Source organism: Melopsittacus undulatus, chromosome 5 (assembly GCF_012275295.1).
Source record: "Melopsittacus undulatus isolate bMelUnd1 chromosome 5, bMelUnd1.mat.Z, whole genome shotgun sequence".
NCBI classification, from domain to species: domain Eukaryota; kingdom Metazoa; phylum Chordata; class Aves; order Psittaciformes; family Psittaculidae; genus Melopsittacus; species Melopsittacus undulatus.
In genome coordinates, this window is record NC_047531.1 from 80,318,842 (window position 1) to 80,389,286 (window position 70,445).

The 70,445-nt window shown below is 44.3% G+C and overlaps 1 protein-coding gene across 2 annotated transcripts; it reads left to right on the plus strand.

Annotated features, from left to right (window-relative positions):
- Positions 1-627: 627 nt before the first annotated feature.
- On the plus strand, positions 628-30,515 carry SULT4A1 (sulfotransferase family 4A member 1). 2 transcript variants are annotated; one of them, XR_004549652.1, is made up of 8 exons: positions 628-814; positions 17,477-17,607; positions 19,028-19,108; positions 19,224-19,350; positions 22,690-22,784; positions 23,919-24,057; positions 27,076-27,205; positions 28,858-30,515. XR_004549652.1 is itself a non-coding variant. In XM_034063287.1 (7 exons), the coding sequence occupies exons 1-7, from the start codon at positions 646-648 to the stop codon at positions 28,968-28,970; spliced, it is 855 nt and encodes a 284-aa protein (XP_033919178.1). In that variant the 5' UTR covers positions 628-645; the 3' UTR covers positions 28,971-30,515. The 2 variants fall into 2 exon arrangements, 1 of the variants encoding a protein (XP_033919178.1); XM_034063287.1 differs by lacking the exon at positions 27,076-27,205.
- The last annotated feature ends 39,930 nt before the right edge of the window (positions 30,516-70,445 follow it).

The following is a 70,445-nucleotide window of genomic DNA, read 5'->3' on the forward strand; positions in this document are numbered from 1 at the left end:
TGGGAAACATTTCTTCACAGAAAAGGTGCTCAGACATTGGGACAGGCTGCCAGGGTAGTGGTGGAGTCACAGCCCCTGGAACTGTTCACAAACCATGTAGATGAGGCCATCAGTGACATGGTTTAGTGGTGGCCTTGGAAGTCCTGGGGTAATGGTTGGACTTAATGATCTTACAGATCTTTTCCAACCTAATCGATTCTATGACTCTGTGACTACCCAGTGCACCTGACCACAGCTGCTCACCGCCCAGCCCGCTATCTGCCCTCTTGTGCGGGCGGGCCCTGGCACTGCCTCACCACGGCTCAGCAGAGGTGACAGCAGGTCCCCCCAGCTCCCTCTGCCTCTGCCCACCCGGCCGCGGAACCATGTTTGTGAGGCGGCTCGGCCGGAGAGGAGAGGAGCCGAGGGCCTGGCAGGGTTGGGGGGGGCACAGCCCCTCAGACGCTGCTGCCGTTAGGGCCGAGCATGACATCACCGTGCGCGGGGCCCATGCGCCGCCGGCCCCGCGCCCCCTGCCGGTGCGTGCGTGGGGGCGTGCCGGGGGCTGGGGCTGCCGCGCCGAGCTCGCACCGCAGCCACCCCCCGCCCCACAGCTCAGGTACACCCCCTCCCCTCCCCTCCCCTCCGTGGCCAGCAGGAAAAAGGATGGCGGAGAGCGAGGCCGAGACCCCCAGCACGCCCGGCGAGTTCGAGAGCAAGTACTTTGAGTACAATGGGGTGCGGCTGCCACCCTTCTGCCGGGGGAAGATGGAGGAGATCGCCAATTTCCCGGTGAGGGACAGCGACGTCTGGATTGTCACCTACCCCAAATCAGGTAGGCGGGCTCCCTCCCATCCCCGCTGGGCTGCGGCTCCCAGGGGCTGGTTTGTCCTCTCCGCGTCCCACGCTCGCAGGGAGGAGCCTCCCGGGCCCGCTGTGGCTGTCCCCTCCCGGCCAGCGGTGTGCAGCGGCGGCGGGTCCCTGCGGGAGGGCCGGGACGAGGCCTGCACCCCACCGCCACTTGCATCTGAGGCCAGGCCGGCGGCCCCCGAAGCCCCTCAGAGTCGGGCCCCCTCCGCCCGCCCCCCGCCCTATGCGCCGGTGGGGGGTCCCAGCACTTGGGGGTACCCGCCGGGTTTAGGTACGCCGCCAGCGCTGCGTGCTGCCGCCAGTGGTCCTCAGTGCCGGTGTCCACCAGCTGTAGCACTCGGGGGTAAAGATGATGCTCCAGGCAAGGGAAAACTCGCTCAGTGTATATGTATTGTAGCAGAAATGTGTATTTCCACATACAGACTTCTGATGTGGTATACAAGTTTACTGTCCGTGCCCCAGCCTTCCGTATTGCGCTCCCGAGGCGGCCGCCCAAATCGTTGTGGGAGAACATGTGCTCAAAGTACGTTCTTGCTATGCTGTCTGAATTACCAGAAATATCTCCTGCTTGCAACATAAGTGTGCGTTTTTTCAGTGAGCACGTCCTTTGGCTGTTTTATACTCTTCGGTATCCGCTTTTAGTACCATATTTCTTCGTTTCTTATCCTCTCAGTTTCCAGGCAGAAATGTTGAAAGAGAATTAACATGGTCATAGTGCTGCCTGCAGAGGCAGACAATATGGTAGCTTTGTAACCCACCTGATAAAAATAGATAGACTCTTCCTTATCAAGTGACTTTTTACCTGACAATAAGATGATTTCTTCCTAGAAAATTCAAAGTTCACTGGTGATAACAGACGTTAGCTCTGTCAATACCCTTGAAATGATGTTTCAGTATCGTAGGCTTCTGGCTTACCTCATTGTTATATGAATGGCTAATGCTTTTCAATTTTTTGATGTGCTGTTTAATATTTTCTACAATGCACTATTATGTGTTCATTTCTCAAGCAATTTCATATATTTGTCTGCAAATCTCTGATATTTCATTACTAATGATGCTTTTAAAGACTGTCTAGAGCTTGTTAGATGCATACATTAGATAAGGGATAGTATGTAGACGGATGACCCCCAAAATGCTAGGATTAGCAGCAGGCATCTACATCTCTATTGTTCTTTTAAACTGTCTTCCTAATGCTCTACAGCATGCAGCAAGAACACTATTTAATTCTTTCAGATTTAAGATTTTAGTCTGTGAGTCTGGGTTTACAGTGTTATGTTAGTATTGCACTCCAGCTCCATACTGGCAGATCGTTAAACATCCTCAGCTAACCTCTCTTTCCAGCAGCCGGGCACAATGGAGCTAATACATCAGTGGGCAACAGCTTAGTTTTGATGGCTGTACAGTTGGCTGTGGAAAGCCAGATTGCATAATCATATTTAATTTGCTAATATTTTGTGAATATAGCAACATCATATTAGCTCTCCTGGGGCCCCAGCTAAGGGAGAACATTTACAAAGTTAGTGGCAATGCTTACTACAAGAGGATTTACTGACAGTTACTGTGGAACAAGGAAGACTTGACAACTGGGGCCCCAGAACTGAAGTTAGTGCTGTGTGGAGGAGCTGGGGGAACAGTCATGGGATCAAAATAGGGACCATGTTTTACTTTCCAGGAAAGAGAATACTTAAGTCTCAAGGAATCCTTGTTGTGGCAATAGGCTCTAGACAATAATGTCTGCAAGCTTGACCTTTAGATAGCCTGAAGTCTACTGAGACCCTTGGAACTTGTTTTGTGAACTGACCCTATGTGGCTTACAACTCAGTGCCTTATTTAGGGCTTCTGAATCAGTTATCAAAGGGTCTGCTGGCTAGGGACAGGCATGTTAGTAGAAATTAGGCTGCCCTAACATGTTCCCATTGATTTGCCAAGGTCATGCAGGAAATCTACAGCAAAGCCGAAATGTAAATACAGAACCCTGAGCTCTTCTGCATTACCTTAACTACAACTTTATCTTCCTGTCAGTAGCATTGACAAAGATTTTTCTGTTCACTGGAGCTAATTAGAATTTTCATAATGTTGCTGTAATCAAAAAAGTAGGTTTATGAAATAGATTTAATGCACAAAGTATAGTTTTTTTTGTAGTGAAATACTTTAAGGTTTTTATAGTCTGTGAAGGTAAAAATGGTTGTTATCTATATTCCATTAAATACATTTGAACAAAATTTCAGGAATATTTTTGACAATAGAATTTTAGGAAAAGAAAAATGCACCAATGTCAGATAGGTTAAATGAAGAACTCTTGTTCTTAAGGAAATCAGTTTTGTTCAGTGTTTCATCAGCTCTTCATGTGCACAGATTGTGGAAAACACACAAGTTGGTCTGCTAGATGTGTGAGAGGCCAGAGCTTCTAGCTCTTACTGAGGCCTGTGGTACAGTCTAATAGAAGAAGGCTTCATCAGTAGCTATTGACCATATATGTTGGTTTATCTGGCAATGAAAATACACAAGTGGCGTACAGAGTCAGGACTGCTTTAGTACTCCTACGGATCGATGCAGTAGTATGTATGCCATTTTGAAGATGTTTAAACTCTACAAGACAGGACAAAAGAGCTCTAAACATATGAAGTGGAGATAGTGCTTGGAAATAGAGATATTAGGAGTGACCCAGGAAAAAGCTGGTCCAATAATGGTAGGAAATTCAATGTACAGTGGCCTTACTGGAAATAATGTAATAAGCCTAATGGAAAATGACTGTGCTTTAATGTGATTTCCACTGATGGATGGCTAAATCATGATACTCCTTATATCTTTAATTATTCTTAACACCTGTGTCCAGTCAATGGTAACAGCTTTTGGGAGCTGCTGGACTAGAAGAAGCTTCTGCCTAAAATCCAGAGACTCCTTTAGTCATTTAAACATGTGAAAGAGCTTACATGCTTATGCATATGCTAGAGCTGTAATTACAGAAGTCCTTTTTATGATGATGCATAATTTAAAGTCAGGTGTGCTACCACTCTTGAAAAAATGCAGCCACAGGTTTCATCTTTCATGTAAGTTTTTCGTATAGAATGGGTAGGCTGAATGGGACGTGCTGAGATTTACAGTAGCTACAAGTTTAAAATGGAATACCATTCTTAATAGTATTAAATAATTGGAGTTTACAGAACAGATTGCTTCACAGATAAGATACAGATGCATCTCTCTCATAGCTTTTCTTGAACCTTCTCATACAGTGGGCTTTTTGTACCTTGCTTGAAAATTAAAATTCTCCTCTACGAACTTGAAATACAGAATTAATGCATAAGCAGATTCTTTCATGGTATTCCCTCAGTCACCATGACAAGATTAGCTGTCTGTTAAGGTCAATTATTTCAGTAGAATTAAGTCAGTCCCTAAATTATGGTATTGAGTCCAGGTTCGCTTGGTATTTTGCTATGTCTTATGATGCTAACCCCTGACTGTACGTGATCTGTCCATTTGCTTTACTCGTAAGTGGTGTACAGTAGCTCTCTTAATGCCATCTTCTATCTGAATGATTGTGCATTTTGCATTCTTGGGTCAAAGCCCACAACTTAACGCCTTTTGTAAAACTGGTAATTTGAAAAAGTGAGCTATTTACATTAGAAATGAAGCTGTCTATCCCACATTATTTTGCCAAATAATTTTCTGGAGTGTGGGAAAATGTCAGTTGTTGGGTAAATACCAGCCTCAAGTTCAGCCAGTTCATGAGAACTCTCCCATTTAGTGCCAGGCAACAGATCAGAAGAGCAAGTAGTGGATATGGACTTTACCTGGAGGTGCGTTTGTTTTGTTTTTGTTTTTAATTTATTGGTAGTATTTTGAATTTTCCTTGCAGCACTGGATTTTTATAACTACCCATTAAGTTGTAGGGAATATGATGGCTGATTCTAGGCCTTTGGCTTAATGAAATGCCAACAGTGAATTTACAGATCTGGTCAAGGACAGCTTGCCTGTGCGTACATTCATTGAGTTATCTTCTTTCACATTCTTTAACACTTACCTCCAGTGTTATATGAAACGAACCAGAGAAAGTTGAATTGAGTTGCCCATTGGTTTATTTGTTTGAAAGATTCTTTATGTGTAGAAGAAGGTCATGCTTCTCATTTCATCTCTTGGTAAACTGCATTGCACGCATTGTGGGTTTTCCGTCTCCTGTTCTGCATGCATACCACGCTTTTATCCTCTTCCATTTCCAGCACTCCTGAATCAAGCACTTCCTTTTGCTGGGATACTGGTATGCCCCTGTCCATTCCCTGGCTGATAGGAGGAGCTCTGTTCATCCCTGTTAATCTTTCCACGATGGGGACACTGTGTGCCCGAGGGTCTTCTTCTATTATGGGGAAATGGTTTGATCCATTGACCATTACACCAGTGACTTACAGCTGCTGGGTTGTGAGCCAGATCTAAAAAGTACAGTGTAAACCCCACTTTTCTTGTTTGTTTAATTCTCCACTAAAATAATAGACTTTCGCTCATCAACATATAGAAGTTTCTTTAATCAAACTCAGCACTCAAATGTTATTGTGCTTCAGGCAAAGGGAGTCTTGAACCACTGGGATGTAGACACTTTTAGCTTTCTTTGGGCTGAGAAATTGGCTTAAAGATTTTGTATTTCTGGCCTATTGTTCTGTCTCCTTCACTTTCCAATCAGTCTTAGCTGTCTGTGGGACCACGTTATAAAAATGTAGGTAAAATGTCTTGATTTAAGAAACATACTATAAGGGAAATGTACCAAATTACTATGCCCTGAGCGAGATCTTGCTTTGTTTGTCTTGTGCAATCCTGCCCTGCATATTTTCTGCAGATTCTAAAAAGCTCTTGGCATTGAGGTTATGTCTAGCAGTAAGATTGTTTTGTGGTTCTTTAGGTATTGTTGTACTGCACAATAATTTTCTTATTATTCAATATAAAGAGTAATACTGCTTGACTAAGATTACATGGCTACACAAGACCTATGCTTGCAGGGGTGTCCTGCAGCCTGAGGACATCTAACCCATCAGTTAATATACCTGCAGTTACCTGCCATAGCAATCACTGAGTAGCTGACAGGTCTGCACAGACCTACATGGATTAAATAGTATGTCAGGGAATCACTGTGCCTGTATCCTCTGTTACCTACCTGTAGGCATACCTCAGTTATGCCTTGGTAAGATGTACTTATTTAGTGCCCTGGCTTGCTGCCTAGCTAGCTAACATCTACTAGTGACCTCTGCATGATGTGACACACCGATAAGCCACACAAAGAATCCAATTCTTCTGGCCTACCCGGATATACATAGATCCAACACTGCTTAGTCTGTCCTGATTTGCACAATCACAAATGGGAGGAGAATCAGATTGAAAGGTTGCCCAAAATGTGCCCAGGCTGTGGGAGTTTCAGAGCTGTGGAGCTGTCAGATATAGTGACATGAGGCAGCTGCGATGGACTGCAGAGGTTTACCCTGGTACTGGCAAGTCTGATATAACCATATAGCATTGTAGCTGAAGCTCCTTAGTGAGCACGAGCATTCACGTGGATGTTTGAGTGTTAGCTTAGTTGACTTGCCTTAATTTCCAGAGTTCTCACATGGAAGTCCTCCCAAGAGTTTTGCTGATATTATTTTGTAATAAGTTTTGCAGTTGCAAAAGAGCTAGATTGTAGAATCATAGAATCAATAGAATCATAGAATAGTTAGAGTGGGAAAGGACCTTAAGATCATCTAGTTTCAACCCCCCTGCCATGGATATTGTGAGGTTGGCTTAAAAATCAATAGATTTGTACACAAAATACATTTAGGATTCTTTTCCTTTGACCTCTGTTTTTTTAGGAAATATACACACTCCTGAGCTCCTCCCTGTGACATGGAATGATAGGAAACCTCTGTTACTTTCATGAATGTGGATGAACAAGTTAATGTCTTTAAAATCAAAATATAGAATTTAACTTTTACAATAACATCACAGTTACTTGGTTTATCTATTAAAATTTTAAAGGTCAGACGTCATTCTGTTTTAATGTGATATGAATGTGTATTAGTTCTCATACTAGCTGGCCAGAAAGAATGGACTTCTTATGCAAACAGAAAGGGAACAGCAAACTGCATTGAGCAATGGAGATGTTTTGTGAGCTGTCCTTTTAGGAATGGATGTATTGGGTTCATATTTGAATCTGGTTTCATGCTCTTGGTGACTGAAGTCATGTTCCTTTCACCAATTAGAAGAGTTTATACTCTGCAGCTTAAACTCACTCTGTTGAGTACCACTCAAGTGCTGAAGTAATAGCTGTAGACAAGTGTTTCCTTGTGTTAAGGCCTCTGGGTTTCTGTACTTTAAAAATCCTTTTGAAACGGGTCTATCTTTTGTTTATCTTCTGTTTGCATAGCTCAAAATTCCTTCTGGTATTGACTCAGTCTTAAATACTGCTAGGCAAATAAATGAGAAGTAAAAGCATCAAATAATAAGTAATTGAAGACAATGTCAAGTTTGCCACTGATGCATTTGATTTGATTTCAGTGGGAGTAGAACTGAATAGGTTCTTACTGCCGCAAACAGGAAACAAAGGTGGAGAAGAAAAGTATTATTGTGGAGGAAAACTCGTTTTTGTTACCTAGCTAGCTGTGTTTCTGTTGAGCTTTTTATCAAACCAGTGAAGAGATGTTACTAGAGACAGAACAGATGGGTCCAAAGAGGAAAAGTTCTCCAGCTACCTAACAGGTTTTGCTCAGTCTTTTTGCAAATGTAGTGTAATTGCTTCCCTGCTGTGTAGTGCAGAACTCACACTTTTTGAAAGCTGGTTCAGGGAAAAAAAGAAAAGATTTTACTCAGTGTAAAAAGCTATTCTGGACATGTGAAATTACTGTTGACTGCATTAGATGATAATGACCTCAAAGACTAAAGATTAGAAAATTATGTAAGTCAGCCAAACCCAACAGCCAATCATAGCAAAGGTACTAATGAAAGGATGCAAAATCATAGAATCATAGAATCATAGACTCATGGAATAGTTAGGGTTGGAAAGAACCTTAAGATCATCTAGTTCCAACCCCCCTGCCATGGGTTAGGGACACCTCACACTAAACCATGTCACTCAAGGCTCTGTCCAACCTGGCTTTGAACAGCACCAGGGATGGAGCATTCACAACCTCCCTGGGCAACCCATTCCAGCACCTCACCACCATAACAGTAAAGAATTTCTTCCTTATGTCCAGTCTAAACCTCTGCTGTTTAAGTTTCAACCTGTTACCCCTTGTCCTGTCACTACAGTCCCTAATGAATAGTCCCTCCCCAGCATCCCTATAGCCCCCCTTCAGACACTGGAAGGCTGCTATGAGGTCTCCACGCAGCCTTCTCTTGTCCAGGCTGAACAGCCCCAACTTTCTCAGCCTGTCTTCATATGGGAGGTGCTCCAGTCCCCTGATCATCCTCGTGGCCTCCTCTGGACTTGTTCTAACAGTTCCATGTCCTTTTTATGTTGAGGACACCAGAACTGCACACAATACTCCAAGTGAGTTCTCACAAGAGCAGAGTAAAGGGGCAGGATCACCCCCCTTGACCTGCTGGTCACACTCCTTTTGATGCAGCCCAGAATACGGTTGGCTTCGTGGGTGTAAGCACACACTGCAGCTGGCTCATGTTCATTTTCTCATTGACCAACACCCCAAGTCCTTCTCCGTGGGCTGCTCTGAATTTCCTTTTTGCCCAACCTGTAGCTGTGCCTGGGATTGCTCTGACCCAGGCATAGGACCTTGCACTTGGCATGTTTAAACTTCATGAGGTTGGCATCAGCCCACCTCACAAGTGTGTCAAGGTCCCTCTGGATGGCATTCCTTCCCTCCAGCGTATCAATGGAACCACACAGCTTGGTGCTCGAACATTGGACTGAATTAGATTAAGCACACATAATTTTTCATTCTTACTATGCAGTCAAAAGAGTTTTTGCTCCTGGTGGGCACCGTAGGGATTCATATACCCTGTGGAACTACCCCCTATATTGTCCCATCAGTGCTGCTTCAGAAGTGATGCAAGGTTTGGTGTACTACTGGGTATGTGGTATGACTTTTTGGCTGAAGATTCCATGACCTTGGAGAAGTTATATAATCTTTTTGTCTGCATTTTCCACTGCAAGCATGTGGATGTATTTCTTCTCTACTGGAATATATTATGAAAAGAAATTCTCTTGGACAAAAAGTGTCATCTATATTTTTGTAGGGGAACAAGCAAATTATGGCTCTGAAAGTGAATTAAGCATCTAGGTATTAAAGCTGAGCATGTAATAATGCTAGTATGTAGGAATGTGGTTTTCCCTGCAGTGTGAGGGAGCAAAGAATGGAGAATTGATAACATGAATAACATAAGAAGGCTGCTTGGAGACCTCATAGCAGCCTTCCAGTATCTGAAGGGGGCCTGTAAAGGATGCTGGGGAGGGACTCTTCGTTAGGGACTACAGTGATAGGACAAGGGGTAACGAGTTCAAACTTAAACAGGGGAAGTTTAGATTGGATATAAGGAAGAAGTTCTTTACTGTGAGGGTGGTGAGGCACTGGAATGGGTTCCCAAGGAAGTTGTGAATGCTCCATCCCTGGTGCTGTTCAAAGCCAGGTTGGACAGAGCCTTGAGTGACATGGTTTAGTGTGAGGTATCCCTGCCCATGGCAAGGGGGTTGGAACTAGATGGTCTTAAGGTCCTTTCCAATCCTAACTATTCTATGATTCTATGAATCAGCCAGTATCTCATCATTTTGACCCTGTTTAGAGTTTTTATACCACCTTGGAGAATCTAGGCAGGTAGGGCACCAGAGCTAAAATGATTATAGTTATGTATACCAGTCTTTTACAGAGTCATACAAAAGAAATAAACCATTTGTGTCATGTGTTAATTCTTTAATGTATTGTAAAAGCAGAAGCAAGAGAAGTGCTTTGCTGTGTATGCATGCAGGCAAGACATCTGCATGTTAGAGGAAACGGTCCATCATTATGACATCTCAGCCAGGCTGGGCTATAAGCTTAGGAAAGGTGCTCTGAGGGGAGTGAAGGAACACCAGGAAGGAAGCATATCATGGGGCTGAATGTGTAGGAGAGGTTTAGATGAGTGAGGCAGTGGCTGAGATAGGAAAGTATAAAGCGAGCAACGCTGGAGAAACAACTGAGGATGGATTTTTGTCACTAAATGCCAGAATCGATCTATAATAAAAAAAAATCCAAGCTGATTTCATATGCTGTTGCACACCTGCTCTTTATAGTGCATAATATGAAGGCCATCATCATTTATAAGACTGCAAGTCCTAGATGTGTAATGACATTAGATCACCTTAGAGGACATAAGACAGTGGTGCTGAATTAGCTCTTCACTGCATTCACTGTGTGCAGAATAAATTCGTCTAAAGCAACAAAATGAGACAAGCATGAAGTTGGTGAGATGAGAATCATGCTCAGAAGACACACTGACTGTACATAGGATCATAGAATAGTTAGGGTTGGTAAGGACCATGTAGTTCCAACCCTGCTGCCCTGGGACATGCAGCAGAACAGATCTGGCAGTATGCTGGCTGCTTTGCAGTGTTCTGTGGATGCAAAGGAATCGTAAACCCAGGTTAATCATCCAGTAAAACACCTGTTTACTGCTGATCAGGGTTGCTAAAGTATCACAGGACAGCTACAGGCGTTGCAAAAATTGGATTGCTTTATGCTCGTATAGCTGAAGTGCACATTAATAATTATCAGTGTCAATGCTTCAGTGATCACCAGTGCTTTTTATCAGAAAGAGTGTGTTCTTTTCAAGGAGTTTGCTGCAATACTGAGAAAACCTGTGGTGATATAGATTGGCTGATCCTCTTTTATGTTTCCAGTTGGATTTATTTCCATTTCTAATTCTGAAGAGCAGAATACAAATAGAGTATAAATAGCTGTAGTTTGCCTAAAACTGCAATTCAGCAGACAGAGGGAATGAATGACTGTGTGCTAAATACGAGTGAGGTCATAGGTACCTTGCGAAGAATGGTTTTGTGTAGGGCATCTATGATTTGAGGAGGATTCTGTTTGAGACAAAATGCTTTACTCCCTGACCTAGGACAACCACTAACTGATGAAACAAGCTGAGTAGTTTCATGCATAAAGAGTAAACAATGTTTCTTGAAATTCTGAAACAAACGTGCTGCTTTTTTGTATTCTGTGTAAAACTCCTATATGCAATGGTTTCACATTATACTATTGATGTGCTGGTGTCTCTCATCTAATGTATGAAAATGCACATTAATATGTAGGCAGGTTTTGCCTATCAGTTTTCCTGGAAGGGAATTATAGTTATGGATGAGGCTGCCTTATTTTGGTAAATGGATCTCTCTGGATGAGGGTTCAGTTATTCTGTATGTCCTCCCAGAGAGGTGGTAGGTGTGAAACATACTGCATTGCTTGCCTTGCTGTATGGAAGTGGAGATGTCTCCACAATCAGTGCCTCGTCTGAGATGCACTGTGGTCAATACTATGCTTTTTATCGTGCCCTCTATTGAGTAGTTAGTGTGCTAATGTAATGGAGAATTAGGACTCAGGCCATTTTTTAAAAATAGTACTAATGCATTAGCAAAAAAGAACACTGTTTTGTAAATTCATTAAAGCAGTGCTTTAGGATACTGTACACAATAGCAATAATTCTGTAGATAATACATGTATGTAAACAGTTCCGTGACATTTTTTTACCAAACAGAAAGTACATTTTAGTCCTAAATAGAATATGGTTTTCATAGTTTGTTGTTTACAGCCTGTAGTGAAACACATTTGAAACAACTTGGACTTAATGGACCTAAGTCTGCATTCTCTTAGTCTGGTGAAAGACAAACAGAATTTAGCCTGTTGGTTTTGCTTTAAAAGCCAGAAGCTGCAAGTGGAAGAATAAACTGAGTAATAAGTCTAAAAATCCAAGATTCTGCTTACTTAATGTTACTGGAAATCATGCAGGGAACATTTGTGTAAAATTCCATCTTACTCATGCTGTCGCCATCAGTTTCAGAAGATCTGGATTCTGTTTCCTCATGTTCCAGAGTCCCTTGACAGGTTGCTGTTGAACTTAGGGGCATTTAGGCCATTATAATGGGCATTAATCTTAGAGGATGAGTATTGAGTACTTTCTGAAAATTGGGCCCTCTAATACATGTTTAATTGGTCAATCAAAAATACTGATAATGTAACATCACAATTTCTGCCTTTATTCTGAATCCTGAGTCCCATCTAGGAACAGAAGAATTGGAAAATGCGGTATCAAGGTCTATATGTGACTTCTAACAATAAAACCTGTTGGATTTATTATTGAAAACTATTAGAGGGTGAAGATGACTCTGTCATACTCACCTGCAGATATACACTGAAATTGGTGAAAGTGAAATGAGCTTGCAGGCAATTAGAACAATGATGTGGGGAATTGCTTTACAGCACTTGCTAGGCCAATCTGATGGCTTTAGCAGCCTCATTTTTAATGAGCACTTGTATCTACCAATGCTGTGAAAAACCCATGAGTTACAATGGGTCCATTGTATTGTATTAGCTGACACTTCATCAAGCATGGGTAGATAAACAAAGTGCAACTAATTGGGAGTGCTAGAATAGTGTTAGTATTAAGATTAGTATTTCTTTATTTTATTTTCCAATGTGGTTTCCAAACAAGGAGGGAATAAAAGGTATATAGCAAAGACCTTTGCATCCTCAAACTTCAGGTTTCTCCAATGTTAGCTGAAACACAGGGCAGAAAACTGAAATATTGGGCATGACATCCTGTGGTATGGAATACCTCTTTGGCCAGTTTGGGTCAGGTGTCCTGTCTCTGCTTCCTCCCAGCTTCCCCTCCTCCCTGGCAGAGAATGAGACTCAGAAAGTCCTCGGTCAGAGTAAACATTGCTGAGCAACAAGTAAAAACATCAGTGTTATCAGTCTGGCTCTCAGGCTGAGAGTCAAAACCACAGCACTGCACCAGCTACCAAGAAGGAGAAAAACGACTGCCAGTGCTGAACCCAGGACACTCATCACAGATGTTTCCCATCTGTGATAAACTGGAACACTGTTTTATTTTGAGGTGTTGTATTGACATAACAAAAGAACTTGTCAGGGAAGACAAGTTCATACTTCATATTCTCAGGTACATACAGTGCACTGAAGTTCCTCAGATGCTGAGTGGCTCAATTTTAGTTGGAAGTAGATAAATGTAAATGAATTACACATCTGTTTTGGCAATGTGACCTTGGAGGTAACAGGGCCAGCAGTCTTCCTCCAGGATTAAATGTAGATCTGCTGCAGTTAGAAGAAGGAAAAGTAGAATTGCTGGGTACTTCTGAATGTTGCATCTGGTGCCTCATGCCCAAAGGCTGACAGATTAATCCTGTTTGTCAGTGACTGATTACTCCTTTGTACAATACCAAGTGAGGCATGCATGTACATGCATGTGTTTCCAACAACACAAAGAGAAAATGATGGAAAATGCTAGATCCACTGATTGTCTCCAGGAAGAACCTTGAGTTCATACGCATACATGCTAGCTTTTCACTTAGTGACCTAATCCTTTAATTTCACTTAAGTATTATTAACCCTCAAGTGAAAATAAATCATTGTTGGCAGCCAGGCCAGAAAATTTTTCTTTAGCTTCCTTTTTGTCAGCAAGTATCATAATTTTCTCTTATACTAAGAAAGTTTCTGTGACATTTAGATCTAGTCAAGTTTTGAGATAGACTGGGATTATTGGAGGTTATTCCTATCATCTTCTTTGAAAATTGCAGTTTCTACAATTTACTCTAGGTTCCACCCATAAACTGGTGGCTCTTGCACATCTCTGCAGACATCAGTTTAAGTCAGTTGGTTCATATGGTTAATATCTGTATGCTTTATACACAGATGGGGATTTAGGGGCTACAACAGAAGACTCACATTAAACCTCCTGTGGGTGGCAAATTTAATAAATTATGCTAGCTCCAGTCTAGGCTTAGGCTTCTCATCACATGCACAGATATAGTACCCCAGTTTGTTTGGCTTTCCAGCCAGCTGGTGTTCCCAGGGGCTAATAAGTCTTGCCCTAGCAGCTAGGTCTGGAATTTGGGATGCCATTTGTCTGTTGCTAGGCTAAGCCATCATTTCTTAATCAAGAGAATATTCAGCTCTGGTATCTGTAATTTATCTTCAGTTGTTTTCGATCCTCACAGAGATGTGAGGAGGTTATATATATCTGATTACATGCATAAAGGTTTTTAGCTTATTTTTTTTTAACAAAAAAGCATATGGTTTGTTTGGTTTTTTAAGATAGGAGATCAGGTCAGTGATAATTTTTTTAATGTATCATTGGGAATGTGAGAGATAAATGTGTGAAATAAATGGGAATGTGTGAGATAAATGGTAATTGACTACGGGTGACAAGTTAAAAAAAAAACAGTGCTGTCCAAAGTTAAATCTCTAGTTTTCATTTGCATTAAGACCCTAAAAATCCTAAGCAGAGTAATTGAGTGCTAATGTGGGAAAAAGTCAGGCTAATATGGTGACAGAAGCAAAAACTAGCACAGAATTCATGGGTAAGAGAAATTTGGACCAGTGGTCCTACTGCAGGTGCAGGGAGGAGAGATTCTAACCTGCTGGATGGCCAGAAGCCAGATGTCTGAACTGTCAGCTTGCAGTTCTCCCCTTTGTAGAAGAGAGATTGCAGAAATGCTGTTTCCTGTGTGAATTGGAATAGGATGGTGGAATATGAGCAGCACTATATACGTGACTACAGTAATTTGTGTGAGTGCTAATAATTAGCCTTGAGGATTACAGATTTAAAGCACCGTTTTAAAGAGCTTGTACCGGAGGTATTTATTTTTCTTCTTGAATACCCACCATGTGATAACTCTTTCAATGAATGACTGGTTTTGATGGAAGCCCATTTAGATCAAGACTTCTGAGTTTTCAAAGCCCCACTTCTTTATGAATCAGAACCCTTCTTCCCCATGCTTCTGTCCTGCTCTCTTTTGGGCCACGTGTAGGCGGTTTGGGTGACAGTTCAACTGGGAGCACGCCTTAAAACCCAGCTCCCAGAGGTAGCAGTTGATGCAGTAGTCCAGGAAGAGATTAGTTCTTCTATGGGACCCTGAAGATACAAAAGCCTGACCCCTGGCTGTACTGAAGAATTTGATGGAAGTCTTGTGCTTTATCAGGCTGGGAAGTGAAGATTTCCATGGTGGCAGAGGCAGAAGCCTGTGAGTTCTGGCCTCAGGAGGAAGGCTTCTGCTCCCCCTGCAGATATGCAATTTCAGTTCCATGGGTGCAGATGTGGGGCTGGAGCTCTGCCCAATAAAGCATCTGAGCCTGAGAAAGAAGGCTGGTGGCAATGGGTGACTGTGAAGGATGGAGTCCTCATCTGTCAACCCAACCTGTGTTCTAGGGGATGTTTTCTGCTTGCCAAGGGCTCAGATCTGGGATGTTGTAGACACACTGGTTGGGCTTGTCCAGCCCCTGGGCTATCACTCACTTCAGGTGAGCATCAGTGATACAGTCAATGGCACCCGGAGCGTATGCGTTATGGCTATAAGTTTTCACAGGTCGTGACTGAGGACATGTGGCCCAGATGGTTTTCTCATTTATGGGATAGGGCTGGAGAAAGAGTGGACAGACCCTGTAGGTCTGCAACTGTTTGCATATTTGGTGTCATAATTTACCCTGCTCTTGCGGGGGGGTTGGACTAAATGATCTTTTGAGGTCCCTTCCAACCCTCGGGATTCTGTGATTCTGTGTCAACAGCAAGGGCTGGGCTTTTATGACTATGAGATCTTCTTTGGGGATCAAAGGTGCCTACAAAGCAAGGTGATCTTCCTGATCAAGTGGGGCAAAACCATCACAAGAATGACAGGGGAGGGCAGTGAGGAACCACAGCAGGTTTTGCACATTATGTGAGGGAACTTTGCCTTGGGACCAAACAATGAGCTGGCTCATATTCAGAGGCACAATGGAGAGGGCTGCTTTTTGCTTGCAGAGCAGCTAGTAGCAAACTGTTACAAAGTCCTAGTGGTGCTATTTTCCCCATACAGTTACTCCTTTTCCTTTCATGGAACAACCTTGCTGTAATAGCATTTTTCTTTGCAGGTGGAATTGGAAATACAGAAATAAATTATGGAGATCCAGGGTGTCTCCTGTCAGAATAAATATTTAATGAGAACAAGGATTGTGCTCATTCAGAGTCACGAGGACTGATACTGAAGTACTATATGTATGTTAATTTTAATGTATAAAATATATGGTTGGACTTAGAAATGCAGAGTGAACAGCCTCAGGGGCAAGTGTGCATTAAGTCTGTGACAGCTGTCTCTATGGGTGATGATAATGTAGAAGAATCTTCTTTTTGTAGCCATTTTAATTTATCCACGAATCAGTCAGTAAATGGAGGCATCTTAAAGTACTTACTCTCCAAAGCAATTCTTGGAGGCATGTGTTCTTTCATGTTGTATGCAGGCAGTGTTCACTCTAACTAGCTTTGCTTAACTCTTCCTAGGTCAGATTAAAAAAATACATGAATAATGACATACTGGTGTTCTTTGCATTGGAACAATGTACAGAATTCATACAAAACATGTTTGTTTGTGTGTACATCCATGCTAGTTAATATGAATTAACTAGTGATTGTTGTACTCACAAGTTACTTTCAAGTTAAAATGAGAATTAAAGGCATGATCTGAGAGTTTTCAGCTTATCTTTCCAAGGACATGGGATGGTGAAGTGGGCTTGGGCTTTGTAAAGAGTTCTGGAACCATTACTTGTTCTGTTAGGCAAAATGAAAGAAAGAATAAATTCCAGTGTCATTTTCCTTATTGCTCACAACTCCTGAATAATTGGTCTATTTATCACAGTATCCAGTATGTCCCATGCCTGTGTGACTTGTCATCTAAACTGGGGGGTCCCTTCCCTGCTAGCTCGCTTTGTTCTCCTCTCATTCTGTTCCTTCATCTCACCAAAAGCCTGAGCCTTTCTCTTCATAAGCCTCTGTCAAGTATTGCTGAACTTTTGTTTGCCTGTTTTGAGGATTTCCTACCTGCCTGAAGGTAACTTGAAATGTTTTTTTCTGTTCGAACTTATATTTGGAATACATATTAGTTTTTCAAAGCGCAGTCATTAGGACTGTAATATCTAATGGTTGATTTGTCAGTGTCCTCAGAGGTATAAATAGACTCCTAACATTGCGTAGTAATTGCCTACAATTTAGAATAGAGGACACCGTCAGTCTCCCAGTACGGCCACTAATGCATTTTGTGAACATGGATGATCTCTATCTGCATCATTTTTTTTTATTTCTAAAATGGAAACAGTAGTATTTTGCCAATAACATTTACAGGGGAAAAAACTTACTTTTTTCCTTTTTTTTTTTTTAAATGCTTTCTAATTCACAGATTAAATGATTTGGAGACAAACAGAGAAATTATTTTTGAAGAAAATTCTCAGGTCTTCTGTGTGAAAGGAGATCTCCATGCATTTAAAATAAACTAAGGGACATACTACATTAAAACAGTAGTTACAGATGTAGTTCACAACAGACTGTTAAGGACAAAAGTTACCATTATTACTATGTCTAGGTCTCCCTTCATATGCTTCTGTTTAGATAAGAACTGTAATACAATCTGTTCTCTTTCATGCAGGCACAGGCTTGCTACAAGAAGTGGTATATCTAGTGAGTCAGGGAGCTGATCCAGATGAGATTGGACTAATGAATATAGATGAACAACTTCCAGTCCTAGAGTACCCTCAGCCTGGTCTGGACATCATCAAGGTACAATTTATTGCAAAGAAAGTCTTTCAGCATTTGGGTATCTTTTTCCTCTGTTCCATGTTTATCACTTCATTTCATCCTGCGTTGTCCTTTTCATCACTGGACTTGCAGAGTTTGTTGGAATGATTCCATGTATTACTAGGTTATTTAAAAATTGCTTTTATTAGGCTTTGTTATCGTGTAATGCTTTAGAAGTTTCTCCATGTCCTAAATATCTTGGCAGTGGGTTCTCTGAATAGAAGTTCTAGGCTTCCCTTCAGTAGGCAAACAGAAGCTGCCCAAATGAGGCAAATTTTCTTTAATTCCTTCCCTGAATTTGCAAAAGAATAACTACAGATATAGAGATCTATGGATCTATAGACTCACTGCTCTGAATTTACATATCTAAATCCTCAGTGTCCCAGGATTTGTAGATCTACAGACTCTGTACATGTAGTTTGAGGAGTTTGAAATACTCTGCATGAAATGACACACTATTAAGAATCACTCAGAGACTAATGCCATGGCATGTGTGATCTTTTCACTGCTGCAACTAGTAATGATACAGGCATATCTTGGAATGATTAGGCAAAGTATGGGACTCCATCCTGTAACAGCTACAGCGCTTGTTGAACTGAGCTAGCACAGATAGATTTTTAGCTGCTTCTGGTCAATGACAACTGTGGCATCAGCCTGTTTTAGGCTGAGGGTATTGAGAGGTTGGAGGTTGCTTTTCTTTTCATCTCTGTGACACCTAGTCAAATGAGACCTTAATGCTACATTGATGCAAGTAAGTGGTGGTAATAGTGAGAGGTTTAGTTTCAGATTATGATTGTTATCTATACAATGTGCTAGCAACTTGATCCAGTATGGATTTATGCAGGTTTTAACTACTAGAAGATGATTTGTGTCATAAGATGATTTTATATCAAATTATAGAAAAATGCTCTGAAAGATGTTCACAAATTCAGATAAACATTTGGGTTGTCTGGGCCTACTTCTGAAGATCAATAAATTGCAAAAGTAAAATTTTTAAATTAAGAAGTTAGAGGTAGGGTTTTGAGAGCTTCTGATATTTTTCAGGGAATTTTAGTGGAAGCATCACTGGAAACAAAGCTAATTTCCTACTAAGAATCTTCAACTATGACACTCTTTTCCTGAGAGGTTCCTACAAATGGAAGTATTTTGAAAACAAAAGATGGGGGAGAAAACCCCCAAACCAACAAAAGACCTCAACACATTATCTGGCCCTTCAATATTAAAAAACCAGATGTAATTTCCTGACCTAATTTCTAGTCCCTGACCCCTATTAATTTAAGAAGTGAATTTGTGTATGAGACTCACTGTAGTAAAAGACTTCAAGCATGATAGTTCAGGACAGCTCAGGATGTGCCAAAACCTAATGCATGGTAAGAAATGTTTCTGTCTGCTTGTATTTTAGGAACTGACATCTCCTCGCCTTATAAAAAGCCACCTACCATATCGGTTTTTGCCTTCAGACCTCCATAATGGCAATTCAAAGGTAAAAATGAAATTAAGTCATATTTGTTTTGGCAGCAGTTGTTTAAGTGCTATGGGAAACAGGGTTGGAGGGGAAAAGCTTTCAATAAGATGGTTTTTTTTTTCCCCTGTCATAGGTAATATACATGGCTCGCAACCCCAAAGACCTGGTGGTGTCTTATTACCAGTTTCACCGATCCCTAAGGACCATGAGCTACAGAGGAACGTTTCAGGAGTTCTGCAGAAGGTTTATGAATGACAAGTGTAAGAGCTGTTATCTCTGCACATACTATTACACATTTATTTTCATCCCTGCATTCCTTCTGCAAGTACAGAAATTAACTGGATAAAGGTGTATTTGTTTTGCATATACAGCCAGGAGGTTGCTACAGATAGTGCTACGTAGATTTGTCCATGCAAAATATGACCATACCTTGTAAATAATTGCCTTACAACATTTGACCCCCATGGGCTAAGCAGTGTACTACTTAGCTTGGTTAAAATGCTGATCTACTCTTCTAAAATTCAGTTTGCAAGGTACCAGTTACCTTGTGAAAAGTGGTGGATACTCCCAGCATCATTTGATTTCCATTGTACCTTATTGTTAGTTACATCTCAGGAGTCCTTCTGATCTTCAAGGATTTTGTGGTTTTTTTTTTTTCCGATAATTCATTTAACACTTTCACTTAATCCAAAATCTCAATGTTTGTCCCATGTAAGATACCATTTAACACATAAAAATTACTAGTTTGTGTGAGATTGCTGTGGAGTACATTAGTAAGTTGAAGTGATCCCCTGCAAGAAGGCAGTTGCAGTCTGCTGTTGTCTGACAAGTACACCTCTATAATAAGAATATGCTAACCTGCTTTACAGCAACTTATCAGCTGCTCACCCAGTAACTCCTTTGAGCAAGGGCTGTTTCATGGCGCACCCACCCACTGTGCTCCCACTCAGGCTTCACTGCCTTAAGGAGCTCCATGGCACTAGCTCAGTAAATTTACAGGGAGGGCAAGCCCTGTGTTCTCACATAACTGGCTGCCACTGGGCTTTTTGCCAATGGGTTGCCACACTTTCTAACTAGGAATAGAAAAAAATAATTACTGCCTTCTGTTTCCCTACAAAATCTTCTCTATGATATCTTAATGTGACACTAAGAATTCACTGGGTACCTTGTGCTCTGAGAGCAGGATCTCCTTTAGATCCACTGCAGTGAACTTCCCTTCAGCCTGGAATTTGGAGGAGTTGATGCTAAAAGAGCTGTATGACATTAAAGGGAAGACTGTATAATACTAAAGGGAAGAAAAAAGTAAAAGCATATCAGTGGAGGTTATTTAACGGACCTTAAGTTTGTGCAGGGTGGATAAATGTTCTTCCATTCCATCCCACCTTCAGCTTTTATTTTTACATTTGCTGAGAATGGAATGTTTGTCTGAAGCCCATGGTCAGGAACTTCTAGACTGGAGACATGAAGGATGCATTAGAGGGTCTTCTAAGATAGGAGAAAGGTTCTGTACTCTGTTTGCTATAAGTGTCCCAGGAGTTATTTATATCTTCATTTTGTAGCAGTTAGCTGGTTTGTCACAACCTCCCAGAGTCAATGAAACATCACAGTGTGTTCTGTCTCCATAATTGTGCAAATGGAGTGTTTTGCATTTAGCTCATGTTTGCACCTCATGGAAGCAGCTAAAATGAACCCAAAACAAACAACCAAACCTGCATAAGAAGTCCAAATATTGCTAGATGGAGAAGCACTGAGCCCAAATGACACCATCCCACTCTTTTTACCCCTCCTTATAACTGACAACCTTGAAACAAATTCAGTGCATGTTAACTATCTTGTTTGAAAACATGAGTGGGATAGGGATTAGTCTTAAATGTGCTAATTCTTTCCTATTACCCTCGAAAGCTTAAGGGAGTTTCTTACATAAACTATAGTTAAACCCTACTAACATAATCTTGAAGGAGGCTCGTGCCTTGTACCACTAACAGCAGCTAGGAACACCTTTTGCTTGACTGATGTGTTAGGGGTGTATGGAATGGGAATAACAAAATTGAATTTTTCCAATACCTTTATAAAAATTGAAAATTATTCAGCTGATTGAAATAATTTTCCAGTGAAACTGACCTCTTTGTCCATTGAAAATATTCCAGTTACCAAAATTAAACAGTTGTTTGGTTTTTTTTTAAAGATAAAAAGTGGCATCGAAATACAAATCTAAAAAGTTTAATATTTTTCTATAGCTCCTTTGCTGAAAATATAAACTTAGCCAAAAAATACTGGGGAAGAATGTGAAAACTGCTCACTATATTTGCTTAGCTCATGTCTTAATTATCTGAAGTACTTTGGGGGAATTTATCACAGTTAACAAAGAAATATGCAAGATTCATTTCTCTTTGGGTTGTCTTTCTGGTAATACTTGCAGCAAAAAGAGTTCTCTACATAACAAATACCACTGTCTGAACCTCTGCTAGACATACATGAATTGCCTAAAATCGATGCAAATGTGAACTTTATCTGAGAAGTGAAAAACAAAGGAGGAAAGTTTTAGGGGAGTGAGTTAAGGCTTCCAGTTAACCACTGCCTCAGCAGTGCTGGGAGCACAAGCCCTCCTAGCATAACACCTCAGCTCCCCTTCAACTCCTAAACTGCAAACTGCAAATATGGGGAACTGTAGACAAGCTGCTGGTAGCATGCAGGAGGTAGGAGGCATAAGCATTTCATGATTGGCAACCCTGCATGCTGGGCCTGCTCATATCTTGTGATATGTTGGAAGTACTCCCTCATATCACTTTAAAAGCTTTTAGCATTCAGCACCTCATAGGCATCTGGTTGAAGTCTGGATTTATTGTGTAGTTGGGGTAACTGATAGCATAGCTGCAGCTGTGTTCTGACATGTCTATGGAAGTTGTGTGGAAGTGTTCAGAAAATAACAATAGAAGAGACTAGGTCTTAGGTTTTAGCTGCATGGAGGATAGGCTGACACAAAAGATGTAATGATAAATAGAATATTTTGTCAGTACAGCCTATGTAAAAACATGGGAATGACCATGAAGTGTTTTGTAGGCCTATGTCCTTGATTTGTGTTTAATTAAGAAAGTACAGTGGTTGTTAACAATTCTTTGTAATAGAGGATGCTCTGTAGAACTTTCCATGAATGCTGTGTCTAACATTCCTTCTAATTGAAGGAAGCTGCAGTGTGATATGTTAGTTAGAGGAATTCACACAGGTTGGAGCCAGTAGAAATTTGCCTCCTTCGAAGCTATCTGTATAATTTTTATTTTGGTTCAATTTCATTCAGTAGTCAGGTGTTACTAATACTGAGCTACAAGAGGTCCATCATGAAATATGGTGGCATTTTCAGTGGAACATTTTATCTGTATGGTAAGTTAGTTATTTTGAATAGTCCAAACTGAGAAAAACTCTGTTTTAATTAAGTTCCTTGCTGTGCATGGCAGCGAGTCAAAACCAGATGCAAAACCAGATGTTCTCATGGGGCTATGCACCCCTCCAGTCAATTTATTTTTCTCCCTTTTTTCCTTTTTGAAGAGGGTTTAATAACAAAAGCATTCATTTTCCTCGTGCCAATCATAATGTCTTTATAGTAGGATATGGTTCGTGGTTTGAACATGTGCAAGAGTTTTGGGAACATCACATGGATGCCAATGTACTTTTTCTCAAGTATGAAGACATGCATAAGGTAGGTTAGATGTAGCAAAAAGGTATTTTTATTACATTTAACATCATAGTGTTTAAAATACATAAAGTACAACTTTATGTCCATATTTGGACTCCCTAATGTCTGATACCATTTTTAAAGCACTGGCATTCAATAGCTTCTGTGGACTTCCAGCACTTTAATAAACCCAGCAATTTACTCAAGAATCTGCCTGAAGCCATAGGCACCAAACTGCTCACAGAGAAGACAGAGTTGTGTAACTGCTCGGTGCTTGCTATGCTCAGTCCTGGCATTCATTTAAAAGAAATGTCTTGCAGTGTGTGCTGTATCAATGAGGGGAAAAGGTGTATCATTGGGATTTTTTCCTATATATTAGGCATTTATTCTGCTTATTTGGTTGTTGTTACTGTCTTCTGTGAAACAATGTTGAAAACAATTAGAGATGATTGTGTAGTGTAAGGTGAACATAATTATTTAGTCCTTACAGTATGCTGACTAATAAATCCACTTGTATTTTTTAATCAGAAATTTAGTAGATATACTATGTAGAACATTGGTTTTAATTTCCTACTGCAATAATGTATTTTGAGAATTAATGAAAATACTTCAAAATGTGTATTTGACTGGAAAATTGAAACTATCAAAATGTAGCTTCTATCTCTAAACTACAGAAAGGCAAAATAAGTGTGTAACTCAATAAAGCTGGGTATATTAAGTCAGTTTTACGGAGCCTTCTGATAGAGTGGGATGCTAAAGGAAGATGTAATACAATCAGAACAATTAAAAAGGTTAAGTAGAATTTATTTCAAACCTATGGTTTGAATAATGGTATATTCCTAGCCATGCACACTGGTGGATACTGCTGAAAGCTGGCAGTGTCCCAGTATCTTCCTGCTTCCTGATAAACATTGCTATGTTGCCCTTGCAAATCCAGAAGTCTTACTCATACTGAGGAACCCTGTAGTTATTGATACATAAATTAATGATTGCTTATTCTCAGAGGCCATCTTGCTAGATTCTTTCTACCTAACTGAATACAGTCGCAGAAGCTAACAATGAAGGAAGGGCTGTTTTAATATTTGTAGTTACTTATTTTGAAATACTTAAACTAATTTTAAAAGGTCACTTAAACTATTGTAAAATACTGTCTTACAGGACCTAGCAACAATGGTTGAGCAACTGGTGAGGTTCTTAGGAGTTTCTTATGACAAAGCACAGTTGGAATCCATGGTGGAACACTGCCATCAACTCATCGACCAGTGCTGTAATGCAGAAGCACTTCCCGTTGGCAGGGGTATGTTTAAAACCCACAATAAAACTCTTATTGTGAAAGCTGCAAGAAGCAACTGACAACTTAGTGTAACCTCCAGGATGTGTTAAGATGTTGGCAAAATATTGCTATGGAAATTATGGGAGATAACTGACTGTTGGTGCAATTTGGGGGTCTGTTTGTTTTGAAAGAAATTTAGGTAGAAGTGACTAAAAGGATGGAAATCCAGGACTGACAGGGTATGTTCAACACCATGCAAAACACTATATTGGAGAGTCTTTGACCTACTTCAGTGACTTGAGCTATTCATGCTGGGAAGACTGCACCGCTCCTTCTGAACTTTGGCATGTCATAGTCATAGTCCACACAATTTCATACATTTCATCCTGGCCTAAGCCCTTGTTTTTAAATATATCAGATTTTCTAGAAAAGCAGATAATTCTAATTTGAGGACATGAAATAACAAAGACCTCTATCTTTCCTTTTTCATGAGCTTTTTTCATTGCCTACTTCAGCTGTTTAAAATGTGTCCATCTTCTAGATGCTTATTCTGGTGAGGTCTTTCTCTAGGAATCTGAAGTGCCCTTTAATCTGTTGATACATCTATCCTTTTGATAATGTCAAGAAATCAAGTCTTTTCTCAGCTGTCTCTCTGACAAGCATAGAAGAGTGAACTCAGTAAGTCTCTCTCAAATTATTTTCTGTACAGCACTTAACAGCTCTCTTTAAATATGAGGAAACAAGATCAAGATTATAAGTTCCTGTGTCAGCTTCACATATGCTTTATTCAGACATAAAATCACTTTATTAACTCAGGTACTCCAGTTTTAATTGGAACTTTCTCCGTCTCTCTTGTTTGTCCATCCCTAGCCGTGTTAGCACTTCTTGGTACAGCATCATATGTGAAGCATGTTTATCATGGCTACGAAGTCTTTTCAAAGGAATTGGTTTACAGGTTTTTGTCCCTTACTGAGGGATATAATGATCTGAACACTTTGATCTACAGGAGCCCTTTCCGTACTACCTCTCTGAGCCATTCTTCATGTGCTCTGCAAATCAGCTGTAATTTTTATAACTGTTTTCAAATCTCTGACAAAAGTTTAAAGTATCGCTAGTCCTTTGTGACTACCAATTCTGAGTTAGCCAGTTGTTTATGCATTTATTGTGTGTTTTGTTGACATATTTCTATTTAAACCACTAAAATTACTTGCTTTACAAAAGTCTATTGTATCTTCGTAGTCACCTTTAATCAGTCAAACTGTAATCTTACCAACACTCAGGTTTGTTTGAGAGGAAGTTTACTTTCCCATGAAAGCAGGTTCACTGGTATTCTGTACTGCCTTTGCATCTGTCTTGGCAGAGCCTTATGCCAGTTTTCCATTACTCAGCTCAAACTGTCGTTAGTTATTGACCCTGTATGAATTGTCCTGTTTGCACATTGACACAAATATTTCAGAATGTCATACTTGGAAGAAAGCCATTGCTCACACCTCCTAGCAGGTGATTTTCACACCTCGTATGGAAGGGCTCTTGGTGCATTCTGTAGGGGCTGTACACTCTTGTTACTACAGTAATCTCTCCTCTTAAGAGATGCTCCAGATCCCTGATCATCCTTGTGGTCCCTCTTCAGTAGCTCCTTGTCTTTCTTGTACTGAGGAGCCCAGCACTGGACACAGCACTCCAGATGTGGCATCACCAGGGTCAAGTAGAGGGGGAGGATCAGGTCCCTCGACCTACTGCCACACTCCCCCCACTGCCTCCCAGGATACTATTGTTCTTCCTGGCTGAAAGGGCAGCCATTGGCTCACAGTCAGTTTATCATCCACCAATACTCCCAGGTACCTCTCAGCTGAACTGCTCTCTAGTTCTCTGTCACAACTGGGAGATGGCACCTCTTGCTCCAGTTCGTGGTAATTATGAGTTCTTGAAATAAATACTCAGGTTTGCTGGTTTGAGTTAAAATTCCAGTGAAGACGAAGTAGTTTATAGTTTCACTGAAAGACCTAATATATTCCCTAGAGTTTCTACTGCAGTCTCCACTGTATGTGTTTTCCTGCCTTTAGTTACCTTGATTTCAACTCCTATCCTAACCTCCCCTTACTACTTAAAACTGAAAATTCGTCATGTAACACAACTTGTGTCTTTTGTGAAAACAGACCATCTCATTTGCAATGGGATTTTAAGGTACATTGCCTAACTGATTTGATTATCAACCCACTTCTCTGCTACAAAGACAAGATCACAAAATAATGAGTCTGGTAAGACATCCTGAGGGTCTTGGATAAAGTGTTCTATGTCCATGCAAGATTTTACAGATAACAGAGCCACATTCTCCTCCATTGACTTCCATGTAACACAGACCCCTAGGTTTGTTCCTAACCCCCATGATCTGTGGAGCAGCAGCACAGCTCCATGCTATGCACAGCCCAAACCCCCCCCTCCTTGTCCAGTGAAAGCCAGGAAGACAGTTGTGAAAGAAAGGGGAGGTTGTAATACAAGAGGACATAGCTGCTGGTGAGACCTTCCACAGGCAGAAAGGTCAGCTTCTGTCTCTGCTGGCCAGTTCATCTCCACCCAGATAAACAGGGTAATGCCAACTTTTGCTGCATGCACCATTCTGTACATGGCATTAGTGTTTGTTGTTCTGTAGGGGAGCCTGCAAAACCCCAGTCGAGGGGCAGAGCCTCTTACTTACACTGTCTGCAAATCTTCCAAAAAGAGGCCTCCATTTAATAATAGAGAAGGAAGGGAGCTGCAGCAGTTAATGTAATATTTTGTCATTTGTTCACTGTGTGCTTTTTATTAAAAATATCCTTATTTTGAATTTCTTTTGTTCGCTGTCTCTGGCTTTTACAATATTTTGTTACTTCAGAATGAAGCTTCATTAACAGTGCTTTGTTCCTTCTCTGTTTGTTTCTGTGACAAAAAATGGTGGCAATAACATGACAGCTTATTGTAATCTGTTTCAAGTATTTTTAATTTGTCATTAGTTACATTTACTTTATTTTGCTTTATTTTAGTTCTTCATTTTTTTTCTTTTAGCACATTGATCTTTACTCTGAAGATAAGCCTGAGCTGCTGTGAAAGCAGAACAATGATTAGATATATTACTTATATTTGACTCTTATCACATCATAATTTACACAGTTGCATGATTCAAATCATAAACCAGGTGGGTGACTTTTTGACGAGCTATCAATTCATATCGTTAAAAAAGATGTTACAAATAATCCACTGTCTGTGTCCTGTATAAAACTTGTCATTTGTCCATATGTGTTGTTAGGGAGATTCGTAAATAAAAGGCTTCTCTTTCTCACACAGAGGAAGAAAATGTTTGATTATCGTTATTGAAAGGGAAAAACAAGCTATTATGTTTCATGCTGTACTTTATGTGATTATAGTTGTCAGAGCAAAACTGAAATCAGTATCAGATATTTTACAATTGCAAGTGTTTCCTTAAATGTTTATGGGTTTGGGGTTGTTTTGATGCAGAAGTTGTTTGGTGAAACAATAAATGATGCATTTTCAGTCAGTTTCAGGTTCTTTTGATCTTTGGATCCTGAAAACAAACCAGGACACCTACCATACCTTCAGAGTTATAGGAAACCCCTGATTTCATAAAATAGCCCTTGCCATACGTACATACACCATCATGTTAGTGTGTAATCTGTAGATGCTTCAGACAGTTTTGTCTTTTGACTCAATTATAGAGTTGCTGCATAAAAGCAATGGTAATTAAATTAAATGGGTATTCTTCTTATGCATCAAATGCATAATTAAGCTCCCTGCATGTATTTTTGTTCTTATGGTTATGATTAAACCCTCTCGTAGCACAGTCCCAATTCTCCTTTCATTTATTCCAGTTGAACAAGCATGGGTCTTTTCTTTATTTATATCCAGCATAAATGAGAAGAGAATTGGGCCTCTCAGTCTGGTTACTCCATGGGGTTTATTCACCAACAAGTAAGCCTGGCTGACTTTGAGTTAAATGAATTTTGGACTGCAGTGGAGCAGTGATTAAGGAGGCTGCAGCCTTTGCCATCAGGTTGTGTTAGTGGTTGGATTCAGTAGAGTAGAAGAATACTCCATACAAGGAAAAAGTGTTCAGCATCTGTACTGCATCCACCAAAAGCTTCCTATTCCCTGTGTACAAAATTAAAATTTAAATGGCACAAGCTGGGTGCATGGCACTTATTCTCTTCTGTAGGTATAATGCAGGCACTTGTATTTAACAAGTGATTCTCTCCATATTGAGAAACATAAATTGTTGAGAAGATCTTTAAACATGAAATAATAGAAATTAGTAATGATACTACATCTTAATAATCAGAATTCAGTAATCAGTTTAATACTCTGCATTCCATGTACTTTTTTGAATAGTTTTCTAACCAGTGTGCGCTGGAGGCACAGTCATTTTGAGATGTATTCTTGTTAGCTGTTGGATTTATTGATATATTATTATTGTCTCATTGACAACCATAGTTTGCACTAAAACCAGAAATGCGCTTTTAAATGAATACCCAACCCCAAATCTGTAGGATTCAGGCTAGAGTAAACTGTCACAGAAATCTGAATTCTTCCTGTATAGTACTCAGCTGATGCAGATACTGAAGTGTATGGTGCTTATTTTAAGGCTTTGTAAGGGTTGTAGTGGGGCAATTGGGTATGTCAGTGAATAGACTTAGGTCTTACTGAGCTTTCAATGAAAGCTAAGACTGATTAGCATCTCATAGATGATACTTAGTGCCCTACACAATTAGACTGTAGATATTTGTTGTCCTTTTATGTCTGCTCTCTGACTTGTGTTCCTCCTCTCCATTTCAGGACGAGTTGGGCTATGGAAAGACATCTTCACCGTTTCAATGAATGAGAAATTTGATTTAGTTTATAAACAGAAGATGGGAAAATGTGACCTCACGTTTGATTTTTATTTATAAAAAATGTATGCATGCGATATCCAAATATAGCTAGAAGTGCTTTATGCATTCATTTATTACCTGCTGGATAAACTACTGTAGCTATTATGTGTAACAAGATTTAAAGAAAGAAAAACAATCAAAGTAAACCATATCAGATACAATTATCTTTGATCCTGAACAGCTGTTTATCTTCTAGTATTTTAATCCTTTGTCCACATGCAAGAACTTCCTAGACAATGCTAGAATATTCAGCTGTTATGGAATGTATTATATACGTATAAGGTATGTATCATATATGCAACTAGAATGTACACCTTTTTAGCCCCACATTGATTATTTAATGTGTTTTATAAAAACTTTTCACTAGAACCTAAATAAATGGCCATAAACCAAATAAAAAATTATTTCAGAGGGAAACAAGTAACAGGCCAAAACTGTATGCTAGAATGATCTCAGGGGTTAATTGTCACATTTATTTTTATAGCAGGTATATTGAGTATAAATAAATCCCATTCCAAAATAGCAACTGATCAAAGTGGGGTTCACATTAGGTTCTGCACACCCTTATCGGTATAATTTGAGTAGGTTCTGTGCACTGGCATACTCTGCAAGACAGGCCTTGTTATGAAATATAGCTGTGATTGTCACTGTAATCCCCAAACCCACCTATGCTTTCAAGGATGACAGCACACAGCTGTCTGCCTGACAGATGAAGTTCAGTTCCATGCTGAAGGTCAGCAAACAGAAGCTTTTTAAGACCCCAGCTCTTAATTCAGTCCCTCAAAAAGAGGCTTAAAAGCAAGGCTTCTGGTGCAGTTTTTCTTGAGAAATCAGTCTCTGACCTGTATTGCTTTCTTGTGTAGATGTGAATTTCACCCATTAGCTATAGTAAGAGAAGATAAGGTGCTGGATATCTTCTAGTTCCACTAACAGTTAAGTGTACTTCGCACTGTTTAGGGTTTGTACTGACCCAAGTGGAATATATGTGGGAGTGTAAGCAGGCAAACAGCAGTACTGAACGAAGATAGTTTTAAAATATGCCACCAGGTGGGAGTATTGCACAAATTTTCATGCAGAATACAGTTTCAGTAATCGTTAGCCATGACTGGTCTGGATTGTAATCAGGATTCAAGTCTGCTTAATCTTTTTTTATTCTCTATGACAGGTACACAGACAGCCTGAAGCAGGCTGCTATCACTGTTAAACTCTCAAGAATTACTTTATTGTTCTGTTGGATAATGACATCTATGCTTTTTAGGTTCTTGGCTGCAGGAGGCCCATTTTTGCTAGTCAAATATTCAGGCACGCCAAAAGCCGTGAGGAAGAACTAGCAGACTTTTAGTGTTTCAGTTCTGTTGGGAAACTGTCAGTTCAGCAACTGGCAAGTGGTGTAGCATGATGTGGCTTGACAGCACTTTTCCTTGTATATTTGTGAGTGAAAATGCTTTCAGTGAAATTTTATTTCTATTTTTATATTTTTAGTACTGTATGAATATTAAGCACTACACATTATACTTCTGTGCGTGCTTGCTTGCTTATTGAATAAAAGATGTGTTCCATGCATTGTGGTTTGCTCATTTTCTAGACCTCCTACTCAGGCCAGGTAGCCTTTGTACAAGTGATAGATTCTCTGCCTTACCCAACCTCCTAACTTAAGACAGAAGAACAGCAGAATGACAGCATCAGCTGAGATGCAATGAGCTGTCTCTGACAGCAGCCCATAATGAATATCTGTGTGAGACTACAGTAGAGAGCACGGGACTCTATGAGCATCTTTGTGTTTAATAGAGCTATTCTTTCCTACCCTTTGAGTGGTGCCTTCTGTGCTATCAGGTGAAATTCATCCAAGAGTCCAAAGTTTGGTCAGTGTTCATTCCCAGGTAAGCCATGCTGATACTCTGTCTTTGCATGTCTGGTCCCTGAAAGCATTTCATTCTTTCTTAACATCTGTAGGTAGTAAGCACCTTCCTATTTTAACAACTTGAACTTTCAGGACTCAGCCAAATGTCACCATGACTCCATACAAATGCAGACACCCCTTGGCCAGATGCCCCAAATCAAGAAGCAAAAATACCGGAAAACCAACAGAATGATTCTTTTCTCCCCTCAGCATTCAAATCTGTTAAGCTGCTTCTGCTGAGGTAACTGCTGCCGAGTTAGCACACTAGCGAGATTTATCATAGTTATGCAGCTGGTAGCCCATTTAGTGATACAAATCTGCAAGACACGGGGAGGATTTGGAGGCTTCATTGCAATGATAATTCAGATCACCAGCAGGCATCCTCCTTTCCTGTAAAGAACTGAGTACCCTCAGCATTGGTTCAAACCAGCCATCACTGGCCATATCTTCATGCAAATACCAAATATATGTCTTCACTGGGGTCGTGGTTTAAGCCCAGTCAGTAATTCAGAACCATGCAGCCACTCTCACTTCCCCTCTTTTCCCCTGCCCTCATCCTCAGAGGGATGGGGAGAATTGAAAGAATGTAGCTCCCACAGATTGAGATAAGAACAGCCCAGTAACTAAGGTATAACACAAACCATTACTGCTACCACCAAGAATAGTAATCATAAGGGAAATAACAAGGGGAGAGAATACAACCACTCACCGCCTGCTGACTGATACCCAGCCAGACCCAGGCAGCAATGTAGCCCTTCTGCATAACTGCTCCCAGTTTATATACTGGGCATGAAGTGCTGTGGTATGGAATACTTCTTTGGCTAGTTTGAGTCAGGTGTCCCGTCTCTGCTTCCTCCTGGCTTCCCATGCTCCTCCTCACTGGCAGAGCGTAAGACTGAAAAGTCCTTAACCTGTGTTAATATTATTGAGCAACAAGTAAAAACATCGGTGTTATCAGTGTTCTCAGGTTAAAGTTGAAAGCACTGCAGCAGCTATGAGGAAGAAGAAAGATAACTTATAACCAAACCCAGGACAACTGGATCAACCAGGTACATGTCAAGGCTTTAGCCATGAAACCCCAAGAAAGTCTTAGGGCTGTGCTAAGGACCACTGTGGCTCCTGGCTCTGCAGCTTCAGTCAGCAAGGTGTCTCAAATGTCAGCTGCAGTAAGTTGCTTCCCTCACTAAGAGCCTCCCAAAGCGTTAACATCAAGGAACTGAGGGGAAACTAATCTAGGTAAGAAAGTTGTGCACAGTTTTGTATACAAAAGATTTAAGTGTTGATTCAGTGAAGTTGGGCAGTAAAGGGGAAAGACAACTAACAAATAACCATTAAAGATTCTCAGCACTTCTGTATAAGCATCACAACGCAACATGGCACCAGTAGTTCTGGCAATAATTATAAAGATTTATAAGCTTGAGTCACCATTATTATAAGCCATTCAGTCCTGCTGGGCTATAAAACAATGCCAGTTAGTACCTACTAGCAGAGGTTTAGAGGGGGGAATTGAGAGATTGAGGAACAGCATTTGCCTCTTCAGTCAAAAGGTTAAACAGAGATTCAGCTGAATCAAATAACAGTGACAGAAAAATCCCAAACCCCATGACCATAGCCATGGAAGGGACACAGTACAGAACGATGACGTGTAATCTCACCATTTGTTTTTAGTGCTGGATCTGCAGACTGGTGTCCTCTAGTGTCTGAATCATTAAACATATGCAGATGAGCATTTTCTGCTACCTGTCATGGTATATATCACACAGAGAGAACAAATAATTGCAGCCACTAGTCAGCTCATTCTGGCACTGGAAGGTAAGTCTGCAAAAATTAGCACCTTCAGTTAAAATAAAACCCAGATTTCAGCACAGTGAGGTTTAGACCTCAGTGTCGGATCAGACTCCAGTAAAGACTGCTGTTCTGCCTTGAGAAAGCAGTGAGGAAGTCAACAACACTAATGCCACTCTGCCTTGGCCTATCTGCTTATCAATCACCCCTCTAATCTAAAAGATGGCTGCAATGGGCAAGTGCTTGCAAATCCTTCAGGCAGACTGGAACAAGGCCTCTTTCCAGCTCTCAGGCTTGAATTGAACCTCTGTGCATGTAACATCCAGTGTCCTGAAAGCGTTGGAGCTGTGTGGTCTTTAAAAACAAATGCAAGAATAGTTCACAGAAACTCAGGGCAATTTTCTGTGCTTTAGGACTCCAGCATGTGGGAATTACTATTAGCAATGTGGGACTCCTTACCAGAAACAGTGAAGCTGTTGACACCATCAAATAGAGGAAAAAAAGGAGAAGCCTTTGCACTCCCTGCTCATGCAGGAACCTACGTGAGGTTCTTTTGCCAAGCTGTGCTGCACTGGGATCATTTTTCTGGGCTTTGCCACTTCATCAATGGGTAAAATTGTAAAGCCATGCGACAACTTTTGCTGGAGTTCTCACTGTGCACAGATGACAAACCCTAGCAATGCATGCGTGAACAGCTTTAGAAGCTACCACCTCCAGCTGTCCACTCTGCCTTTCTGCCAGAAACAGCCACCATGGAGGAGAGAGAGCAGAAGCAAATGTGTGCTGGCTCCTCAGCTGCTGTAATTTACAGGCTGACATATTAGCTTCAGCTGATGTGGATGGTGGTTTTAGATGATAGGCTGATTTGTGAACTGCAGCTGTAAGGAGCCAAAGCATGTCCTCGGGTGCTGCCCTGGATGAGAGACTTATCACCTAGGGCCTTGTCAGAGCTCTTCTCAAAACCTCTGCAAAGAGCTGAATGCAGCCTTTGCTTGTGAACAGTTGGACAGAGTTTCACCTGTGAAGGATGGTCTATAAAGGTGGAATTATGTCCTTCAAGAAAGAGAGAGTTTCATGCTGCCAAATGGAGTGAATTAACTAAAACCTACTTTTGGAAGGAATATTGTTTTGTAGGAGGGCGTGCTGCAATAAGACATGCTGTGTGATAGCATGCAAGATGCAGAGAGAATGATAAAGTAACGGCAGCTGTCTGTTCAGACTGATTCTAATCACAATCACTGATATGCTGACTTGCTTGATATGTGTGGTATGAGTGATATTCAAAGTTACTGCCACCCAGACATTAAATCCACTGTCACCATCCCTGTCACACACTCAGCTTTTGCCAGCACTGAACATAAGATGACAATTTAATCCTTGCACACAGATAACAGTAACACAGCTGGTGTAACAGTGTGCTAAGACGCCAGCCCTCACAGGCCTTACATCTGCTTTCTTACAGCTTTGGAAAAGTGTCACCCATAAAATATGTGAATGCTCCAAGAACTCAGCATGAGTGAACCAATTAGAAGAAAACAAGAATCAAGGGAAATTATTAGATTTCAAGCTCTGCTGGGAAGGCAGGAATTTATTTTTGTCCATATATTACATCATCAAATGGTTGGGGCTTAATACATAAGAATTTACCAGAGGAAACAAAGGTGATGATGAATATTCCCTACTCAAAGCTTGCACCACTCCAGATTTAAACTTTTCCCAGGTTATTCACGTACCACTCTTGTTTGCTTCTGTGCCTTAGTTGTTTCTGGTGCTGCACCTTTCCATCTCCCCCCCCAGAAAGAAAGGCAGTTCTAACATTATGAAGCTGATAGTCTTGGAAATGCTGCAGGAAACCTTCACTTCTTGGGATTGCCACCACTCCATAGTTGGTAGGACTTAAACCTACAGAAGAGGATCCACGGTGGGTTTCCAGTTCACCTTTAGCCACCCTCGTTCAGCCACACATGCTTAGAGATAGGTCTCTCCTAACAGCCAGACCCTTTTGGACATGTTCATTGTTCCCTCAGTAAATCCCAGTGAGATTAGAGACTAAAACTAGTTCTGACTTTATTTTTATTTTTAAAGATCTGTGTAACCTCTGTATTCTAAACAGAGTGAAAAGAGAAGTTGTGGAAGCCCTACTAACACTCCCTCGGCTACTCAGTTCTGGGCCCAGCCAGTGAGTACACTGATATACAGCAAGAATGGAATTTGCCATGGTGATAACAGTGTCTGACTTGATTAACAGCATCACTTAGGAAAACAAGACATTGTAAAAGCAACACATTCCTTACTAACTACCTTAAACTTGAAAGAAGAGAAAAAAGGACAGATAAAAGGAGCACATCTGCAGTAGAAGGTGCCAAAGACAAAACAAGTATCAAAAAACAAGCAGTCAAAAAGAAACAGCAGTAACTGGGGGAAAGTGGCAGGGGAAGATCACAACCATTCAGTTCAGGACAGAAAAAACTTGCTTCCCCACACCTTCACAGAACATGCCTGCTAATTTACATGGCAAGCAAGAAGGGTTTACCTAATAGAAGACAGAGTACTAACTAATCATATATTCAGTAACTTTTGACCAATGAAAAGCTATTTCTTTGTTCTCTGAAATGTATATAATCTGGTGTCATGTATGGGGGCTATCACAAGTCCAATGAAGCATGAGATTGGGGAAAGCCAGCGTGGATTCACCAGGGGCAAATCGTGTATGACCAACCTGATTGCCTTCAGGTAAAGTAACCTGCTTGGTCCATGTGGGGCAAGGATGGACACTGTCTACCCGGATATCTCCAAGGCTTTTGATAGAGGTTCCCAGAGAAATTGCCATGTTCCAGTCTTGAGGAGTGTTCTGTGAAGTGGGTGAGGAACAGGCTCACAGGTCACACCCAGAGGGTGGTGTTAAATAGCTCCTTCTCCAGCTGGCAATCTGTCACTTGTGGGGTCACTCGTGGGGTCCCCCAGGGATCAATATTGGGCCCAATGTGGTTTAATATCTCTGTAAGTGATATGGATGGTGTACCCTGACCAAGCTTGCTGATGATACCAAACTGAGTGGGGAAGTGGACACTTTGCAAGGGCGAGCAACCCTACAGGAAGACTGGATAGGCTGGAAGAGTGGGTTAGCAAGAGCCTTTTGAAGTTCAACAAGGACAAGCGAGAGGTCTTGCACCCGAGGAAACACAATCCAGGAATGCAGCACAGGCTGGGATCTACCCTGATGGGGAATAGCTCTGCAGAAAGGGTCCTGGGGGGCATGGTTTGCAACATTCAGTGTGAGTGAACAGTGTGCTGCTGCAGCAAAGAAGGCCAGCAGGATGCTGGGTTCCATCAGCAAGGGCATCACCAGCAGACATAAAGATGTTAGCAGACATAAAGATGTTATTATCCCACTCAGTGCTTGTTCAGCCATGCCTGGACAATACTGTGTTCAGTTTTGTTCCCTGCTGTACCAAAAACCTCTGGACAGGCTAGAGAGAGTTCAGAGAAGACCACAAGTATCATCAAAGGACCAGGAAACCTGCTGTATGAGCTAGGTTTGTTCAGGCTAGAGAAAAGAGTGATCAGAGGAGACGTTATCACTATGTCCCAGTATCTAAAGGGTGGCTACAAAGAAGTTGGAAGTTCTCTGTTTTTTTCAGGAATCACATGGAAAAGATGAGGGGTGATGGGCACAAGTTACTCCTGGGGAAATTCTGCCTGGATTACAAGGAAACTTTTCACAACAAAGTCAGCCATTGGAATAATCTCCCCAGTGAAGTGGTGGATTCCCCAACATTGGACACTTAAGATTTGCCTGGACAGGGGGCTGGGACATCTAGTCTTGGTTGTGCTTTGCCAAGAAAGGTTTGCCCACATGATCCTTGAGGTCCCTTCCAACCTGATTCTAAGGCATGCCAGCTTTGTGGGGCTTAAAACACCTCGACTCTGTGCATACATTGGTGTTCTGCACACCAGGTAACGATTCAGCTTCTGGGACAACACACCACGGCCACGACCACCAGAGCTGAGCCTGGGGTTGTTCCACTTCACGGTGGCGGCTGCGGGGGGCTCTGGGCTATTACTGCCCACCTCCCGGGAGCCGGAGGTGGTTGTGAGGGCTGCTGGGGTACACAGGGGTGGCACAACGCGGCTCTCCTCCTCTCGCTGCCCTTCCGCCCACTTCCCACAGCCCAGCTCTGCCCGGCCCCTACGGCAGAACTCCGGGCAGAGCGAGCTGCACCCCCCCCCACGCAATGGGGCCTGCGGTACCGTTGCCATGGTAAGGGCGGCTCCCCTGCCCCGTGTGGTGGGACGGACGCTGTTACTATGCCAACAGCGTCCAGCCCCACAGCATTCGAAACGGCTCTCAGCGGTGCCGGGAGCGGTGCGTCCTGCTCTCCCTCGGTTCGCAGGGAAGACCTGGGGCTGCGGAGCCCGGAGGCCCCTGCAGGCGGTGCGGGGAAGTGGCCAGGAGCAGCGGGGGACGGCCGGGGCTGACGGCCGCGGTGCGGCGCCCGAGAGCAGGATGGGACCTGTCACAGAGGCGGAAAAGCTCCGAGTCGACGATGTACTCGGGATGGCCGGTGAGGCACCTGTCTCCCTGTGTAAGTCACTTTAGTTAATCACCCTAATTGTCTGTCCTCTAGTGATAAGCACAGCCTGAAGCAAAGCAGAAATGCTGCACGGTTTGCTTGTACCAAACTGCTCTGGAGGTTGGGGTGAGGGACTTTGCTGGTACAGAGTGGGCTCTGGTGGCCCTGAGCTTTGAGCTCTGCCAGGGTAAGGGCTGCAGTTTTGCACGGAAGAAAAGACAGTGGCTGTTGAAATCATCCACTGTTAACTTAAAGAAGAGTAAAGTAAGAAAGCAAACTAGCTCATGAGGAAGGCCATCCCAACCTGAATCTGTTAACAAAGAATCTGGTATATGTGTGGTTTATTCACATATCAACTATCAAAAAACTATCAACTATCAAAAAACAAGCAGTCAAAAAGCAACAGCTGTAACTGGGGGAAAGTGGCAGGGGAGGATCACAACCATTCAATTCAGGACAGAAAAAACTTGCTTCCCCACAGCTTCACAGAGCATGCCTGCTAATTTACATGGCAAGCAAGAAGGGTTTACCTAATGGAAGACAGAGTACTAACTAATCATATATTCAGTAACTTTTGACCAATGAAAAGCTATTTCTTTGTTCTCTGAAATGTATATAATGTGGTGCATACAAAACTCATGTGTGGGGGCTATCACAAGTCCAATGAAGCATGAGATTGGGGAAAGCCAGCGTGGATTCACCAGGGGCAAATCGTGCGTGACCAACCTGATTGGCTTCTACAACCTAGTAACCTTCTTGGTCCATGTGGGGCAAGGATGGACACTGTCTACCCAGATATCTCCAAGGCTTTTGATAGAGGTTCCCAGAGAAATTGCCATGTTCCAGTCTTGAGGAGTGTTCTGTGAAGTGGGTGAGGAACAGGCTCACAGGTCACACCGGGAGGGTGGTGTTAAATAGCTCCTTCTCCAGCTGGCAATCTGTCACTCATGGGGTCCCCCAGGAATCAATATTGGGCCCAATGTGGTTTAATATCTCTGTAAGTGATATGGATGGTGTACCCTGACCAAGCTCCATGTTTCCCACCAGGAAGATGTGATGATTTTGTTTGCCTGTGGCCAAGTGTCAAATGAGAAGCTTTTGTTTATAGCAAATGCTGTTTTGAAAATGTGTGAAGGTCTCTGGCAACTGATGCTCCTCCTGTAAGTTGGCTGGTGTGTGTGTGTATGTGTGTAGGGTTAATTGGTACAAGCTTATCAGATGGGTATTCACCAGGTACGACAACAAGGGACACCCCCAAAGGTAATGTCGGAGCTGTGGCACCACAGTGATTTGCTTCCTCATTTCCATTGGTGTGATTGCAGTTGTCCCTGGGTGAGTGAAATAAGAATTAAATTCTTGTTTTCTAAGTATGAATGGAATCTTTTTTCTTTACTCCTTCAACAAAGAAATTATTCCCTTGTCTGCAGTGTATGAATCACCTTATCTGAAGCTCACAGAGCATTAACAGATGCTGCTCTAAGGTACAGTTTATAATCCTGCTGGCAATTATTCACTGCAGAGGGAGATGTTTACAAACTAAATGGGCTGCAGGGAGTTGCAAGGCTGTAGCTTTAGCAAGGCACTTCAGTGGCATTGTAATGCACCAGAGGCAAGTTGGTCAATAATGACACTGAGAGAGTTCAAGGGAGAAAGCAGCGTCCACTCTGGCCTGGGGCTGAAGAAATACAGGAGCCACAAACACTTGAGCATGCATCTGTGGCTTTTGTGTGGAAGTGGTTAAGGTGGCAAACCCTTGTTTTGTCCTGGGTTGGTGCTGCTGTTTGGAGACTCTTCTTACAGCCCTGAGCAGGGCCATGTCTGCTCACATTAAAGCAGGAGGAGCTCAGCAGCAGAGAAACAAGCGGCCTTTAGCTGATGTCAAGCTCTGACCTTTCTCCTTCCTTGAGATGCTGCTGAAATCCTCCTGCCCTGCCTGTTAAGGCTGTAGTGGTTGCAGTGAGATGCTGCCAGCCCAGTTCCAAATTCTGTCCCTTACTTCCCAGGTTCTCCTGGTGCCATTGTGACCCCAGGTGTATTTAAGGGCTCCTGTCCCTCCAGCCTATCCAGAGCTGCAAGGAGGGAGCCCCTGGTGGGTCAGAAAGTAGGACTGGGCACTCCACAGAGTGAATCCTCCCAGAGAAGTGTGAAATACCTGTGTTCAGTTAGGGTCTGGCCCCTGGGCAGGGATGAGGCAGTTCCACTGGCAGGAGGGCTGGCAGTGGGGATGCGGCAGTGCTGTGGTACACAGCAGGATTTAAACATACCTGGTCCAAGAGCAAGGCTGGGGAGGTAGAAGGGGCTTTAATGGGTTCTGAAATTGTTGTGCAACTTGCAGTGAAGGTAGAGGCTTGTAGCTTAGCTGTTGATACTGGAATAAAGGGAGCCTTGGGGCTCCCTTGGGGCTGAAGCTTGGATGTTCTAGGTGATCTTCAGCTTGGCACCCAGATGCATTTGAGTTTCCTGAAGCATGTCAGGAATTTTATCATAGTCCTGGTAAATGCCATATTTCTTCACCGCTTTTCTCTGTTGTCTTAGCTGTTGTGCCCTGGCATAGCTGGTTTCTCTGCTCAAGCTCAGGGCATTCATGCTCTCAACTCAGATGGAGTTGCCAGAGCTGTCTGTGCCCTGAGCCTGGAGCAGAGGGGGAATTGCAAGCCTTCCTTAATTTCTTGGGTGGGTAAAGGGCTGTGTGAGGTGTGGAGGATAGAGGCATGAGGGTTGTGGGCTGGAGATCTGCTGTGTTGTGTTGCTGTTTTGTCCTGCACCTTCAAGGAGAGGTGCCTGACTTCTCAGTTGTGCTCCTTTCCACCTCACATGGGAGGCTGATCCCTGCAGGTTCTAGGGAAGTGAAGCCGTGATGATGAGCAAAGACCATCCTTTATTTTGTTTCAGGTGAAGGTGTTCACACAGGCCTTTATGGAGCAGAGGTAGATGTTAACATTGAGCTAGACAAGAAGTCCTTGACACCTGAGAAGACTTACCTCACATTCTCAAACAACAGGTACCTGGTCATCTGGAACTGGAGTGAAATTATTGCCCACTTGCAGTGGAAGCCATCTGTTAATCAGGAGGAGGAGGACCCACAGAAGCTGAGGTTTGGTTGAAAGATTCGTTTAAGTAAGATACACTGCCCAAGGGTAAAACTAACACATGGCATTAGTTATTAGGTGTATTGGTGCTTTTGAATGGTTTAGGACAAATAAACCATTCAAAGCACCATGGTATGTATCCCATGGCTTTAGGGTAATGGAGCAAAAGTTTCAGAAAGGCCCTGGCTAAATTCATGGCAAACATTCTGGCAAAATGCCCTGACAAAATCCCCTGAAAAGTCCCTGGGAAAATCCTTGGCAAAATTACTGTCAAAAACCTTGGCAAAATCCCTGGCAAAAGCTTTGGCAAAAGTCCTGGCAAAATCAATAGCAAAAGTCTGGATAAAAGCCCTGGAAAAATCCTTGATAAATGTCCTGGCAAAAACCTTGGCAGAATACCTGGCAAAAGCAAAGATAAAATCCATGGCAAAAGACTTGGCAAAAGTCATGTCAAAAGCTTGGTAAAAACCCTAGTGAAAGCCTTGATAAAAGCCTTGGCAAAAGCCCTGACAAAATCCATGGCAAAAGCCCAGGAAAAGAGGCCTGACAAAGTCCTTAGAAAAATCCATTGCAAAATCCCTTTGAAAATGACTGGGAAAAGCCTTGACTAAATCCCTTTCAAAAGACTTAACAAAATCTACAGCAAAAGCCCTGGCAAAATCCTTGGCAAAAGCCCTTTCAAAATCCCTGGCAAAAGACTTGGGAAAAGCTCTGGCAAAAGCCCTTCCAAAATCGTTGGAAAAATCTATGGCAAATGCCTTGGGAAAGACTTGGAAAAATCACTGGCAAAAGCTTTGGCAAAATACATAGTTTGGTAAAAGCCTCCCAAAACTCCTGCTGAAAGCACAGAAAAACACTTGAGAAAAGCCCTGGCAAAATCCCTGGCAAAATCCCTGAAAAAAGCCTTGCTAAAATCCTGGGCAAAATTCATGGCAAAAGCCATGGCAAAATTCCTGTCAAGCCTTGGCTGAAGCCTTGTATGCATCATGCAGAAACCACTGTCTAAACCCCTGGCAAAAGCCTTAACAAAATCACTTGGAATATCCCTGATAAAAGCTATGCCAAATATCACCGGAGAATTAATGGAAAAAAACATTGGAAAAAGCCTTGGAAAACCTTGGAAAAACCTTGGTAAAATCACTGACAAAATCCTTGGCAAAAGCCCTGTCAAAGTGCCTGGAAAAATCCATGGCAAAAGCATTTGCAAAGGCATTTTGAAAAGCCCTAGCAAAATCCATAGCAAAAGCCTTGGCAAAATCTGTGGCAAAGTCCTTGGAACACTTTATGGCAAAAGCCTCTGTAAAGGCAATAGCAAAAACCATGGAGAAAGGTCCTAGGTAAAATCCATTGGAAAATGCTTTGAAAAATGACTGGAAAAAGCCTGGACTAAATCCCTTCAAAAAGCCATGGAAAAATCTATGGCAAAAGCCCTGCAAAATACTTGATAAAAGTTATTTAAAAATTTCTGGCAAAAGCCCTGGAAAATATTAATGTAAATAGGTCTGGCAAAAGCCATGGCAAATCCCTGGAAAAAAGAATGGGGAAAATCCTGATAAATACCCATCAGAAGGCTTGGCAAAACACCTGGTAAAAGAATTCACAGAATCCCTGCCAAAATTGCTGGCAAAATCACAAGACAAGGCTTTTGCCATGGTTTTGCCAGTGAAATTACCAAAGTTTTCCAAGGGATTTTCCAGGACTTTTGCCAGGGAATTGGCCAAGGATATTTCAAGGATTATTCCAGTGTTTTAGCCTGGTATTTCGCAAGGTTTTTGCCAGGGATTGTGCCATGGCTTTGACAGGGGTTTTGGCAAGGCTTTTGTAAAGGCTTTTGCCAGCAAGTTTTCTAACGCATTTTCCATGGAATTTGACTGGGCCTTTGTGAAGGCTTCTGCAAAGGCCTTCTCCAGGGTTTTTGCCACGGCTTTTCCAGGGCTTTCCCAAGGAAATTTTTCCAGGAATTTTCCCAAGAATTTTAACAGGGATTTTGCCGAGGCTTTGCCAGAAAGTTTCCCAGGCCTTTGACAGGGCTTTTGTAAGGCTATTTCCAAGACTTTTGAGAGGGATTTTGTTAAGCCCAGGCAAAATCCATCGCAAAAGCCATGCCATAATCCATGCAAAATCCCTGTGTGAATTCCTGGCCAAGGCCTGGGAAGAGCCCTGGCAAAGGCTTTGGCAAAATCCATGGCTAAAGCCCTGGCAAACTCCCTGGTACAAACCCTGCAAAAAGCCTTGGACTCAACCTTAGGCAAGGCCTGGCAAAAGCCAGGCATCCCTTGGGAAACCTCTGGGAAAAGCCCTGACAAAAAGGCTGTTAAAAGGTTTGGCAAAAACCTCTGGGGAAAAGCCTTGGCAAAAGCCCTTGCAAAATGCCTAAGAAAAGCCTAAGGAAAAGCCTTTAGAAAAGTCCGGGCAAAATTCCTTGTGAAAGCCTTGGCAAAATCCCTGACAAAAGTCTTGAGAAAAGTGGGAAAACTCCTGGCAAAAGCCTTGGTAAAAGCTGTTCCAAAAGTCCTGTGGAAATTCCTGGATAAAACCTTCCAAAGTTCCTGTCAAAATCCCTGTCAAAAGTACTGGAAAAAGCATTGGCAAAATCCCTGGAAGAAGCAGAAGGCTTTTGCCAAGGTTTTGCCAGTGAATTTAGCAAAGTTTTCGCAGGGATTTTGCCAAGGCTTTTGCCAGGGTTTTTGCCAGGGCATTTGCCCAGGTTTTTTCCAAGGCTTATTCCAGTGTTTTAGCCTGGGCTTTTGCCAAGGCTTTTGCCAGGGATCGTGCAATGTCTTCGACAGGGCTTTTGGCAAGGCTTTTGGCAAGGCTTTTGCCAGCAAGTTTTCGAAGGGATTTTTCCCGGGCCTTTGCCAAGGCTTTCTCCAGGGATTTTGCCACGGCTTTTCCAGGGCTTTTGGCAAAGCTTTTGCAGGGGTTATAGCAAGGCTTTTCCAGGTATTTTCCAAGGCCTTTGCCATGGATCCTGCTGCAGCTTTTGTCAGGACCTTCTTAAAGCCTTTTTGCCAGGAATTTTCCCAAGGTTTTGAACAGGGATTTTGCTGAGGCTTTTGCCAGAAAGTTTCCCAGGCCTTTGACAGGGCTTTTGTAAGGCTATTTCCAAGAGTTTTGAGAGGGATTTTGTTAAGCCCAGGCAAAATCCATCGCAAAAGCCATGCCATAATCCATGCAAAATCCCTGTGTGAATTCCTGGCCAAGGCCTGGGAAGAGCCCTGGCAAAGGCTTTGGCAAAATCCATGGCTAAAGCCCTGGCAAAGTCCCTGGTACAAACCCTGCAAAAAGCCTTGGACTCAACCTTAGGCAAGGCCTGGCAAAAGCCAGGCATCCCTTGGAAAACCTCTGGGAAAAGCCCTGACAAAAGGCTGTTAAAAGGCTTGGCAAAAACCTCTGGGGAAAAGCCTTGGCAAAAGCCCTGGCAAAATGCCTAAGAAAAGCCTAAGGAAAAGCCTTTAGAAAAGTCTGGGCAAAATTCCTTGTGAAAGCCTTGGCAAAATCCCTGACAAAAGCCTTGAGAAAAGTGGGAAAACTCCTGGCAAAAGCCTTGGTAAAAGCTGTTCCAAAAGTCCTGTGGAAATTCCTGGATAAAACCTTCCAAAGTTCCTGTCAAAATCTCTGTCCAAAGGCCTGGAAAAAGCATTGGCAAAATCCCTGGAAGAAGCAGAAGGCTTTTGCCAAGGTTTTGCCAGTGAATTTAGCAAATTTTTCCCAGGGATTTTGCCAAGGCTTTTGCCAGGGTTTTTGCCAGGGCATTTGCCCAGGTTTTTTCCAAGGCTTATCCCAGTGTTTTAGCCTGGGCTTTTGCCAAGGCTTTTGCCAGGGATCGTGCAATGTCTTCGACAGGGCTTTTGGCAAGGCTTTTGGCAAGGCTTTTGCCAGCAAGTTTTCGAAGGGATTTTGCCCGGGCCTTTGCCAAGGCTTTCTCCAGGGATTTTGCCACGGCTTTTCCAGGGCTTTTGGCAAAGCTTTTGCAGGGGTTATAGCAAGGCTTTTCCAGGTATTTTCCAAGGCCTTTGCCATGGATCCTGCCGCAGCTTTTGTCAGGACCTTCTCCAAGGCTTTCTGCAAGGCTTTTATCAGGGATTTTGCCAGGAATTTTCCCAAGCATTTTAACAGGGATTTTGCCGAGGCTTTGCCAGAAAGTTTCCCAGGCCTTTGACAGGGCTTTTGTAAGGCTATTTCCAAGACTTTTGAGAGGGATTTTGTTAAGCCCAGGCAAAATCCATCGCAAAAGCCATGCCATAATCCATGCAAAATCCCTGTGTGAATTCCTGGCAAAGGCCTGGGAAGAGCCCTGACAAAGGCCTGGGAAGAGCCCTGGCAAAGGCTTTGGCAAAATCCATGGCTAAAGCCCTGGCAAACTCCCTGGTACAAACCCTGCAAAAAGCCTTGGACTCAACCTTAGCAAAGGCCTGGCAAAAGCCAGGCATCCCTTGGGAAACCTCTGGGAAAAGCCCTGACAAAAAGGCTGTTAAAAGGTTTGGCAAAAACCTCTGGGGAAAAGCCTTGGCAAAAGCCCTTGCAAAATGCCTAAGAAAAGCCTAAGGAAAAGCCTTTAGAAAAGTCCGGGCAAAATTCCTTGCGAAAGCCTTGGCAAAATCCCTATCAAAAGCCTTGAGAAAAGTGGGAAAACTCCTGGCAAAAGCCTTGGTAAAAGCTGTTCCAAAAGTCCTGTGGAAATTCCTGGATAAAACCTTCCAAAGTTCCTGTCAAAATCCCTGTCAAAAGTACTGGAAAAAGCATTGGCAAAATCCCTGGAAGAAGCAGAAGGCTTTTGCCAAGGTTTTGCCAGTGAATTTAGCAAATTTTTCCCAGGGATTTTGCCAAGGCTTTTGCCAGGGTTTTTGCCAGGGCATTTGCCCAGGTTTTTTCCAAGGCTTATCCCAGTGCATTAGCCTGGGCTTTTGCCAAGGCTTTTGCCAGGGATCGTGCAATGTCTTCGACAGGGCTTTTGGCAAGGCTTTTGGCAAGGCTTTTGCCAGCAAGTTTTCGAAGGGATTTTGCCCGGGCCTTTGCCAAGGCTTTCTCCAGGGATTTTGCCACAGTTTTTCCAGGGCTTTTGGCAAAGCTTTTGCAGGGGTTATAGCAAGGCTTTTCCAGGTATTTTCCAAGGCCTTTGCCATGGATCCTGCCGCAGCTTTTGTCAGGACCTTCTCCAAGGCTTTCTGCCAGGCTTTTCCCAGGGATTTGGACAGGAATTTTCCCAAGCTTTTGAACAGGGATTTTGCCGAGGCTTTTGCCAGAAAATTTCCCAGGCCTTTGACAGGGCTTTTGTAAGGCTATTTCCAAGACTTTTGAGAGGGATTTTGTTAAGCCCAGGCAAAATCCATCGCAAAAGCCATGCCATAATCCATGCAAAATCCCTGTGTGAATTCCTGGCCAAGGCCTGGGAAGAGCCCTGGCAAAGGCTTTGGCAAAATCCATGGCTAAAGCCCTGGCAAAGTCCCTGGTACAAACCCTGCAAAAAGCCTTGGACTCAACCTTAGGCAAGGCCTGGCAAAAGCCAGGCATCCCTTGGAAAACCTCTGGGAAAAGCCCTGACAAAAGGCTGTTAAAAGGCTTGGCAAAAACCTCTGGGGAAAAGCCTTGGCAAAAGCCCTGGCAAAATGCCTAAGAAAAGCCTAAGGAAAAGCCTTTAGAAAAGTCTGGGCAAAATTCCTTGTGAAAGCCTTGGCAAAATCCCTGACAAAAGCCTTGAGAAAAGTGGGAAAACTCCTGGCAAAAGCCTTGGTAAAAGCTGTTCCAAAAGTCCTGTGGAAATTCCTGGATAAAACCTTCCAAAGTTCCTGTCAAAATCTCTGTCCAAAGGCCTGGAAAAAGCATTGGCAAAATCCCTGGAAGAAGCAGAAGGCTTTTGCCAAGGTTTTGCCAGTGAATTTAGCAAATTTTTCCCAGGGATTTTGCCAAGGCTTTTGCCAGGGTTTTTGCCAGGGCATTTGCCCAGGTTTTTTCCAAGGCTTATCCCAGTGTTTTAGCCTGGGCTTTTGCCAAGGCTTTTGCCAGGGATCGTGCAATGTCTTCGACAGGGCTTTTGGCAAGGCTTTTGGCAAGGCTTTTGCCAGCAAGTTTTCGAAGGGATTTTGCCCGGGCCTTTGCCAAGGCTTTCTCCAGGGATTTTGCCACGGCTTTTCCAGGGCTTTTGGCAAAGCTTTTGCAGGGGTTATAGCAAGGCTTTTCCAGGTATTTTCCAAGGCCTTTGCCATGGATCCTGCCGCAGCTTTTGTCAGGACCTTCTCCAAGGCTTTCTGCAAGGCTTTTATCAGGGATTTTGCCAGGAATTTTCCCAAGCATTTTAACAGGGATTTTGCCGAGGCTTTGCCAGAAAGTTTCCCAGGCCTTTGACAGGGCTTTTGTAAGGCTATTTCCAAGAGTTTTGAGAGGGATTTTGTTAAGCCCAGGCAAAATCCATCGCAAAAGCCATGCCATAATCCATGCAAAATCCCTGTGTGAATTCCTGGCAAAGGCCTGGGAAGAGCCCTGACAAAGGCCTGGGAAGAGCCCTGGCAAAGGCTTTGGCAAAATCCATGGCTAAAGCCCTGGCAAACTCCCTGGTACAAACCCTGCAAAAAGCCTTGGACTCAACCTTAGCAAAGGCCTGGCAAAAGCCAGGCATCCCTTGGGAAACCTCTGGGAAAAGCCCTGACAAAAAGGCTGTTAAAAGGTTTGGCAAAAACCTCTGGGGAAAAGCCTTGGCAAAAGCCCTTGCAAAATGCCTAAGAAAAGCCTAAGGAAAAGCCTTTAGAAAAGTCCGGGCAAAATTCCTTGCGAAAGCCTTGGCAAAATCCCTATCAAAAGCCTTGAGAAAAGTGGGAAAACTCCTGGCAAAAGCCTTGGTAAAAGCTGTTCCAAAAGTCCTGTGGAAATTCCTGGATAAAACCTTCCAAAGTTCCTGTCAAAATCCCTGTCAAAAGTACTGGAAAAAGCATTGGCAAAATCCCTGGAAGAAGCAGAAGGCTTTTGCCAAGGTTTTGCCAGTGAATTTAGCAAATTTTTCCCAGGGATTTTGCCAAGGCTTTTGCCAGGGTTTTTGCCAGGGCATTTGCCCAGGTTTTTTCCAAGGCTTATCCCAGTGCATTAGCCTGGGCTTTTGCCAAGGCTTTTGCCAGGGATCGTGCAATGTCTTCGACAGGGCTTTTGGCAAGGCTTTTGGCAAGGCTTTTGCCAGCAAGTTTTCGAAGGGATTTTGCCCGGGCCTTTGCCAAGGCTTTCTCCAGGGATTTTGCCACAGTTTTTCCAGGGCTTTTGGCAAAGCTTTTGCAGGGGTTATAGCAAGGCTTTTCCAGGTATTTTCCAAGGCCTTTGCCATGGATCCTGCCGCAGCTTTTGTCAGGACCTTCTCCAAGGCTTTCTGCCAGGCTTTTCCCAGGGATTTGGACAGGAATTTTCCCAACCTTTTTCACAGGGATTTTGCCGAGGCTTTTGCCAGAAAATTTCCCAGGCCTTTGACAGGGCTTTTGTAAGGCTATTTCCAAGACTTTTGAGAGGGATTTTGTTAAGCCCAGGCAAAATCCATCGCAAAAGCCATGCCATAATCCATGCAAAATCCCTGTGTGAATTCCTGGCCAAGGCCTGGGAAGAGCCCTGGCAAAGGCTTTGGCAAAATCCATGGCTAAAGCCCTGGCAAAGTCCCTGGTACAAACCCTGCAAAAAGCCTTGGACTCAACCTTAGCAAAGGCCTGGCAAAAGCCAGGCATCCCTTGGGAAACCTCTGGGAAAAGCCCTGGCAAAAAGGCTGTTAAAAGGTTTGGCAAAAACCTCTGGGGAAAAGCCTTGGCAAAAGCCCTGGCAAAATGCCTAAGAAAAGCCTAAGGAAAAGCCTTTAGAAAAGTCCGGGCAAAATTCCTTGTGAAAGCCTTGGCAAAATCCCTGACAAAAGCCTTGAGAAAAGTGGGAAAACTCCTGGCAAAAGCCTTGGTAAAAGCTGTTCCAAAAGTCCTGTGGAAATTCCTGGATAAAACCTTCCAAAGTTCCTGTCAAAATCCCTGTCAAAAGTACTGGAAAAAGCATTGGCAAAATCCCTGGAAGAAGCAGAAGGCTTTTGCCAAGGTTTTGCCAGTGAATTTAGCAAAGATTTCCCAGGGATTTTGCCAAGGCTTTTGCCAGGGTTTTTGCCAGGGCATTTGCCCAGGTTTTTTCCAAGGCTTATTCCAGTGTTTTAGCCTGGGCTTTTGCCAAGGCTTTTGCCAGGGATCGTGCAATGTCTTCGACAGGGCTTTTGGCAAGGCTTTTGGCAAGGCTTTTGCCAGCAAGTTTTCGAAGGGATTTTGCCCGGGCCTTTGCCAAGGCTTTCTCCAGGGATTTTGCCACGGCTTTTCCAGGGCTTTTGGCAAAGCTTTTGCAGGGGTTATAGCAAGGCTTTTCCAGGTATTTTCCAAGGCCTTTGCCATGGATCCTGCCGCAGCTTTTGTCAGGACCTTCTCCAAGGCTTTCTGCAAGGCTTTTCCCGGGGATTTTGCCAGGAATTTTCCCAAGCATTTTAACAGGGATTTTGCCGAGGCTTTTGCCAGAAAATTTCCCAGGCCTTTGACAGGGCTTTTGTAAGGCTATTTCCAAGACTTTTGAGAGGGATTTTGTTAAGCCCAGGCAAAATCCATCGCAAAAGCCATGCCATAATCCATGCAAAATCCCTGTGTGAATTCCTGGCAAAGGCCTGGGAAGAGCCCTGGCAAAGGCCTGGGAAGAGCCCTGGCAAAGGCTTTGGCAAAATCCATGGCTAAAGCCCTGGCAAACTCCCTGGTACAAACCCTGCAAAAAGCCTTGGACTCAACCTTAGCAAAGGCCTGGCAAAAGCCAGGCATCCCTTGGAAAACCTCTGGGAAAAGCCCTGACAAAAAGGCTGTTAAAAGGTTTGGCAAAAACCTCTGGGGAAAAGCCTTGGCAAAAGCCCTGGCAAAATGCCTAAGAAAAGCCTAAGGAAAAGCCTTTAGAAAAGTCCGGGCAAAATTCCTTGCGAAAGCCTTGGCAAAATCCCTATCAAAAGCCTTGAGAAAAGTGGGAAAACTCCTGGCAAAAGCCTTGGTAAAAGCTGTTCCAAAAGTCCTGTGGAAATTCCTGGATAAAACCTTCCAAAGTTCCTGTCAAAATCCCTGTCAAAAGTACTGGAAAAAGCATTGGCAAAATCCCTGGAAGAAGCAGAAGGCTTTTGCCAAGGTTTTGCCAGTGAATTTAGCAAAGTTTTCCCAGGGAATTTTGCCAAGGCTTTTGCCAGGGTTTTTGCCAGGGCATTTGCCCAGGTTTTTTCCAAGGCTTATTCCAGTGTTTTAGCCTGGGCTTTTGCCAAGGCTTTTGCCAGGGATCGTGCAATGTCTTCGACAGGGCTTTTGGCAAGGCTTTTGGAAAGTCTTTTGCCAGCAAGTTTTCGAAGGGATTTTGCCCGGGCCTTTGCCAAGGCTTTCTCCAGGGATTTTGCCACGGCTTTTCCAGGGCTTTTGGCAAAGCTTTTGCAGGGGTTATAGCAAGGCTTTTCCAGGTATTTTCCAAGGCCTTTGCCATGGATCCTGCCGCAGCTTTTGTCAGGACCTTCTCCAAGGCTTTCTGCAAGGCTTTTCCCGGGGATTTTGCCAGGAATTTTCCCAAGCATTTTAACAGGGATTTTGCCGAGGCTTTTGCCAGAAAATTTCCCAGGCCTTTGACAGGGCTTTTGTAAGGCTATTTCCAAGAGTTTTGAGAGGGATTTTGTTAAGCCCAGGCAAAATCCATGGCAAAAGCCATGCCATAATCCATGCAAAATCCCTGTGTGAATTCCTGGCAAAGGCCTGGGAAGAGCCCTGACAAAGGCCTGGGAAGAGCCCTGGCAAAGGCTTTGGCAAAATCCATGGCTAAAGCCCTGGCAAACTCCCTGGTACAAACCCTGCAAAAAGCCTTGGACTCAACCTTAGCAAAGGCCTGGCAAAAGCCAGGCATCCCTTGGGAAACCTCTGGGAAAAGCCCTGACAAAAAGGCTGTTAAAAGGTTTGGCAAAAACCTCTGGGGAAAAGCCTTGGCAAAAGCCCTTGCAAAATGCCTAAGAAAAGCCTAAGGAAAAGCCTTTAGAAAAGTCCGGGCAAAATTCCTTGCGAAAGCCTTGGCAAAATCCCTATCAAAAGCCTTGAGAAAAGTGGGAAAACTCCTGGCAAAAGCCTTGGTAAAAGCTGTTCCAAAAGTCCTGTGGAAATTCCTGGATAAAACCTTCCAAAGTTCCTGTCAAAATCCCTGTCAAAAGTACTGGAAAAAGCATTGGCAAAATCCCTGGAAGAAGCAGAAGGCTTTTGCCAAGGTTTTGCCAGTGAATTTAGCAAATTTTTCCCAGGGATTTTGCCAAGGCTTTTGCCAGGGTTTTTGCCAGGGCATTTGCCCAGGTTTTTTCCAAGGCTTATCCCAGTGCATTAGCCTGGGCTTTTGCCAAGGCTTTTGCCAGGGATCGTGCAATGTCTTCGACAGGGCTTTTGGCAAGGCTTTTGGCAAGGCTTTTGCCAGCAAGTTTTCGAAGGGATTTTGCCCGGGCCTTTGCCAAGGCTTTCTCCAGGGATTTTGCCACAGTTTTTCCAGGGCTTTTGGCAAAGCTTTTGCAGGGGTTATAGCAAGGCTTTTCCAGGTATTTTCCAAGGCCTTTGCCATGGATCCTGCCGCAGCTTTTGTCAGGACCTTCTCCAAGGCTTTCTGCCAGGCTTTTCCCAGGGATTTGGACAGGAATTTTCCCAAGCTTTTGAACAGGGATTTTGCCGAGGCTTTTGCCAGAAAATTTCCCAGGCCTTTGACAGGGCTTTTGTAAGGCTATTTCCAAGACTTTTGAGAGGGATTTTGTTAAGCCCAGGCAAAATCCATCGCAAAAGCCATGCCATAATCCATGCAAAATCCCTGTGTGAATTCCTGGCCAAGGCCTGGGAAGAGCCCTGGCAAAGGCTTTGGCAAAATCCATGGCTAAAGCCCTGGCAAAGTCCCTGGTACAAACCCTGCAAAAAGCCTTGGACTCAACCTTAGCAAAGGCCTGGCAAAAGCCAGGCATCCCTTGGGAAACCTCTGGGAAAAGCCCTGGCAAAAAGGCTGTTAAAAGGTTTGGCAAAAACCTCTGGGGAAAAGCCTTGGCAAAAGCCCTGGCAAAATGCCTAAGAAAAGCCTAAGGAAAAGCCTTTAGAAAAGTCCGGGCAAAATTCCTTGTGAAAGCCTTGGCAAAATCCCTGACAAAAGCCTTGAGAAAAGTGGGAAAACTCCTGGCAAAAGCCTTGGTAAAAGCTGTTCCAAAAGTCCTGTGGAAATTCCTGGATAAAACCTTCCAAAGTTCCTGTCAAAATCCCTGTCAAAAGTACTGGAAAAAGCATTGGCAAAATCCCTGGAAGAAGCAGAAGGCTTTTGCCAAGGTTTTGCCAGTGAATTTAGCAAAGATTTCCCAGGGATTTTGCCAAGGCTTTTGCCAGGGTTTTTGCCAGGGCATTTGCCCAGGTTTTTTCCAAGGCTTATTCCAGTGTTTTAGCCTGGGCTTTTGCCAAGGCTTTTGCCAGGGATCGTGCAATGTCTTCGACAGGGCTTTTGGCAAGGCTTTTGGCAAGGCTTTTGCCAGCAAGTTTTCGAAGGGATTTTTCCCGGGCCTTTGCCAAGGCTTTCTCCAGGGATTTTGCCACGGCTTTTCCAGGGCTTTTGGCAAAGCTTTTGCAGGGGTTATAGCAAGGCTTTTCCAGGTATTTTCCAAGGCCTTTGCCATGGATCCTGCCGCAGCTTTTGTCAGGACCTTCTCCAAGGCTTTCTGCAAGGCTTTTCCCGGGGATTTTGCCAGGAATTTTCCCAAGCATTTTAACAGGGATTTTGCCGAGGCTTTTGCCAGAAAATTTCCCAGGCCTTTGACAGGGCTTTTGTAAGGCTATTTCCAAGACTTTTGAGAGGGATTTTGTTAAGCCCAGGCAAAATCCATCGCAAAAGCCATGCCATAATCCATGCAAAATCCCTGTGTGAATTCCTGGCAAAGGCCTGGGAAGAGCCCTGACAAAGGCCTGGGAAGAGCCCTGGCAAAGGCTTTGGCAAAATCCATGGCTAAAGCCCTGGCAAACTCCCTGGTACAAACCCTGCAAAAAGCCTTGGACTCAACCTTAGCAAAGGCCTGGCAAAAGCCAGGCATCCCTTGGGAAACCTCTGGGAAAAGCCCTGACAAAAAGGCTGTTAAAAGGTTTGGCAAAAACCTCTGGGGAAAAGCCTTGGCAAAAGCCCTGGCAAAATGCCTAAGAAAAGCCTAAGGAAAAGCCTTTAGAAAAGTCCGGGCAAAATTCCTTGCGAAAGCCTTGGCAAAATCCCTATCAAAAGCCTTGAGAAAAGTGGGAAAACTCCTGGCAAAAGCCTTGGTAAAAGCTGTTCCAAAAGTCCTGTGGAAATTCCTGGATAAAACCTTCCAAAGTTCCTGTCAAAATCCCTGTCAAAAGTACTGGAAAAAGCATTGGCAAAATCCCTGGAAGAAGCAGAAGGCTTTTGCCAAGGTTTTGCCAGTGAATTTAGCAAAGTTTTCCCAGGGAATTTTGCCAAGGCTTTTGCCAGGGTTTTTGCCAGGGCATTTGCCCAGGTTTTTTCCAAGGCTTATTCCAGTGTTTTAGCCTGGGCTTTTGCCAAGGCTTTTGCCAGGGATCGTGCAATGTCTTCGACAGGGCTTTTGGCAAGGCTTTTGGAAAGTCTTTTGCCAGCAAGTTTTCGAAGGGATTTTGCCCGGGCCTTTGCCAAGGCTTTCTCCAGGGATTTTGCCACGGCTTTTCCAGGGCTTTTGGCAAAGCTTTTGCAGGGGTTATAGCAAGGCTTTTCCAGGTATTTTCCAAGGCCTTTGCCATGGATCCTGCCGCAGCTTTTGTCAGGACCTTCTCCAAGGCTTTCTGCAAGGCTTTTCCCGGGGATTTTGCCAGGAATTTTCCCAAGCTTTTGAACAGGGATTTTGCCGAGGCTTTTGCCAGAAAATTTCCCAGGCCTTTGACAGGGCTTTTGTAAGGCTATTTCCAAGAGTTTTGAGAGGGATTTTGTTAAGCCCAGGCAAAATCCATGGCAAAAGCCATGCCATAATCCATGCAAAATCCCTGTGTGAATTCCTGGCAAAGGCCTGGGAAGAGCCCTGACAAAGGCCTGGGAAGAGCCCTGGCAAAGGCTTTGGCAAAATCCATGGCTAAAGCCCTGGCAAACTCCCTGGTACAAACCCTGCAAAAAGCCTTGGACTCAACCTTAGCAAAGGCCTGGCAAAAGCCAGGCATCCCTTGGGAAACCTCTGGGAAAAGCCCTGACAAAAAGGCTGTTAAAAGGTTTGGCAAAAACCTCTGGGGAAAAGCCTTGGCAAAAGCCCTTGCAAAATGCCTAAGAAAAGCCTAAGGAAAAGCCTTTAGAAAAGTCCGGGCAAAATTCCTTGCGAAAGCCTTGGCAAAATCCCTATCAAAAGCCTTGAGAAAAGTGGGAAAACTCCTGGCAAAAGCCTTGGTAAAAGCTGTTCCAAAAGTCCTGTGGAAATTCCTGGATAAAACCTTCCAAAGTTCCTGTCAAAATCCCTGTCAAAAGTACTGGAAAAAGCATTGGCAAAATCCCTGGAAGAAGCAGAAGGCTTTTGCCAAGGTTTTGCCAGTGAATTTAGCAAATTTTTCCCAGGGATTTTGCCAAGGCTTTTGCCAGGGTTTTTGCCAGGGCATTTGCCCAGGTTTTTTCCAAGGCTTATCCCAGTGCATTAGCCTGGGCTTTTGCCAAGGCTTTTGCCAGGGATCGTGCAATGTCTTCGACAGGGCTTTTGGCAAGGCTTTTGGCAAGGCTTTTGCCAGCAAGTTTTCGAAGGGATTTTGCCCGGGCCTTTGCCAAGGCTTTCTCCAGGGATTTTGCCACAGCTTTTCCAGGGCTTTTGGCAAAGCTTTTGCAGGGGTTATAGCAAGGCTTTTCCAGGTATTTTCCAAGGCCTTTGCCATGGATCCTGCCGCAGCTTTTGTCAGGACCTTCTCCAAGGCTTTCTGCAAGGCTTTTCCCAGGGATTTTGCCAGGAATTTTCCCAACCTTTTTCACAGGGATTTTGCCGAGGCTTTTGTCAGAAAATTTCCCAGGCCTTTGACAGGGCTTTTGTAAGGCTATTTCCAAGACTTTTGAGAGGGATTTTGTTAAGCCCAGGCAAAATCCATCGCAAAAGCCATGCCATAATCCATGCAAAATCCCTGTGCGAATTCCTGGCAAAGGCCTGGGAAGAGCCCTGGCAAAGGCTTTGGCAAAATCCATGGCTAAAGCCCTGGCAAACTCCCTGGTACAAACCCTGCAAAAAGCCTTGGACTCAACCTTAGGCAAGGCCTGGCAAAAGCCAGGCATCCCTTGGAAAACCTCTGGGAAAAGCCCTGACCAAAAGGCTGTTCAAAGGCTTGGCAAAAACCTCTGGGGAAAAGCCTTGGCAAAAGCCCTGGCAAAATGCCTAAGAAAAGCCTAAGGAAAAGCCTTTAGAAAAGTCCGGGCAAAATTCCTTGTGAAAGCCTTGGCAAAATCCCTGGCAAAACCTTGAGAAAAGTGGGAAACCTCCTGGCAAAAGCCTTGGTAAAAGCTGTTCCAAAAGTCCTGTGGAAATTCCTGGATAAAACCTTCCAAAGTTCCTGTCAAAATCCCTGTCAAAAGTACTGGAAAAAGCATTGGCAAAATCCCTGGAAGAAGCAGAAGGCTTTTGCCAAGGTTTTGCCAGTGAATTTAGCAAAGTTTTCCCAGGGAATTTTGCCAAGGCTTTTGCCAGGGTTTTTGCCAGGGCATTTGCCCAGGATTTTTCCAAGGCTTATTCCAGTGTTTTAGCCTGGGCATTTGCCAAGGCTTTTGCCAGGGATCGTGCAATGTCTTCGACAGGGCTTTTGGCAAGGCTTTTGGCAAGGCTTTTGCCAGCAAGTTTTCGAAGGGATTTTGCCCGGGCCTTTGCCAAGGCTTTCTCCAGGGATTTTGCCACGGCTTTTCCAGGGCTTTTGGCAAAGCTTTTGCAGGGGTTATAGCAAGGCTTTTCCAGGTATTTTCCAAGGCCTTTGCCATGGATCCTGCCGCAGCTTTTGTCAGGACCTTTTCCAAGGCTTTCTGCAAGGCTTTTCCCAGGGATTTTGCCAGGAATTTTCCCAACCTTTTTCACAGGGATTTTGCCGAGGCTTTTGTCAGAAAATTTCCCAGGCCTTTGACAGGGCTTTTGTAAGGCTATTTCCAAGACTTTTGAGAGGGATTTTGTTAAGCCCAGGCAAAATTCATCGCAAAAGCCATGCCATAATCCATGCAAAATCCCTGTGCGAATTCCTGGCAAAAGCCTGGGAAGAGCCCTGGCAAAGGCTTTGGCAAAATCCATGGCTAAAGCCCTGGCAAACTCCCTGGTACAAACCCTGCCAAAAGCCTTGGACTCAACCTTAGGCAAGGCCTGGCAAAAGCCAGGCATCCCTTGGGAAACCTCTGGGAAAAGCCCTGACAAAAAGGCTGTTCAAAGGCTTGGCAAAAACCTCTGGGCAAAAGCCTTGGCAAAAGCCCTGGCAATATGCCTAAGAAAAGCCTAAGGAAAAGCCTTTAGAAAAGTCCGGGCAAAATTCCTTGTGAAAGCCTTGGCAAAATCCCTGACAAAAGCCTTGAGAAAAGTGGGAAAACTCCTGGCAAAAGCCTTGGTAAAAGCTGTTCCAAAAGTCCTGTGGAAATTCCTGGATAAAACCTTCCAAAGTTCCTGTCAAAATCCCTGTCAAAAGTACTGGAAAAAGCATTGGCAAAATCCCTGGAAGAAGCAGAAGGCTTTTGCCAAGGTTTTGCCAGTGAATTTAGCAAAGTTTTCCCAGGGAATTTTGCCAAAACTTTTGCCAGGGTTTTTGCCAGGGCATTTGCCCAGGTTTTTTCCAAGGCTTATCCCAGTGTTTTAGCCTGGGCTTTTGCCAAGGCTTTTGCCAGGGATCGTGCAATGTCTTCGACAGGGCTTTTGGCAAGGCTTTTGGCAAGGCTTTTGCCAGCAAGTTTTCGAAGGGATTTTGCCCGGGCCTTTGCCAAGGCTTTCTCCAGGGATTTTGCCACGGCTTTTCCAGGGCTTTTGGCAAAGCTTTTGCAGGGGTTATAGCAAGGCTTTTCCAGGTATTTTCCAAGGCCTTTGCCATGGATCCTGCCGCAGCTTTTGTCAGGACCTTCTCCAAGGCTTTCTGCCAGGCTTTTCCCAGGGATTTTGCCAGGAATTTTCCCAAGCTTTTGAACAGGGATTTTGCCGAGGCTTTTGCCAGAAAGTTTCCCAGGCCTTTGACAGGGCTTTTGTAAGGCTATTTCCAAGACTTTTGAGAGGGATTTTGTTAAGCCCAGGCAAAATCCATCGCAAAAGCCATGCCATAATCCATGCAAAATCCCGGTGTGAATTCCTGGCAAAGGCCTGGGAAGAGCCCTGGCAAAGGCTTTGGCAAAATCCATGGCTAAAGCCCTGGCAAACTCCCTGGTACAAACCCTGCAAAAAGCCTTGGACTCAACCTTAGGCAAGGCCTGGCAAAAGCCAGGCATCCCTTGGAAAACCTCTGGGAAAAGCCCTGACAAAAAGGCTGTTCAAAGGCTTGGCAAAAGCCTCTGGGGAAAAGCCTTGGCAAAAGCCCTGGCAAAATGCCTAAGAAAAGCCTAAGGAAAAGCCTTTAGAAAAGTCCGGGCAAAATTCCTTGTGAAAGCCTTGGCAAAATCCCTATCAAGAGCCTTGAGAAAAGTGGGAAAACTCCTGGCAAAAGCCTTGGTAAAAGCTGTTCCAAAAGTCCTGTGGAAATTCCTGGATAAAACCTTCCAAAGTTCCTGTCAAAATCCCTGTCAAAAGTACTGGAAAAAGCATTGGCAAAATCCCTGGAAGAAGCAGAAGGCTTTTGCCAAGGTTTTGCCAGTGAATTTAGCAAAGATTTCCCAGGGATTTTGCCAAGGCTTTTGCCAGGGTTTTTGCCAGGGCATTTGCCCAGGATTTTTCCAAGGCTTATTCCAGTGCTTTAGCCTGGGCTTTTGCCAAGGCTTTTGCCAGGGATCGTGCAATGTCTTCGACAGGGCTTTTGGCAAGGCTTTTGGCAAGGCTTTTGCCAGCAAGTTTTCGAAGGGATTTTGCCCGGGCCTTTGCCAAGGCTTTCTCCAGGGATTTTGCCACGGCTTTTCCAGGGCTTTTGGCAAAGCTTTTGCAGGGGTTATAGCAAGGCTTTTCCAGGTATTTTCCAAGGCCTTTGCCATGGATCCTGCCGCAGCTTTTGTCAGGACCTTTTCCAAGGCTTTCTGCAAGGCTTTTCCCAGGGATTTTGCCAGGAATTTTCCCAACCTTTTTCACAGGGATTTTGCCGAGGCTTTTGTCAGAAAATTTCCCAGGCCTTTGACAGGGCTTTTGTAAGGCTATTTCCAAGACTTTTGAGAGGGATTTTGTTAAGCCCAGGCAAAATTCATCGCAAAAGCCATGCCATAATCCATGCAAAATCCCTGTGCGAATTCCTGGCAAAGGCCTGGGAAGAGCCCTGGCAAAGGCTTTGGCAAAATCCATGGCTAAAGCCCTGGCAAACTCCCTGGTACAAACCCTGCAAAAAGCCTTGGACTCAACCTTAGGCAAGGCCTGGCAAAAGCCAGGCATCCCTTGGAAAACCTCTGGGAAAAGCCCTGACAAAAAGGCTGTTCAAAGGCTTGGCAAAAACCTCTGGGGAAAAGCCTTGGCAAAAGCCCTGGCAAAATGCCTAAGAAAAGCCTAAGGAAAAGCCTTTAGAAAAGTCCGGGCAAAATTCCTTGTGAAAGCCTTGGCAAAATCCCTGGCAAAACCTTGAGAAAAGTGGGAAACCTCCTGGCAAAAGCCTTGGTAAAAGCTGTTCCAAAAGTCCTGTGGAAATTCCTGGATAAAACCTTCCAAAGTTCCTGTCAAAATCCCTGTCAAAAGTACTGGAAAAAGCATTGGCAAAATCCCTGGAAGAAGCAGAAGGCTTTTGCCAAGGTTTTGCCAGTGAATTTAGCAAAGTTTTCCCAGGGAATTTTGCCAAGGCTTTTGCCAGGGTTTTTGCCAGGGCATTTGCCCAGGATTTTTCCAAGGCTTATTCCAGTGTTTTAGCCTGGGCATTTGCCAAGGCTTTTGCCAGGGATCGTGCAATGTCTTCGACAGGGCTTTTGGCAAGGCTTTTGGCAAGGCTTTTGCCAGCAAGTTTTCGAAGGGATTTTGCCCGGGCCTTTGCCAAGGCTTTCTCCAGGGATTTTGCCACGGCTTTTCCAGGGCTTTTGGCAAAGCTTTTGCAGGGGTTATAGCAAGGCTTTTCCAGGTATTTTCCAAGGCCTTTGCCATGGATCCTGCCGCAGCTTTTGTCAGGACCTTTTCCAAGGCTTTCTGCAAGGCTTTTCCCAGGGATTTTGCCAGGAATTTTCCCAACCTTTTTCACAGGGATTTTGCCGAGGCTTTTGTCAGAAAATTTCCCAGGCCTTTGACAGGGCTTTTGTAAGGCTATTTCCAAGACTTTTGAGAGGGATTTTGTTAAGCCCAGGCAAAATTCATCGCAAAAGCCATGCCATAATCCATGCAAAATCCCTGTGCGAATTCCTGGCAAAAGCCTGGGAAGAGCCCTGGCAAAGGCTTTGGCAAAATCCATGGCTAAAGCCCTGGCAAACTCCCTGGTACAAACCCTGCCAAAAGCCTTGGACTCAACCTTAGGCAAGGCCTGGCAAAAGCCAGGCATCCCTTGGAAAACCTCTGGGAAAAGCCCTGACAAAAAGGCTGTTCAAAGGCTTGGCAAAAACCTCTGGGGAAAAGCCTTGGCAAAAGCCCTGGCAAAATGCCTAAGAAAAGCCTAAGGAAAAGCCTTTAGAAAAGTCCGGGCAAAATTCCTTGTGAAAGCCTTGGCAAAATCCCTATCAAAGCCTTGAGAAAAGTGGGAAAACTCCTGGCAAAAGCCTTGGTAAAAGCTGTTCCAAAAGTCCTGTGGAAATTCCTGGATAAAACCTTCCAAAGTTCCTGTCAAAATCCCTGTCAAAAGGACTGGAAAAAGCATTGGCAAAATCCCTGGAAGAAGCAGAAGGCTTTTGCCAAGGTTTTGCCAGTGAATTTAGCAAAGTTTTCCCAGGGAATTTTGCCAAGGCTTTTGCCAGGGTTTTTGCCAGGGCATTTGCCCAGGTTTTTTCCAAGGCTTATCCCAGTGTTTTAGCCTGGGCTTTTGCCAAGGCTTTTGCCAGGGATCGTGCAATGTCTTCGACAGGGCTTTTGGCAAGGCTTTTGCCAGCAAGTTTTCAAAGGGATTTTGCCCGGGCCTTTGCCAAGGCTTTCTCCAGGGATTTTGCCACGGCTTTTCCAGGGCTTTTGGCAAAGCTTTTGCAGGGGTTATAGCAAGGCTTTTCCAGGTATTTTCCAAGGCCTTTGCCATGGATCCTGCCGCAGCTTTTGTCAGGACCTTCTCCAAGGTTTTTTGCCAGGCTTTTCCCAGGGATTTTGCCAGGAATTTTCCCAAGCATTTTAACAGGGATTTTGCTGAGGCTTTGCCAGAAAGTTTCCCAGGCCTTTGACAGGGCTTTTGTAAGGCTATTTCCAAGACTTTTGAGAGGGATTTTGTTAAGCCCAGGGAAAATCCATCGCAAAAGCCATGCCATAATCCATGCAAAATCCCGGTGTGAATTCCTGGCAAAGGCCTGGGAAGAGCCCTGGCAAAGGCTTTGGCAAAATCCATGGCTAAAGCCCTGGCAAACTCCCTGGTACAAACCCTGCAAAAAGCCTTGGACTCAACCTTAGGCAAGGCCTGGCAAAAGCCAGGCATCCCTTGGAAAACCTCTGGGAAAAGCCCTGACAAAAAGGCTGTTCAAAGGCTTGGCAAAAACCTCTGGGCAAAAGCCTTGGCAAAAGCCCTTGCAAAATGCCTAAGAAAAGCCTAAGGAAAAGCCTTTAGAAAAGTCCGGGCAAAATTCCTTGTGAAAGCCTTGGCAAAATCCCTGACAAAAGCCTTGAAAAAAGTGGGAAAACTCCTGGCAAAAGCCTTGGTAAAAGCTGTTCCAAAAGTCCTGTGGAAATTCCTGGATAAAACCATCCAAAGTTCCTGTCAAAATCCCTGTCAAAAGGCCTGGAAAAGCATTGGCAAAATCCCTGGAAGAAGCAGAAGGCTTTTGCCAAGGTTTTGCCAGTGAATTTAGCAAAGTTTTCCCAGGGAATTTTGCCAAGGCTTTTGCCAGGGTTTTTGCCAGGGCATTTGCCCAGGTTTTTTCCAAGGCTTATTCCAGTGTTTTAGCCTGGGCTTTTGCCAAGGCTTTTGCCAGGGATCGTGCAATGTCTTCGACAGGGCTTTTGGCAAGGCTTTTGGAAAGGCTTTTGGCAGCAAGTTTTCGAAGGGATTTTGCCCGGGCCTTTGCCAAGGCTTTCTCCAGGGATTTTGCCACGGCTTTTCCAGGGCTTTTGGCAAAGTTTTTGCAGGGGTTATAGCAAGGCTTTTCCAGGTATTTTCCAAGGCCTTTGCCATGGATCCTGCCACAGCTTTTGTCAGGACCTTCTCCAAGGCTTTTTGCCAGGCTTTTCCCAGGGATTTTGCCAGGAATTTTCCCAAGCATTTTAACAGGGATTTTGCCGAGGCTTTGCCAGAAAGTTTCCCAGGCCTTTGACAGGGCTTTTGTAAGGCTATTTCCAAGAGTTTTGAGAGGGATTTTGCTAAGCGCAGGCAAAATCCATCGCAAAAGCCATGCCATAATCCATGCAAAATGCCTGTGTGAATTCCTGGCAAAGGCCTGGGAAGAGCCCTGGCAAAGGCTTTGGCAAAATCCATGGCTAAAGCCCTGGCAAAGTCCCTGGTACAAACCCTGCAAAAAGCCTTGGACTCAACCTTAGGCAAGGCCTGGCAAAAGCCAGGCATCCCTTGGAAAACCTCTGGGAAAAGCCCTGACAAAAAGGCTGTTCAAAGGCTTGGCAAAAACCTCTGGGGAAAAGCCTTGGCAAAAGCCCTGGCAAAATGCCTAAGAAAAGCCTAAGGAAAAGCCTTTAGAAAAAAGTCCGGGCAAAATTCCTTGTGAAAGCCTTGGCAAAATCCCTATCAAAGCCTTGAGAAAAGTGGGAAAAGTCCTGGCAAAAGCCTTGGTAAAAGCTGTTCCAAAAGTCCTGTGGAAATTCCTGGATAAAACCTTCCAAAGTTCCTGTCAAAATCCCTGTCAAAAGGACTGGAAAAAGCCTTGGCAAAATCCCTGGAAGAAGCAGAAGGCTTTTGCCAAGGTTTTGCCAGTGAATTTAGCAAAGTTTTCCCAGGGAATTTTGCCAAGGCTTTTGCCAGGGTTTTTGCCAGGGCATTTGCCCAGGTTTTTTCCAAGGCTTATCCCAGTGTTTTAGCCTGGGCTTTTGCCAAGGCTTTTGCCAGGGATCGTGCAATGTCTTCGACAGGGCTTTTGGCAAGGCTTTTGGAAAGGCTTTTGCCAGCAAGTTTTCGAAGGGATTTTGCCCGGGCCTTTGCCAAGGCTTTCTCCAGGGATTTTGCCACGGCTTTTCCAGGGCTTTTGGCAAAGCTTTTGCAGGGGTTATAGCAAGGCTTTTCCAGGTATTTTCCAAGGCCTTTGCCATGGATCCTGCCACAGCTTTTGTCAGGACCTTCTCCAAGGCTTTTTGCAAGGCTTTTCCCAGGGATTTTGCCAGGAATTTTCCCAAGCATTTTAACAGGGATTTTGCCGAGGCTTTGCCAGAAAGTTTCCCAGGCCTTTGACAGGGCTTTTGTAAGGCTATTTCCAAGAGTTTTGAGAGGGATTTTGCTAAGCGCAGGCAAAATCCATCGCAAAAGCCATGCCATAATCCATGCAAAATCCCTGTGTGAATTCCTGGCAAAGGCCTGGGAAGAGCCCTGGCAAAGGCTTTGGCAAAATCCATGGCTAAAGCCCTGGCAAAGTCCCTGGTACAAACCCTGCAAAAAGCCTTGGACTCAACCTTAGGCAAGGCCTGGCAAAAGCCAGGCATCCCTTGGAAAACCTCTGGGAAAAGCCCTGACAAAAAGGCTGTTCAAAGGCTTGGCAAAAACCTCTGGGGAAAAGCCTTGGCAAAAGCCCTTGCAAAATGCCTAAGAAAAGCCTAAGGAAAAGCCTTTAGAAAAGTCCGGGCAAAATTCCTTGTGAACGCCTTGGCAAAATCCCTGACAAAAGCCTTGAGAAAAGTGGGAAAACTCCTGGCAAAAGCCTTGGTAAAAGCTGTTCCAAAAGTCCTGTGGAAATTCCTGGATAAAACCTTCCAAAGTTCCTGTCAAAATCCCAGTCCAAAGGCCTGGAAAAAGCATTGGCAAAATCCCTGGAAGAAGCAGAAGGCTTTTGCCAAGGTTTTGCCAGTGAATTTAGCAAAGTTTTCCCAGGGAATTTTGCCAAGGCTTTTGCCAGGGTTTTTGCCAGGGCATTTGCCCAGGTTTTTTCCAAGGCTTATTCCAGTGTTTTAGCCTGGGCTTTTGCCAAGGCTTTTGCCAGGGATCGTGCAATATCTTCGACAGGGCTTTTAGCAAGGCTTTTGGAAAGGCTTTTGCCAGCAAGTTTTCGAAGGGATTTTGCCCGGGCCTTTGCCAAGGCTTTCTCCAGGGATTTTGCCACGGCTTTTCCAGGGCTTTTGGCAAAGCTTTTGCAGGGGTTATAGCAAGGCTTTTCCAGGTATTTTCCAAGGCCTTTGCCATGGATCCTGCCGCAGCTTTTGTCAGGACCTTCTCCAAGGCTTTCTGCAAGGCTTTTCCCAGGGATTTTGCCAAGAATTTTCCCAAGCATTTTAACAGGGATTTTGCCGAGGCTTTGCCAGAAAGTTTCCCAGGCCTTTGACAGGGCTTTTGTAAGGCTATTTCCAAGACTTTTGAGAGGGATTTTGTTAAGCCCAGGGAAAATCCATCGCAAAAGCCATGCCATAATCCATGCAAAATCTCTGTGTGAATTCCTGGCAAAGGCCTGGGAAGAGCCCTGGCAAAGGCTTTGGCAAAATCCATGGCTAAAGCCCTGGCAAAGTCCCTGGTACAAACCCTGCAAAAAGCCTTGGACTCAACCTTAGGCAAGGCCTGGCAAAAGCCAGGCATCCCTTGGAAAACCTCTGGGAAAAGCCCTGACAAAAAGGCTGTTCAAAGGCTTGGCAAAAACCTCTGGGGAAAAGCCTTGGCAAAAGCCCTGGCAAAATGCCTAAGAAAAGCCTAAGGAAAAGCCTTTAGAAAAGTCCGGGCAAAATTCCTTGTGAACGCCTTGGCAAAATCCCTGACAAAAGCCTTGAGAAAAGTGGGAAAACTCCTGGCAAAAGCCTTGGTAAAAGCTGTTCCAAAAGTCCTGTGGAAATTCCTGGATAAAACCTTCCAAAGTTCCTGTCAAAATCCCAGTCCAAAGGCCTGGAAAAAGCCTTGGCAAAATCCCTGGAAGAAGCAGAAGGCTTTTGCCAAGGTTTTGCCAGTGAATTTAGCAAAGTTTTCCCAGGGAATTTTGCCAAGGCTTTTGCCAGGGTTTTTGCCAGGGCATTTGCCCAGGTTTTTTCCAAGGCTTATTCCAGTGTTTTAGCCTGGGCTTTTGCCAAGGCTTTTGCCAGGGATCGTGCAATATCTTCGACAGGGCTTTTAGCAAGGCTTTTGGAAAGGCTTTTGCCAGCAAGTTTTCGAAGGGATTTTGCCCGGGCCTTTGCCAAGGCTTTCTCCAGGGATTTTGCCACGGCTTTTCCAGGGCTTTTGGCAAAGCTTTTGCAGGGGTTATAGCAAGGCTTTTCCAGGTATTTTCCAAGGCCTTTGCCATGGATCCTGCCGCAGCTTTTGTCAGGACCTTCTCCAAGGCTTTCTGCAAGGCTTTTCCCAGGGATTTTGCCAAGAATTTTCCCAAGCATTTTAACAGGGATTTTGCCGAGGCTTTGCCAGAAAGTTTCCCAGGCCTTTGACAGGGCTTTTGTAAGGCTATTTCCAAGACTTTTGAGAGGGATTTTGTTAAGCCCAGGCAAAATCCATTGCAAAAGCCATGCCATAATCCATGCAAAATCTCTGTGTGAATTCCTGGCAAAGGCCTGGGAAGAGCCCTGGCAAAGGCTTTGGCAAAATCCATGGCTAAAGCCCTGGCAAAGTCCCTGGTACAAACCCTGCAAAAAGCCTTGGACTCAACCTTAGGCAAGGCCTGGCAAAAGCCAGGCATCCCTTGGAAAACCTCTGGGAAAAGCCCTGACAAAAAGGCTGTTCAAAGGCTTGGCAAAAACCTCTGGGGAAAAGCCTTGGCAAAAGCCCTGGCAAAATGCCTAGGAAAAGCCTTTAGAAAAGTCCAGGCAAAATTCCTTGTGAAAGCCTTGGCAAAATCCCTATCAAAGCCTTGAGAAAAGTGGGGAAACTCCTGGCAAAAGCCTTGGTAAAAGCTGTTCCAAAAGTCCTGTGGAAATTCCTGGATAAAACCTTCCAAAGTTCCTTTCAAAATCCCTCTCAAAAGGACTGGAAAAAGCCTTGGCAAAATCCCTGGAAGAAGCAGAAGGCTTTTGCCAAGGTTTTGCCAGTGAATTTAGCAAAGTTTTCCCAGGGAATTTTGCCAAGGCTTTTGCCAGGGTTTTTGCCAGGGCATTTGCCCAGGTTTTTTCCAAGGCTTATTCCAGTGTTTTAGCCTGGGCTTTTGCCAGGGATCGTGCAATGTCTTCGACAGGGCTTTTGGCAAGGCTTTTGGCAAGGCTTTTGCCAGCAAGTTTTCGAAGGGATTTTGCCCGGGCCTTTGCCAAGGCTTTCTCCAGGGATTTTGCCACGGCTTTTCCAGGGCTTTTGGCAAAGCTTTTGCAGGGGTTATAGCAAGGCTTTTCCAGGTATTTTCCAAGGCCTTTGCCATGGATCCTGCCGCAGCTTTTGTCAGGACCTTCTCCAAGGCTTTCTGCCAGGCTTTTCCCAGGGATTTTGCCAGGAATTTTCCCAAGCATTTTAACAGGGATTTTGCCGAGGCTTTGCCAGAAAGTTTCCCAGGCCTTTGACAGGGCTTTTGTAAGGCTATTTCCAAGAATTTTGAGAGGGATTTTGTTAAGCCCAGGCAAAATCCATGGCAAAAGCCATGCCATAATCCATGCAAAATGCCTGTGTGAATTCCTGGCAAAGGCCTGGGAAGAGCCCTGGCAAAGGCTTTGGCAAAATCCATGGCTAAAGCCCTGGCAAAGTCCCTGGTACAAACCCTGCAAAAAGCCTTGGACTCAACCTTAGGCAAGGCCTGGCAAAAGCCAGGCATCCCTTGGAAAACCTCTGGGAAAAGCCCTGACAAAAAGGCTGTTCAAAGGCTTGGCAAAAACCTCTGGGGAAAAGCCTTGGCAAAAGCCCTGGCAAAATGCCTAAGAAAAGCCTAAGGAAAAGCCTTTAGAAAAGTCCGGGCAAAATTCCTTGTGAAAGCCTTGGCAAAATCCCTATCAAAGCCTTGAGAAAAGTGGGAAAACTCCTGGCAAAAGCCTTGGTAAAAGCTGTTCCAAAAGTCCTGTGGAAATTCCTGGATAAAACCTTCCAAAGTTCCTGTCAAAATCTCTGTCAAAAGTACTGGAAAAAGCCTTGGCAAAATCCCTGGAAGAAGCAGAAGGCTTTTGCCAAGGTTTTGCCAGTGAATTTAGCAAAGTTTTCCCAGGGAATTTTGCCAAGGCTTTTGCCAGGGTTTTTGCCAGGGCATTTGCCCAGGTTTTTTCCAAGGCTTATTCCAGTGTTTTAGCCTGGGCTTTTGCCAGGGATCGTGCCATGGCTTTGACAGGGCTTTTGGCAAGGCTTTTGGCAAGGCTTTTGCCAGCAAGTTTTCGAAGGGATTTTGCCCGGGCCTTTGCCAAGGCTTTCTCCAGGGATTTTGCCACGGCTTTTCCAGGGCTTTTGGCAAAGCTTTTGCAGGGGTTATAGCAAGGCTTTTGCAGGTATTTTCCAAGGCTTTTGCCATGGATCCTGCCGCAGCTTTTGTCAGGACCTTCTCCAAGGCTTTTTTGCCAGCCTTTTCCCAGGGATTTTGCCAGGAATTTTCCCAAGCTCTTTAACAAGGATTTTGACGAGGCTTTTGCCAGAAAGTTTCCCAGGCCTTTGACAGGGCTTTTGTAAGGCTATTTCCAAGAGTTTTGAGAGGGATTTTGTTAAGCCCAGGCAAAATCCATAGCAAAAGCCATGCCATAATCCATGCAAAATCCCTGTGCGAATTCCTGGCAAAAGCCTGGGAAGAGCCCTGGCAAGGGCTTTGGCAAAATCCATGGCTAAAGCCCTGGCAAAGTCCCTGGTAGAAACCCTGCAAAAAGCCTTGGACTCAACCTTAGGCAAGGCCTGGCAAAAGCCAGGCATCCCTTGGAATTCCATTTTCCATGGATTTTACCAGGACTCTTGTCCTGGGTTCAGCAGTAGCTGTCATTTTTTCTCCTTCTTGCTAGCTGGTGCAGCGCTGTGTTTTGAGTTCCGGGCCGGGAATGGTGCTGACAGCACGTATGTTTTGAGTTACTGCTCAAATGTTTACTCTGGCCAAGGGCTTTCTGAGCCTCATGCTCTGCCAGGGAGAAGGGGAGGCCAGGAGGAAAGAGTGACAGGACACCTGACCCAGGCTAGCCAAAGAGGTATTCCATACCATAGCACGTCATGGCCAGGATGTAAGCGAGAGTTATGAGGAAGGGCGAGGGCTCTGGGGGTTGGAGGAGGGATTGGGTCGGTGCTCGGTCGGGCAGGGTGGGGTGAGTTATGGGTCGGTGGCTGGTGAGGTGTTGTATTCTCTTCACTTGTTATTTCCTTTCTTAGTAGGAGTAGTACTAGTAGTAACAGTAGTGGTTTGTGTTCTACCTTAGTTATTAATCTGTTCTTATCTCAACCCGTGGGAGCTACATTCTTTGGATTCTCCTTCCCAACTCTCTGGGAGTTGGGGGAGAAAGGGGTGGGAGTGAGGGCACCAGCTGTGCGGCTTGGGTTTAAACCACGACAGTTCTTTATTTTTGGTGCCTATTGTGGGGCTCGAGGGGTTGAGATAACGGCGGATGAGATGGGATTTATAGTCACTCATCACAATGCTGATTTATTGACTCTCAAAGGAAAGGAGAAGCTGGTGGTGGCAGAGCTGGCAAGCACGGCAGCTACATCAGCCCCAGTGACAAGTACTGCAGCATCATTTGAGAGTTCTGAAGGTTTTGAATGGCCTGTAGCTACCCTTGGGACCTGCCTGCTGGCTGTGATGGGGATCAGCATGTTGGCGCACACACAGCGTGTGTTCTACCCAGGACCATTTTGTCTGACCTCAAAAGTTCAACAGTCAGGTTTGGGCCTTGTCCGGGGTTAGGCAACGAGATAGGAGCACCAGGAGACTTTCCCCAAGGCTGGACAGTCATGAGTGGCAGGGCATGTGGGACAGTATGGGCGATGTGGGCCCCTCCAGTGCTTTGGAAGCATCGGAGATGGAAGGCAGCTGTATGGAGTCCCCAGCAACAAGTTGCAGAAACGGCTGAAGGAGCTGGTGAATTCTTTTGAGCCTGGTGTGCCCATGACACTTCAGGCCATCAGAGCAGGGATGCAACATAGAGATGGACTCATGATCAAGGGGTGGACTTAACAATGGACACTGTTGCCCAGGTGATTCACGAGTGTGAACGCGGCACACAGCCCCTAATGCTCTGAAGGACTGTTACAAGAGATGGAACCTGACATCATGGACCAGATGGACTCAGCAGCATTATAGGGACTGGTCCATGCACTAAGATAAGAGTGCACTGAGATAAGAGCTATGGCATATTGAAACAATGGACACTGTTGCTCAGGTTGTTCACGAGTGTGAACGCGGCACACAGCCTCTAATGCTCTGAAGGACTGTTACAAGAGATGGAGCCTGACATCATGCGCCAGATGGACTCAGCAGCATTATAGGGACTGGTCCATGCACTAAGATAAGAGTGCACTGAGATAAGAGCTATGGTATATGGAAAATGTTGGATCTGAGCATGACGTGAATGGTATGGAACAAGGGGTGGATACTGTCCTGGGTTCAGCAGCAGCAGCCATTTTTTCTCCTTCTTGGTAGCTGGTGCAGCACTTTGTTTGGACTTCTGGGCTGGGAAAGGTGTTGGTAGCATTTCCCAAAGCTTTTTCCAGGTTATTTTCCATGGATTTTACCAGGACTTTTTCCGAGGCTTTTGCCAGTGATTTTGTCAAAGCTCTTCCCAAAGGCTCTCGCAAACCCCTTTGTAAAAGCATTTGCGGAAGCCTTGTGGAAACAATGGCAAAGTGTCTGGGAAAAGCCCGGCAATATGCCTGGCAAAATCTGTGGCAAAAGGCCTGGTAAAATCTTTTGCAAAATCCCTCACAAAGTCTTTGGCAAAAGCCCAGGCAAAATCCATAGCAAAAGCCATGCCATAATCCATGCAAAGTCCCTCTCTGAATTCCGGGAAAAAGCCTGGGAAGAGCCCTGGCAAAGGCTTTGGCAAAATCCATGGCTAAAGCCCTGGCAAAGTCCCTGGTACAAACCCTGCAAAAAGCCTTGGACTCAACCTTAGGCAAGGCCTGGCAAAAGCCAGGCATCCCTTGGAATTCCATTTTCCATGGATTTTACCAGGACTCTTGTCCTGGGTTCAGCAGTAGCAGTCATTTTTTCTCCTTCTTGCTAGCTGGTGCAGCGCTGTGTTTTGAGTTCCGGGCTGGGAATGGTGCTGACAACACGTATGTTTTGAGTTACTGCTCAAATGTTTACTCTGGCCAAGGGCTTTCTGAGCCTCATGCTCTGCCAGGGAGAAGGGGAGGCCAGGAGGAAAGAGTGACAGGACACCTGACCCAGGCTAGCCAAAGAGGTATTCCATACCATAGCACGTCATGGCCAGGATGTAAGCGAGAGTTGTGAGGAAGGGCGAGGGCTCTGGGGGTTGGAGGAGGGATTGGGTCGGTGCTCGGTCGGGCAGGGTGGGGTGAGTTATGGGTCGGTGGCTGGTGAGGTGTTGTATTCTCTTCACTTGTTATTTCCTTTCTTAGTAGGAGTAGTACTAGTAGTAACAGTAGTGGTTTGTGTTGTACCTTAGTTATTAATCTGTTCTTATCTCAACCCGTGGGAGCTACCTTCTTTGGATTCTCCTTCCCAACTCTCTGGGAGTTGGGGGAGAAAGGGGTGGGAGTGAGTGCGCGAGCTGTGCGGCTTGGGTTTAAAGCACGACAGTTCTTTATTTTTGGTGCCTATTGTGGGGCTCGAGGGGTTGAGATAAGGGCGGATGAGATGGGATTTATAGTCACTCATCACAATGCTGATTTATTGACTCTCAAAGGAAAGGAGAAGCTGGTGGTGGCAGAGCTGGCAAGCACGGCAGCTACATCAGCCCCAGTGACAAGTACTGCAGCATCATTTGAGAGTTCTGAAGGTTTTGAATGGCCTTTGGCTACCCTTGGGACCTGCCTGCTGACTGTGATGGGGATCAGCATGTTGGCACACACACAGCGTGTGTTCTACCCAGGACCATTTTGTCTGACCTCAAAAGTTCAACAGTCAGGTTTGGGCCTTGTCCGGGGTTAGGCAACGAGATAGGAGCACCAGGAGACTTTCCCCAAGGCTGGACAGTCATGAGTGGCAGGGCATGTGGGACAGTATGGGCGATGTGGGCCCCTCCAGTGCTTTGGAAGCATCGGAGATGGAAGGCAGCTGCCTGGAGTCCCCAGCAACAAGTTACAGAAACGGCTGAAGGAGCTGGTGAATTCTTTTGAGCCTGGTGTGCTCATGACACTTCAGGCCATCAGAGCAGGGATGCAACATAGAGATGGACTCATGATCAAGGGGTGGACTTAACAATGGACACTGTTGCCCAGGTGATTCACGAGTGTGAACGCGGCACGCAGCCTCTAATGCTCTGAAGGACTGTTACAAGAGATGGAGCCTGACATCATGGACCAGATGGACTCAGCAGCATTATAGGGACTGGTCCATGCACTAAGAGTGCACTGAGATAAGAGCTACGGTATATTGAAAACAATGGACACTGTTGCTCAGGTTGTTCACGAGTGTGAACGCGGCACACAGCCTCTAATGCTCTGAAGGACTGTTACAAGAGATGGAGCCTGACATCATGGACCAGATGGACTCAGCAGCATTATAGGCACTGGTCCATGCACTAAGATAAGAGTGCACTGAGATAAGAGCTATGGTATATTGAAAACAATGGACACTGTTGCTCAGGTTGTACACGAGTGTGAACGCGGCACACAGCCTCTAATGCTCTGAAGGACTGTTACAAGAGATGGAGCCTGACATCATGGACCAGATGGACTCAGCAGCATTATAGGGACTGGTCCATACACTAAGATAAGAGTGCACTGAGATAAGAGCTATGGTATATGGAAAATGTTGGATCTGAGCATGA

Excerpts from the sequence above, each read along its gene's own strand:
- SULT4A1 (XM_034063287.1), top strand. The coding sequence starts at position 646 with ATGGCGGAGAGCGAGGCCGAGACCCCCAGCACGCCCGGCGAGTTCGAG. Across the intron at positions 17,608-19,027 it reads CTGGTCTGGACATCATCAAG|GAACTGACATCTCCTCGCCT; the intron begins GTACAATTTATT and ends CTTGTATTTTAG. Across the intron at positions 22,785-23,918 it reads AGTATGAAGACATGCATAAG|GACCTAGCAACAATGGTTGA; the intron begins GTAGGTTAGATG and ends ACTGTCTTACAG.